Source organism: Vulpes lagopus, chromosome X (assembly GCF_018345385.1).
Source record: "Vulpes lagopus strain Blue_001 chromosome X, ASM1834538v1, whole genome shotgun sequence".
NCBI lineage: Eukaryota > Metazoa > Chordata > Mammalia > Carnivora > Canidae > Vulpes > Vulpes lagopus.
In genome coordinates this window covers 8,315,129-8,387,217 of record NC_054848.1, presented here as the reverse complement: position 1 = coordinate 8,387,217, position 72,089 = coordinate 8,315,129, and positions in this window count along the sequence as shown.

Below are 72,089 nucleotides of genomic sequence, written 5' to 3'. Positions count from 1 at the left end.
AGATAAAAAAAAAATTGACAGTCCTTTTTCTGACTTTTAAATGCCACTTTAAAGCTGCAAAGATGGGCCAGGCAAAACATTAGCCTTGGTATGTGTTTCAGGAATCCTGAGACCACCCATACATTCAGTGATCTGCTAGGAGGACTCACAGGATTCAAAAGCAGTTGTACTCAGGGTTATAGTGTGTTACAGCAATCATCAAGGGGAAAGGACCCAGCAGGATTGGTCTAGAGGAATCCATGGCTACATTTCCTGCTCTCTCCCTAGCAGCAGGAAGTAATGTATTCCTCCAGCAAGGATATGCAGCAACACACATGCAGTGTTTTGCCTGGCGAAGACTTCGCAAATACTCAGAGTTCAGGGCTTTTCTTGGGAGCTGGTAATGCCAGCCTAATGATCTGTCCCAATGGCCAAACTGCCAGATTCCCAGAAGGAAGCAGGTGTTTAGTGCCCCAGATGGGCAAAACAACCCATCACTTAGAGAATGTTTCAAAGGCAAAGTTCCCAGGTGCCAGCCAAAGACCAACCTTGCAAGATGGCCTTAAAAGACAGCAGCCTCAGGCTTCCTGTGCACATGGCAAGAGAGAAACTGGGGAAGGAGGGCACACATTGCAGGAAAGAAGAGTAGTTTGAACTGGGGAAAGCAGGGAAAGGGCAAAACAGTGGAAAGGAAAGAAGGAAAATGAGGGAAAGGGAAGACAAGGAAAGAAGCCGGGAAAAGGAAGAGGGAGGGCAGGAAGAAGAGGAAATAATCTCTGCCTGACCCAACCTGGCTTCCGACTCCAGCCACCTGAGTCCCTAGCTCTGGACTCAGTGCTGCTCCTCCCACCACCCCTCCTCATACTCCACTTCAGAAGATGCCACAATGCCACCTTGTTCGTGCCTACTTTCATCCCCTCTGGTTCTATAAATATATATATGTATATATCTGGTTCCCTTTGTCCTGCTGGCTAGGTGTCATCTGGCTGCTTTGATAACAAGAAAGATAAGAGGGAAGGAAAACCCAATAGTGATAGATTCAATAGGAAAAGGCATTTCAGCTAAGTGGAACAAGAGAAAAGTAACAGACTCCCAAAGCCCCTCTGAACTTTGAAAGAAATACATAGTCTTGGGGCACCTGGGTGGCTCAGTCAGTGAAGCATCTCCCTTCAGCTCATGTCATGATCCCGGGGTCCCAGGATAGAGCCCCACATTTGACTTCCTGCTCAGTGTGGAGCCAGCTCCTCCCTCTCCTTCTGCCACTCCCCCTGCTTGTGTGCTGTCAAATAAATAAATGAAAATCTTAAGAGAAAAAAAAAAGGGGGAAATACATAGCCTTCTTAGCTTTATTAGAAAGGAAATACTGGGAAAATATCACAGCAGAATGAACTCTTTTGAACATACAGTTGACCCTTGAACAATGTGTTCAAGGGGCACCGACTCCCCATGCAGTGGAAACTCTAACGATAAGTTTTTTTTTTTAATAAAAAAAGATGTTATTTATTTACTTGAGAGACAGAGTGCACTAGAGAGAGCACGAATGGTGGGGAGGTGCAGAGGGAGAGGGAGAAGCAGGCTCCCTGATGAGCAGGGAGCCCGATGAAGGGCTCAATCCCAGGACACTGGAATCATGACCTGAGCTGAAGGCAGACTCAACCAACTGAGCCACCCAGGCGCCCCTGTAATAACTTTTGACTCCCCCTCAAAACTTCACTACTAACAGCCTATTTGTTGACTGAAAGCCTTACCGATAATATAAACTGTCAATTATTACATAGTTTATATATTATATGCATTATACACTGTGTTCTTACAATAAAATGAGCTAAAGAAAATGTTATTAAGAAAATTGGGATGCCTGGGTGGCTCAGTGGTTGAACGTCTGCCTTCAACTCAGGGCATGAGTTTGGAGTCCCGGGATCAAGTCCCACATCGGGCTCCCTGCATGGAGCCTGCTTCTCTCTCTGCCTGTGTCTCTGCTTCTCTCTGTGCATGTCTCTCATGAATAAATAAATAAAATATTTTTAAAAAGAGAAAATGTTATTAAGAAAATCATAAGGAAAATACATTTATATTTACTGTACTGTGAAATATCCATATACAAGTGGACTCATGCAGCTCAAACTAGTGTTGTTGAAGGGTCAACTACGCTTTCAAATTACAGTGGCTCCTTGACTTTTGAGAGGTCATTGGTTACTTCTCCCATTTAAATATCTAGAGCAAGAAGGCTTTTTAGAAGTTAAAAGATACTAGGGTTTTATTCTTCCAACCCTACCGTCTTTTGGACTTTCTGCGTTCATAAAAAGGAAAAGAAGATAAGCAAGCTATTTCTTGCCCTAGTGCTTTTGTAATTGAAAAATATAACAGATCCTTTTCTCCTTTTCTCACATTTTGTATTTTAAAAATTGCTGTCAGACTAAGGCTTTGCCAAGTTTCAACCCCAAGTGAAATCTTATCAAGAAAACTGAAAGATATATAAAAAGCAGATGGATTATAGGTATAATCATACAGCCTACACACGTTATGATTTTTAAACAAGTTCATCTCTCTTGTTAAATGTATAATATTAATTATATTTATGCACTGAAATATATATCCTTTTATTCCATTTTCATATCACCAGAAAGGTTTCACTTTTGTAAAAAAATATATATATATGTATTTATCTGGATAAAGACATATTTTAGGTAAGAGAAGAAATCAGAAAGAACATGATACATTTCCATCTCCAGTTACCCGGAAATCTACCACATGGACAAAAGAAAACATATTTTGATAACTCCAGAGGATGGAGGTTGAACATATAGAAGACAATTTTTATTAAGCACATTAAATTCACTTAAGGAAAAATTTGATATCTGATACCACTTAGTCCCTTCTAGAAACAGAATGGCTACTTCATTTGTAATTGTCAAGTGAGGGGCATTTTCACTGAGAAAGCTCAAGACCAGAATGCTGGTACCAATGAGACTCTGAGAAGTCAGTGGAGAGCCAATGGAAGAGAGAACACAGAGCTTCCCACAGAGGCCAAAGACAAAGATAGGCTACAAAGAATGAATTGGAAGACTGGGAACCTTACTAACATGGGGCAGATTCCAAAAGCCTTGTGAGATGGGTCAGGCAGCCAAACAGAACTAAACAGGTCTGAAGTTGAAGTTTAGCACATAAAAGAGAATTCCAACTGGATAGAGAGAAAGGGATTGAGCCTCAAGAGAAAACTCGAGGGTCAGCAAAGAGATAAACTAGACCACGTGGAGGTAACAAATTAACCCTGAAATCTCAGTGATTTAACAACGAAGTTTATTTCTTGCTCAAAAGGCAAACTAACTGCCAAAAGCAGTTAGGTAGGGAGCTCTGTTTCACCCAGTTATTCTGAGGTCCAAGCTCACTGAGGTCTGATGCTTTATAGTTGCTTCATCTGTATCACAGAGGCTCCAGGTTCTTTTACTATAAGAAACAGGAAAGGGGGAGCACTCGGACTCTTACATGACTCAGAACTACAGGGAGGCTTCACTTCTCATATTCCCATTGGGCAGAGCTCAGTCACATGCCCCAACCCAACTATGAGGGAGGCTAGGAAATGTAGGGGAGGAAACGGACATTCAGTGAACTCAGTTGCTGGAGGGTGCACTGGTCAGATAAAGCCCTTTCCAAGCAGAGATGCTATAAACATTCTTTACCTTAGTCTACAACCCTATAAGGTCTTCCTTGCCCAGCTATTATATAACTTCTGAATTTCTGACATGGTGGATTACCATTGTTCAAGAATTCAAACAGAAACTGGGGAATGGCCAAAATCCAAAACACTGACAACACCATATGTGGGCAAGGATGTAGAGCAACAGGAACTCTCTCATTCATTGCTGGTGGGAATACAAAATGGTACGGCCACTTTGGAAAGCAGTTTGGCAGTCTCTTACAAAATTATAAATACTCTTACTATATGATCCAGCAATTGCACTCCTTGGGGTTTAGCCAAATGAATTGAAAGCTTATGTCCATACAAAAACCTGCCCAGAGATGTTTATAGCAGCTTTATTTAAAATTGCCAAAATTGGAAGCAACCAAGATATCCTTCAGTAGGTGAATGGAAAAATAAACAGTGTACATCCAGACAATGGAATATTATTCAGCACTAAAAAGAAATGAGCTGTCAAGCCAGAAAAAACCATGGAGGAAACTTCAATGTATATTACTAAGTGAAAGAAGCCAATCTGAAAAGGCCACATACCATATGGTTCCAACTATATGGCATTCTGGAAACGGCAAAACTACAAAGACAGTAAAAAGTTTATGGTTGACAGGGGTTGAGGGGAGAAAGGGATGAATTGGCAGAGTACAAAGGATTTTTAGGGTAGTGTAACTATTCTGTATGATACTACAGCGATGGACACATGTCATTTTATATTTGTCAAAATCCATGGAGTATGTGCAACATCACAAGTGAACCCTAATGTAAACTACAGAGTTTGGGTGATAACAATGTGTCAACATAGGTTCATAAATTGTAACAAAAACACCACTCTAGTGCTTCATGTTCATAGTGGGTGAGGCTGTGAGTGTTGGGGCAGGGGGGTATAGAGGAATTCTCTGTGCTTTTCCCTCAATTTTGCTGTGAAACCAAAAGGCTCTAAAAATAAGGTTTATTAATTTTTTAAAAAGTGGGGATGTTCCTCTTCAATAAGACAGTAGAAGGGATGTATTTATTTGGTACAAAGTGAATCAGAAGACCTCTTAAAGTCCCTTACTACCCTGAGGTTCCCTGATTTCTATGTTCTGTTTGGTGGTGAGAGACCACTGACTTCTCGGGACAAGAAGGGATTTTAAAGGTCACCCAATGGATGAATTATTTTATCTGTGGCAGGACTGCTGAAAGGTCATCTAGACTATGCTGTAAGATCTTCAAAGAATGGAAATTTGTGCCTCTTTAATTAACTATTTCAACACATCCTTGAATCACCTTGTCTGAGAGTCATCCTTACATTGAGCTGGGCTGTGTCTCCATAATTCTTATCCTTTAGATAGATCAATGGGAACCAGAAAGATAGCAGTAAGTGTCTGGAGGCAAATCTAATATCTATTCAACAGAAACCCTACCAAGAAATATGAAGCCCTTGCCTTATATGTAGGCTTTGCAAGAAAATGAGGCAGGGATCTGGGACAAGTGGACAGCAAGCCAGACTCAGAGTGATCTTGAGGTCCTGAAGGATAGAGACAGGGGCTCAGTTTAGGTGCTTGTGAAGTTATTGTTGTGTGGGGCCGCAGACAAATTTGGGTAAAGAGCACATTCATTTGTTTTGGGGAAGGTCATCATTCCATTGATGAGTATTGAGTTAATTTCAACTAAACATTCCTATATCATACCTTCCCCCCCAAAGTTCTTTTAACTTGATTATAGACAGAAGACTCTATCTAGGAAGTTCACAGCCTTATTTAACAAATATAAAAGAGGGCAGCCCCGGTGGCTTAGCAGTTTAGCGCCACCTTCAGCCTAGGGCGTGATCCTGGACACCCAGGATCGAGTCCCACGTTGGGCTCCCTGCATGGAGCCTGCTTCTCCCTCTGCCCGTGTCTCTGCCTCTCTCTCTCTCTGTGTCTCTCATGAATAAATAAATAAAATCTTCAAAAAAAAGAAATATAAAAGAATTGTGCCAAATCAAGTAGATACTGCTCATTCCTTATTTTGCTTGGTATCCCTTAGAAATCTAATAGTACTAAATATTCTTTCTTTGACACTTTCCTCTTCCTTGGCTTGACCTTCTTAGTCTTGGACCTATTTTCTCTCAACTTCCTTAATTGGATTCTCTTTCCTTCCTCTAATAGTGGTGGTTTTCCCAAAGCCCAATCCCCAGCCTTGTCAATAAAACATCTCTCCAGGACAATCTATCTACTCCCATGGCTGTATCTCCACTTCTATGTTGATGAATCACAAATGTGTATCTCCCCAAGAGTCTCTCTCTTGCACTCTCAATTCACCTCTACCTAAATAGGGCACAGATACCAAGGGTATGGGTGCTCACAATTGGATCCCACTATCATTTACTCTCCTGTTCATACATTTCCAACTTGGCACCATATTTATCCAGTCTCCAAAGCTGGGAAACCAGACGTCGTCCTGTACTCTTCCCTCTCCATGAACTTTCATAATACAGACATGAAGTCCCATCAATTCTGTCTCTAGGCAGCTCTAAAATCTGCCTCTTCCTTCCATCCTCATCAACAACAACATGGTTCATCATCTCTCATTTGGACTACTGTTAACATCCAGCTTTAACTTTTACATGTTTCATTATACTCTATTATAGTTTAAGTGCTTTTATAATGAAAAACAAATTTCTTTTAAAGATTTTTTTAGGTTTATTTAAGCAATCTCTACACCCAACATGGGGCTTGAACTCACAACCCCGAGATCAAGAGCTGCATGCTCTACTGACTGAGCCAGCCAGGCAACCCAGAACAATAAATTTCTTGACTCAAACTTACCCTGTTCCAGTCTAGCTCCCCACATGCCACTAACTGAAACTGCTCCAGGTATTTGATCATCTAGTAGTTGCCACAGTATCTCTAGATAGTATGCTTTATGTCATAATTTCTTGGTTTAGCAAAAATCAAATTTCTATTAATTTCCTGCTACTATAGATGAGATTAAACCTATCTCTCACCCTCAAATGTCCAGTAGCCCTTCTTCCCAAAATTCTGTGTATACTCAATTACAAGGCAAAGTTTTTCTTCAAAATTATTCTATCACAAATAAAGTCCCCCAAGGGGGGATTCCTGGGTGGCTCAGCGGTTTGGCGCCTGTCTTTGGCCCAGGGCACGATCCTGGAGTCCCAGGATCAAACCCGGGTCGGGCTCCCAGCATGGAGCCTCCTTCTCCCTCTGCCTGTGTCTTTGCCTCTCTCTCTCTCTCTCTCTCTCTCTCTCTCTCATAAATAAATAAAATTAATCTTAAAAAATTATAAATAAAGTCCCCCAAAATAACATAAGGTCCTTATTAAGATTATCAGGGCACCTAGGTGGCTCAGTGGTTGAGCATCTGACTTTGGCTCAGGTCGTGATCCTAGGGTCCTGGAATTGAGTTCCGCATCGGGCTCCCCAGAGGGAGCCTGCTTTTCCCTCTGCCTATGTCTCTTGCCTCTCTCTGGGTCTCTCATAAATAAATAAATAAAATATTTTTTTAAAAAAAGATTTTCATATTACAGGCAGAAGGCAGTCTCTCAATTACTTAGTTTTGAACAACAAAGTGCTATTTGGGGAAGACACATTAACCTGAAATGACCTCAATCAAACTCAGCTTGAATGCTTATAGAGGTCTCTTGACATGATGGGGGAAGGTAAATAAATTTAAGACAGATTGAGTCACCATTTCTGGAGAAATGACTTCAAACTGCAGCTCTGGGCACCACTGCATACAAGCCTTTTTAAAAAAAATCAGTTGATTACCATACATTAAATACATATGTCGTAGAGCTTACAACAAAGTCATGGGCATATGTGAATCATGGTAAAACTTCTATTTTTTTAAGACTTTTTATTTATTTATCCATGAGACACACACACACACACACACACACACACACACACACACACACACAGGCAGAGACACAGGCAGAGGGAGAAGCAGGCTCCATGCAGGGCACACGATGTGGGACTTGATCCTGGGTCTCCAGGATCACACCCTGAGCCGAAGGCAGCACTAAACCACTGAGCCACCTGGGCTGCCCAATCATGGTAAAACTTCTAATGGTAGCATCATGCTCAGATTCAAAAAGTGCTGCAATCAAACAACTTTGTGGAAGTGAATATGGCACTATCTTCAAGTGGCTCTTGATGGAGGAGAAATGAATGTCAATGAGCATGTGCAGAGTTTGAAAAAAAAACTGTATCCTGAAATATGAGAGTGAAAAAGAGCAGTTTTATATTTTATATAACATGAGATTTAAAATATGCAGGTATAGTTAAAGTTCAAGTTAAATATTATAGGTAAACATTTGGCTATTTCAACTCATTCCCTAAACATTGTATATTCAAGTTTGAAAAAAAAAAAGAGAAGTTGTTTTCAACTCTCTCATTTGGGAAAAGGATGTTTTCACTTATATTTAGGGTCCATGTATACTTGGGCATATATTCCAGTTATATCTCCAGATTAAGACCTCCATTGGTCAATGTAGCTAGTAAGTGAGTACACTTCTGTTTCTCTATTTCACGCTCCCTCCACCATAGGCACTATCTTTTGGCTTTTCATTCTATAAAGGGAAGCAGTAATGTTCTCTTCTTTCTCTCTACTGCTCCTTCCCTGTCCCTACCAGTCTGATTCTGCAATAAAACTCATCTGTGATTTGCCCAGCAAGGGTGGCAAAGTGCTGGCCCCTAAGTAAACAATGATGTAAATGTTTTTTAATTTAAATACACATTTCTAAGTTAAATTAGCTTCCCAGTACTTTAAGCTGAGAAATTTCACCTGTAACTGAAGTAGTCTTTTCTTATTTCTTTTGTGCTTCATTCTTTTGCCTTCTCAATTTCATGACCTTCACCCTAACATGTTCAGTCATCCAGCTGCCTGGAGAGAGACTAGAATTCATTAAAGAAAAAATCTGAAGAGAAAATCCAAGGAAATATTAATCTTCAGGTCTTTAAAATCAAGCTTATAAAGCAGGACACTAATCTTCCAAAACTCGCTTTTTGCTTGAGAGAGGATTTTCTAAATTACTTTATGTCCCTCTTAAGTTTGTCAAAGAACAAGCTTTGAGGACCTAGCCTCATAGATTTCTACAGTAGCCTGACAGGAGGTAATCCATCTCTACCAGCTAGACACACGCTATGGCAGTCAGAGGATGTCACATGTAGGGTCACTATACAGCCTGGTGTGACCTTGTACAGTCCCAGTTTACACATGTCCATTCAGCCCCTCCAGGTACTGACTCCTTTTAGCTTTCAAATGTGTTCCAGATCACATGATACATTTTATGGATCATTCTAGTTATGGTGGAAGCTAAGGGGCAGCTCTCTGTGATGGTTAATTTTATGTATCAACTTGACCGGGCTATATGGTACTCAGATATTTGGTAAAACGCTATTCTCAGTATTTCTGTGAGGCTGTTTTTGAGTGAGATTAACATTTGAACTGGTAGACTGGGATGCCTGGGTGGCTCAGCGGTTGAGCCTCTGCCTTTAGCTCAGGGCATGATCCTGGAGTCCTGGGATTGAGTCCCGCATCGGGCTTCCTCCATGGAGCCTGTTTCTCCCTCTGCCTGTCTCTGCCTCTCTCTCTCTCTCTGTTGCTCATGAATAAATAAATACAATATTTTAAAAAAATAGAAATAAATAAATTAGTAGACTAAGTAAAGCAGATTGCCCTCTCTAATTTGGTTGGGGCTTGTCCAATCATCTGAAGGCTTAAATAGAACAAAAAGGCTGCCCCTTTCCCAAGTAAGAGAGAACTCCTCCTCCCTGATAGCTTTCAAACTAGTACACTAGCTTTTTCCTGCCTTGGGATTCTAACTGAAACATTGGCTCTTCCTAGGCCTTCAGACTGGAACTACACTACTGGTTCTCCTGATTCTCAGTCCTTTGGATTCAGACTTGAACTATACCATTGTCTTTCCTGGGTATCCAGCCTGCCAAGTCACCCAACAGATCTTGGGACTCATTGGCCTCCATGCATGAGACAATTCCTTCTAGTAAATAACTTTATACACACACACACACACACACACACACACACATACCCCCTATTAGTTGTTTTTCTGAAGTACCCTAACTCTTACACCCTCCTGTCTTCTGATATGAAGAACTCTGAGAAAGACAGAGAGAGAGAAAAGCAGGAGAGCAAAGTAGAGAGTTGGATCTTCTGATTCCTTTTCTTTTGTTTGTACCTGCCAGTTTGTACCTGGCAAAGGAGAGACATCATGGACAAATGCAGGAGAATACAGAGAATCTGGAACTCTGAGATGATGCTCTCTCACAGCACTCTGCAGTGCAATCGTACACCTTGTCTGACAACCAAGTCAGGCAGGAGGAGACCCTGAAATTCAGCTTCCTCAGGCTGCCCTGGTTTCTACTATGGAAAATAGCTGAGTTTCTAGATGTAGAATTTGCTAAAAAGAATGGCCACAGTAGGGGTAAGGTGGCATCTTCTGAAGATTCTAAAGAAGACCACTTAAGTCAAGATTTCTATTGTTTCAATGTTTGTGACACATCCCCCAAACCATATGTTGAAATCCCAACCCCCAAAGGTAATGGTATTAGTAGGCAGGGCCCTTGGAGTGATTAGGTCATGAGAGTGAAGCCTTTATGAATGAGATTAATGCTCTTATAAAAGAGATCTTACAAGGCTCCCTAGCCTCTTCCACCATGTGAGGATACAGTGAGAAGTCTGTGACCCGGAAGAGGGCTCTCACCTTGATATTGGGCTTCCAGCTCCCAGAACTATGACAAATAAATTTTTGTTGTTATACCCAGTCTTTGCTATTTTTTTAGAGCAGCCCAAATGGACTAAGACAGGGCCAAATGAAAGTCAGGGTCAAACCTCAGAAGAATCTACAGTGACAACAGAGGAAGATCTAAAGCCAAAGCAGCAACACAAGACCCTCATAAAGCCAAGAGTGGCCATATCATCAGCTGCCCCATCAAAACGTGAGCCACAAATGCCAGCCAAGCTAGCAGCACCCAAGGGAACAAGTAACAATGGTTAAAGAGCCCAGAAGGTGATCCAAAGAGCCTGACTCTTCCCTCCTGCCAGGAGGTTACAAAAGCATGTCAATGTTCTTCTAGGGGGAAAAGCAGTAGGAGACTGGGTATTTTTATATTATTTTGAACCATATTAGTCACCAATTTTCAACCATTTGCTGAAATGGTTGAAATGACCTGCAAAATATGACCAAAACATATATTTCAAACTATATAAAAAGCTTACAACTCAATAATAAAAAGATATAACCCATTTTTTATTGTACGTAAAGGATTTAGACATTTCTTCAAATAGATATACAAATGGCCAATAAGCACATAAGAAGATGTTCAACATTATTAGTCATTAAGGAAAAAAAATCAAAACCACAATAAGACACCGCTTCATACTCACTAGGATGGCCATAATCAAAAAGACAGACAATAACAAGAGTTGGAGAAGAGATGGAAAAACTGGAACCCTCATACACTGCTGATGGGAATGTAAATTGATACAGCCACTTTGGAAAACAGTTGGGCAGCTCCTCAGAAAGTTAAACACAAAGTTCCTATTTGACCCAACAATTTCGCTCCTAGGCATATACCTAAGAGAAGTGAAAACATATGTCTACATAAAGACTTGTACACAAATGTTTGTAGCAGCATCATCTGTAATAGCAAAAACAGCTCAGATGTCCATCAACTCATACATAAACAGGATGTGGTCTACCCATACAATGGAATACTATTCATACATAAAAAGGAATTAAGTATTGATACATGTAACACAGGGATAAACCCTAAAAACATTATACTAAGTGAAAAAAGCCAGTCACAAAGAGCCACATATTGCATAATTCCATTTTAAAAAAAGATTTATCTATTTATTTGAGAGAGAGAGAGAGCATAAGCAGGAGGGGCAGAGGCAGAAGGAGAGAGACTCTCAAGAAGACTCTGTGCTGAGCATGGAGCCTGATGCAGGGCTCAATCCCATGACCCTGAGATCATGACCTGAGCCAAAATCAAGAATCAGATGCTTAAATGACTGAGCCACTCAGGTGCCCCATGCATGATCCCATTTATATGAAATATCTAGAGTAGACAAATCCACAGAGACAGAAAGTAGATTAGTGGTGGCCAGGGGTTGGTGGGGAGGGAGGTGACTACTAACGGGTATGGGTTTTTTGAGGTGATGAATGTTCTGGAATTAGTAGCAATTATACAACTTTGTGAATATACTAAAAGCTACTGAATTATAAACTTTTGAAGGTGAATTTTATGGTATTTGAATTATACCTTAATAATTTATTTTTTTCTTTTTATACCTTAATAATTTAGAAAAGAGGAAAACATTTCCTAAAATTCCAGAGTGGAGTAACATTTAAACAAGCTTGACTTATAGGTGTTGTTGGTGTCTTAATATGTTTTTCCTCTAGCCAGAGGAAGGGAGATTGAGAAAGGCTAAAATTACAGACTAAATAATGAAATGAGCTCCTTTTCTTCATATCTAGAATATGGCATGAAAAGGATTTTCTTACTCTGTGATATGCATAAAGATTCAGCCTTCTGGGGTGCCTAGCTGGCTCAGTCAGTGGAGTGTGTAACTCTTGATCTCAGGGTTGTGAGTTCGAGCCCCACATTGGGTATAGAGATTACTTAAAAATAAAATCTTTTTAATTAATTAATTAATTAATTAATTAATTAATTTATTTATGGTCCAGCTTTCTGGTTCTCTTGAAATGCTTTTATATGGTAACAGGGGTTGGTCATCCTGTATGAAAATAACCCTCTCAATCCAACAACAGCAGCAGTGGCCCACTTTAGAAGGACCACACACTCTCCAGGTTGTCATGGCTCCTTCTGCAACCAGGATCATTCACTCACATTGCCTCTCTAGTTCTGAATATATTTGAGTTTGTGATTCCTGGTAAAAGAGTTGATTTCAAATGTCAAACCTCAATAAGCAGTGTTCCTATTTGTTTTAGTTAGGAATATGTTCAGCTGCAAATAACAAACATCTAAATAACAGTACCTTTAACAAATAGAGTTCTTTTCCTTTCACATATCAAGAAGTCTGGAATCAGGTAGTTGCTCAACTAGTATCAAAAGCCCAATGATAAGAGCCTACTGTCCAGAGGTTACTGGTTACCAATCTCTTTTCCATATTACTTGAACCCTGAGATTATTTGAATGGTCAATGTGACAAACTAAAAACAAAATTTCCTGTTTCCCTTACAACTAGGAGTATTTGAGATAGTCCTGGTCAATTAAAGGCAGGTAAAAGTCACTAAAGGGGACTTCTAGGAAGGCAATTTTAAGGAGTTAACACAGTTGGCATATACCTTCTTTTCTCTTTGGTCTTCCCCTTCTCTATGGTTAAAATGAAAATATGACAGCTAGAGCTCTGATAGCCATTTTGAAAACAGGAGGATTAGGATATCAAAGCACAAAGCAAAAAGGAGTATGGGTCCACTGGTTATACAGCAGTCCTAGACTACCCACAGTGGACTAATACAGCCATAAGATAGGCCACCTTCTTTTGGGTTTTTATTACTAGCAGCTGAATGCAATTTCTTTTTTTTTTTTAAGATTTTATTTATTTATTCATGAGACACACACACACAGAGAGAGAGAGAGAGAGAGAGAGAGAGAGAGGCAAAGACACAGGCAGAGGGAGAAGCAGGCTCCATGAAGGGAGCCCGACATGGGACTCGATCCCGGGTCTCCAGGATCACGCCCTGGGCTGAAGTCGGTGCTAAACCGCTGAGCCACCTGGGCTGCCCTGAATGCAATTTCTGATTGATATACTGCCAATGTAAGTATAGCTACTTTGGACTTTTCATTAAGGTATTAAAATTGATGCTGCCCTGCTCATTACAAGGATATGGAAAGGGGAAAGGGTCTCTCATAGGCACAGTTTTCCCATTTGGTTAAAGGCATGGTAAGGACCAGGGCATTATTCAGAAACCAAATGGATATTGGGGCACCTGGGTGGCTCAGTGGTTGATTGTCTGCCTTTGGCTCAGGTCACAATCCCAGGGTCCTGGAATCAAGTCCCACATTAGGCTCCATGCAGGAGGTCTGCTTCTCCTCTGCCTATGTCTCTGCCTCTCTCTGTGTCTCTCATGAATAAATAAATAAAATCATAAAAAAAACACTAAATGGATATCTTAACCAGTTGTGGTTGAAATCATGAATATACAAATTCTTCATTGATTACATACTATTACACTTCCTATTAAGGAAGTTTTGCTAGTTGGAACAAATAAAGATGGTATCTATGCAAAACACCCCCTGGAACTCAGAATATGCCACTGATGTTCTAGTTCAGGTTCTTTGAATTCCATATTTCCAACTAACTGAGTTTTCTTCTCTACTTTCCTCTATCCAAGCTAAAGCAAAACTCTCATTTAAACAATTCATAGGGACACCAGGGTGGCTCAGTGGTTGAGTGTCTGCCTTCGGCTCAGGGCATGGTCCCGGGATCTGGGATCAAGTCCCACATTGGGCTCCTTGTGAGGAGCCTGCTTCTCCTTCCACCTCTGTGTCTGCCTCTCTCTCTGTGTGTCTCTCATGAATAAATGAATAAATCTTTAAAAAAATAAACAGTTCATAGATGCAAATGCACTAAAACCATGTGGATACGAGTATTCAGTAAGATACAGGCTCATCCAATTCACAATTACAAAGATGTGGAAAAAAACTAAATGTCCATGGGTGGATGAATGAATAAAGAAAATGTGGCATATCCATACAATGGGATATTATTCAGCTTAGAAAAAGAAAGAAATTCTGTCATTTGTTACACGACTTAAATGAACTTGGGAGGACATTGTGCTAAGTGAAATAACCCAGCCACAGAAGGGCAAATACTATATGATTCCACTTATATGAGGAACTTAGTCAACCTCATAGAAGCAGAGAATAGAATAGTGGTTTCCAGAGGCTGGAGGGGAGGGGGAAATGAGGAGATGCTGCTCAACAGGCTAAAGTTTCAATTACGCAAGATGAATATCTGATTATAACACTGTGCCTATAGTTAACAATACCGTATTGTGCACTTTAGAATTTGTTACGAGGGTAGATCTGTTAATGCTCTCCCTACAACAAAAGAAAATTTTTTTGATATGTACTCATCCAGATAACTAGAAAAAAATACATTTCTGTGTATGTATGTGTACTTATAATTTCCACCTAATGAAAATACAAAATTTTTACATTCTTGTAGCAAACAACACACTCCAAGAATACATACTTTTGTAGGCCCAGTTTGAGCCATGCTGTCCTAAATGGGTGATGATCTCCCTCTTACTCCTTTCTCTGAAGCTTGTATGTGCTGCTCTGACTGTGCTTGTCATTTTGTAATACATTTCTTTGTTTTTTCATCTCTTTCCTACTTGTTTGGGAGCCTCTTAAGGTCAGCAACTGCTCTTCTCTATTTCCTTACAGATAAATCTAATGACTTAACACTGGATAAAATGTTCTATAAATACTGGTTGCTTTGAATGAAGCTCTAGAAAAACTCATCACACTTTGAAGGAGGCCCATCGGTATGACAAATTTGAAATTATCTTTCTTTGCAATTTGTACAAATACAGAAAAGGAAAATCCATTAAAGTACTCAAGGCCTCAAGAACTTGACTTTGATGGCCTGCAAAGAAGACCAAGGAAAACATGCTGTTCTCCTTGATAGGTATTTCTTATTTATCTTTCCTATCAGAACTCATAGATTTTGTTTATCCTTCCTGTTCAATCAGCACCAAGAGGTGTAATGGTTGTGAAAGGTCCCTAATGTCTTTGGCACCCTCCTTCCAGTCTCCTATTTTAGGGAAGAACCGATGAGCTCATTTACAGAAAGGCTTGCCAGGCTCTGCATATGGTTTGTAATATAAATAGATCACATCTTAAGCATATCAGCAAGATAGAGGAGGCTTGCCCTCCCCGAAGTCTGCTGAAGTAGAAATTCTCACCTAAAAAAGTATGCAAGCCACCTCTACTTTCTACTTCTCAGGGAATTTAAGGATGTGTTGTGTGAAAATTTCAATCTTTGGCAAACTTAGATGAATCTTGGACTATCCAAAAATAAAATGTTCCAAAACTAAAGACTAAATGGTAATCCTGTTTAATTTCAGACTTTCACCTATCATTGGGCTTCATGACTATGTATTTATTAAGATCAATTTAGGTTCACAATCTGGGTTATAACCTATTGCATTAGCCTAAACATATAGTGATTTGACTTCACTTTGTCATTTATAACCAAAACCTGATCATTTGATTTACTCGTGATATGAGTCTCCATTAAAATAAAAATGAATCTACAAGGTAAAGTTGGCAACAAAACCAAATGATACAGAGCTACACAATAGTCACAAACAAGGGGGCTTTTTGATCTATGTTAACATTGAATTATTTCTTCATAATGCTTTTACATTTGAAATAGTTTAAGACTTACAAGAAGTTACAAAAATAACGGAGTTCTGTATACCTGCGCCCAGCTTCCCCAAATGAGAACATCTTACAAAACTATAGTACACTGTCAGAACCAGAAATTGATATCGATAGAATACTACCAACTCAGCTAATAATCTCATTTGGACTTAACTCTTTTGCTATACTTTTTTTGGGGGTGGGATTCAGTGTCTAGTTCTATGGAATTTTTTAAAAGATTTTATTTATTTATTCATCAAAGACCCAGAGAGAGAGACAGAGACATAGGCAGAAGGAAAAGCAGGCTCCCCGCGGGGAGCCCAATGCGGGACTTGATCCCAGGACTCTGGGATCACAACTTGAGCAGAAGGCAGATGCTCAACCACTGAGCCACTCAGCTGTCCCATAGTTCTATGGAATATTATTACATGTTTAGACATGTGTAACCACCACCACAATCAGGATACGCATTGTTATTCTTTTAAAACATTTATGGAAGCAACTAGGCACTAGGCACTGTCAGGCAGTTTTATGTAATAACCTCATGAGGTAAACTTATTATCTTCATTTTAGAGTGAGAAGATAAATATAAAAAGGAGAAAACATACATCGCCCCTTCTTTGGTACTTTGCTATCAGGCATATGACTAAGAGGAACTCTAGTCTAATGACATCAATTTCAATATGAGGGATTGATTTTCTTTTTTTTTAATTTGTTCATTTCTTTTTTTTTAAAGATTTTATTTATTTATTTATTTATTCATGAGAGACATAGAGAGAGAGGCAGAGGGAGAAGCAGGCTCCATGCAAGGAGCCCGATGTGGGACTCGATCCCAGCACTCCAGGACCATGCCCTGGGCCAAAGGCAGGCGCTAAACTGCTGAGCCACCCAGGGATACCGTGATTGATTTTCTTAATCTTTATATTGGGCCATCATTAAGCCATAGCTCTTCAGTTTTCAAATGTATAAAGAGAAAGTTCACACAAGTTCAAGCTCACATCTCTTGACTTTTTTTTTTCTTACTACGGTCGGACATGAAGCGAGTGAAGAGATCACAAAACAAAGAGGATCCAACCTGCAGCTCAGGATGGCAAAAGCCCCAGGTCTTAAGTCCTTTTGCTTCCCCTCAAAACCATAGCAACTCTATTTCTGTTCTTGCTTTTCTCCTGCACCCAGACAATAACATTTTTATCCTCTGAGGATTATTTCTAAAAATAAAATGAAAAAGAAGAAGAAACATGGAATGGTCTCTATCTTTGGTTTGTAAATGTTACTTTTAATGTGCTATCTAGTTTAGTTCCCTACTAGAAAACACTCTGTCCAATGCACTGTCTTTAGGCGCCATGTGGTTAGAAAATATATGACCTCAATGCTTCATGTGCCCTTGTTTCCCTGCTAGCACTGGGAGGTCCCATAAAGGAAACACAGTGGAGCTCACTAGGGCTCAGTCATGAGCTATGGGTCATTACTTTTTAATTGACATTTGTTCCTGCCTTTCCTCAACTATTACACCAAGTCCAGCCTAAGCAGTTGGGGCCTAACCATTGAGTTTCTCCCCAACTTCACTGGCCACTCCTCTCAATCCGTTTCCCCATTTCCTCCTCCTCTTTCTGACTTTCAAACTTGTGGTCCTTGGGGACCATCCTCAGCCCTTTCCCTATGACAGTGATTCTCTCTCAACCAAGGGTGATTTTCACCCCAGGGGATATGCGGCAGCTTCCTGAGCTGGTTTTGGTTGTCACAACGGGGGGGTGGGGGGTGGCGGGGGCAGGGTGTGTAGAGGCTAGGGATGCTGCTAAGCACCCTATGGTGTACACTGTAGGATGAGACAGCCCCCACAACAAAGAATTATCCTCCCACCCCGATGTTAATAGTGCCCAGGTAATGGAAGTTTGCCCTAAAAGATCTTATTCAATGCTATGAAACACCCAGACTCAGTCTACATGCTGACCACTTCTAAAGTTTAATCTCTAGTCCTGCTTCCCCTGCCAACTACAGGCACTTCTATGCAACTGTCTTCATTTATGTCTCTTAGGTGCCTGGAGCTTAACTTGTCCACAAACTCATGCCATCACCAACAAACCCGCACCTCCCCCACCCTTTCCCATGTTAATGATGGCACCATCCAAGTAATCATCTTAGATTTAAATTCCAATTTCATGGAAATCATTTGGTGCAGGCATACTATCAGTAGAATTCAAAGAACAGTGGGGCTATTCGGGAGATGAGGTGAGCAAGACCCAGAAGTTCTTGAGATGTACTTAAATCTACACATTAAATTTGATGGTACAGCCAGAATGAGGACCATTGTTCCCTACAGCTTCTGTGTCCTAAAGGTTTTGATAATTTATCCTGTAGATGACTTGACTCCCTTGGGTAAAATATGCAGCTCAGTTGCTTTCACTTAGTTTCCTAAGTCACTGTGAGATAGCTGGTTTCGTGGAGGGTGGGGGTCAGCAAACTACAGCCCATGGACCAGACATGGTCTGCCACCTGATTTTTACCACTTTTTAAATAGATTGGGGAAAAAATTCCAAAGAACAATGATATTTCACAATATGTGGAAATTATGTTAAAAACAAATTTTAGTTTGTGTAAATAAAGTTTTGTTGGAGCATAGCCACATTCATTCATTGGTGTATTGTGTATAGCTACCTATGTGCTACAACAGCAGAAATGAGTAGTTGCAACACATGCCATCTGGCCAACAAAAGTGAAAATAGTTACTATCTGGCCCTTTACAGAAAAAGTTTGCTGACCCCAGTATATTGGTAAAAGCTCAAAGTTTAAAGTTTAGAAAAAATAACAGATTTCAACTTTGTCTGAGCTTGCAGTATGATCTTTGAATATGATTCAACATCTGTGAGCCTCAAGTTAAATGAGGATAATGATACTTTACTTGAAGGATGGTTAGGAATATTAGAAGTGATGTCTGTAAAGGTTTGGAATATAGTAGGAACTCCACAAATACAATGATAATAATAATATTTGTTAATATTATTATCAACACAAACTACCCCTTGAAATTTCCCCTTTGATATGCTTTGAGAGTTCCTATGTCAAATGTCTTTTTCTGAAATCCAAGCAAATACACAACTTCAAATGACTGTCCTAGTCCCTTTCATCCATTAGTGGTGATGACAGAACAAGTTCTCATCACATCATGTTTTGACAGCAAACTGGAGGAAGGTTAATATCTTAATAATTCAAATGTCATTGTACCCAGTCATGAATTCCCTGAGTAATTAGTTTCCTGGAAAACTGTCTCCTGAGTGATAAAGGTGACACTAACTGAAATAGGAAATTATCATGACCTGCCCGATCCTCTTTCCAACTTTGTCATCCCAAGAATGTCACAAAATAAGTTAACAGAAAACAGGGAACTGACACTAAGTGAGTAAACAGCCTGTAGGAACAGAAACAGCATGAGCTACCAGAACCCCATCTTCCAGACTTCCTGCAGGGCCCTTAGAGGGGCCACAGAAGCAGAGAATGGCCTTGATTTGTGATGGGCATCCCCACAGGCTTCCAGGGGTAAGAGACAGGAACACGCATGTCTGACACTCACCTTGCCCGTTGCCTCCTTCGAGGCCTTGCCCTCAGCCCTGGCCACCTCCAGTCCTTCAGAACATTCTGCCATCCCTGGTGACTTCTTGGCCTCAGGCTTGTCTCCTGGCTTGCAGCTCATTCCTGGAGTAGAAAAGAGGTCAACTCTAGCTCTTTTTCTTTGTGTGACCCCATCCTTTTGCCCTCTTGCATCCTGCCATTTTCTCCTGCTCTCTGAGGTAGTTTTGGCTAGACAGAGAATCACTTCCAGCCTCCGTAGACTTCCTCTTCCTGCTGAACTCCCCTTTCTATGGTACTTTCTGCGATGATCCACATCTCTCACGAGTGACAAGACGTCATCTTGCTAATTAACATATGGCCTAATTATGGCTGTGTTACACTTTAGAAGACAGAATTAAAGTCTGAAGTGACCTAAGTAATTAGGAGGGGTAGGCAGAGACAAATGAAAACAGCAGCATAAAGTGGGGGTGGACAATGACTCGGCCATGTCCTGCGAGGCTGAGACCAACTGGCAATGACTCAGGTGCATGGGCACCTCGGGATCCGCTCCAAGCAGGCTTCTGTTGTAAAAAGGGAGCATCCTATATAGGACAAGATGGGATTTTCTTTCTTCCTCTTGCTCTCTATCCTCTCCTCCACCATCCCTGGTGCAGAGGTGGCACTCAATAAGATAGAATATATGAACTAGAAAAAGTCATGTCCGCAAGGTTGAATTGTTAAACAGTGCTGCAGAAGAGATAGGACGGTGGGGTGGGAGGGGCGTGATAACTTAATCACTGTGCTGAGGTTGACCCTGCTCTTAAGTGGTCTCTGCTCTGCTAGTAAGTTTGTCCTAGAGTTAGGACAAACAAGGACATGATGTGTGCATTGGTTGGGTTCCCCCAGAACTCCACTTTGGGTCAAGAATGTGAGTGCAAGTCATTAATTTAGGATATCCAGGAAATAGTGGCAGGGAATAAAAAAACGAGACAAGGAAGAAAAAGATGTCAATAGAAGGTATGTTAGCAAGCAAATTAGCGCCGTGGAGCTCATATTAGCAACGTGGAGCTCAACTCAGCTGGGGAACTGGGGGAGACAAGTACAACAGGGCTTGACCCAACTTTCCCTATAAGGGCAAAGAGTGAATATTTCAGACTTGGGGAGGCACACAGTGTCTGTCGCAATAGCTCAATTCTGCCACTGTAGAGAAAAAGCAGCCATGGATAATACATAAATGAGTGGGTATGGCTGTGTTCCAATAAAACATTACTTACAAAACCAGGCAGCCAGCCCAAGGGCTGTAGTTTGTCAACCCCTTGCTATAGAATAGTGTTTCTCAAATTCCCATGATGAACTAATTCTTAAAAACTGCCCAATCCATTGTAAAACAGGACTTTTGTAAACATAACAAAAATGCATCACTGGGAAAATGAAATTTAAAAAAGACAGACATACAAAATACAAGAGTTTAAAAAATTACTAGAATCAAAAGATACAATGTTTCTGTCCAATTACTATAAGAGCTTCTAAATGCTCACTCTAAAGTTTTGAACCTAATATCACAGACAGCTCGGACCCTTGACTTCAGCCATGGCCATCACCAGTATCCACAGCTTCATTGTCTTTCTTATCAGGTGAGGAGGCTGGAACAGTTATCCACTGACACCCATCCAGCATTATCAAGGGCTGCTCCCCAGGATACTGACTCCCCGTCTTTCTAGCCTACCCAGCAAGCAGGCCAAGCACACCTCTACAGTCTGAGAAGGTGGAGAAGCACAGGGGCTCCTGATAAGAAGCTGTAAGCACGTATGCCATGTATGGAAGAGTGAGAACCAAAAGGTTGTAGACTGGGCATTGTCGGTGTTGCTCCACTGTGATGGAGTAGGAAAATGTGGGCTTTGGAGGCAAAGAAATTGAAAGTCCTGGTTCTGCCACTTAACCTCTATTTCCTTACTCTAAGATTCAGTATAATATGGTAAGGGTTGGGTTGAGTTTTGGGGATTTTCTTTAAAGAAGTTTTTAGAGCAATTTTAGGTTCACAGCAAAACTGAGAGGAAGGTACAAAGAATTCCCTTATATCCTCCCTCATTATTAATACCCCCATCTGAGTGGTGCATTTGTTAAAACTGATGAACCTACATTGACACAATATCATCACCCAAAGTCCATAGTTTACCTGAGGGTTCACTCTTGGTAGTATACATTCTATAGGTCTTGACAAATCTATAATGATATGTATCCATCATTATGACACCATAGAGAGTACTTCCACTACTCTAAAAATCCTCTGTGCTCTGCCTATTAGTTCCCTACCCCAATCACCCCACTCCCTGGGAAACACTGATCTTTGTACTGTCTCCAGAATTTTGCCTTTTCCAGAATGTCATATAGTTGGAGTCATACAATAGGTGTCCCGTTCAGATTGGCTTCTTTCACTTAGTAGTATGCATTGAAGTTTCCTCCATGGCTTATGACTTGATAGCTCATTTCTTTTTAGTGCTGAATAATACTCTATTGTCTGGATGTACCACTGTTTATCCATTCACCCATTGAAAGACATCTTGATTGTTTCCAAGTTTTGGCAATTAAGAAAAAGGCTACTATAAACATGTATGTGCAGGTTTTTGTGTGGACGTGTTTTCAACTCCTTTGGGTAAATGTCAAGGAATGTAATTGCTGGATCATATGGTAAAAGTATATTTAGTTTTATAAGAAACTGACAAACTGTCTTCCAAAGTAGCTATACCATTTTACATTCCCACCAGCAACGAATGAGAGAGTTCCTGTTGCTCCACATCCTTGTCAGCATTTGGTGGTGGTGGTGTTCCAGATTTTGGCCAAATAGGTGTGTAGTGGTTTCTCACTATTCTTTTAATTTCTTTTTCCCTGATGACATATGATGTAGAGTATCTTTTTATATCTTTAGTTCACCATCTGTAAACATTCTTCAGTGGTGTGTCTGTTAAGGTCTCCGGCCCATTTTTTTAATTGGGTTGTTTCCTTATTGTTGAGTGTTAAGAGTTCTTTGTATATTTTGGATAGCAGTCCTTTATCAGATATGTCTTTTGCAAATGTTTTCTCATTCTGGGTGGAGTCTTAAATGGCACGATGAGCTCTAGCATATGTGGAACACTTAGGCATATTAACAAGAGCTCAGTGATAATTCCTTCCCCAGAAAACTCCAAAATTATATAAAAAATTAGAGCTAAAAGGGATCCAATGGATCATCTCCATGAACCTCTATTTTCCTCCCTTAGCGTCTATTTTACATCATTCAATTGCACTGGCTCACCCAGGTTAAGTGTCGTCATGGATAAGTCATAAAGGAGATGGGGCTACAACAGGAGCCTGAGAGAATGAATGGGATCTTTTTTTAAAAATATTTTATTTATTTGAGAGAAAGATAGAGAGAGAGAACATGAGCAGGGGGAGCAGCAGAAAGAGAAGCAGACTCTTCACTGAGTAGGGAGCCAGACTCGGGGCTCGATCCTAGGACCCCGGGAATGGGATTTTAATAAGACAGGGACAGGGAGGAAGAAGACAAAATAGTAAATGTTTATTAAACACCTATTATGTCCTAGGCTTCATAGGGTATACATGTAAGAATAATGAACTGTTCTTATTTTTAAAGAATTTATGGTTTAATGGGGAGGATAGAAAAGTCATAAGATGAACAGTGATACTCATGGATTGCCTACAAAGTAGCAGGGATCTTGCTAGATCCTTTGTATACATTAGCTATAATCCAGTTGACAACCGTGCAGGAGAGACACTGTTGACTTCATCCTAAAGAGGAAAACTGATGCTCAAAAAGGATGAGCGACTCATTCCAGGCCATACAACTAGTGAGAAACAGAGCTGGGATTCAAATCCAGGGCTTTCTGATTCCAACGCTCACATTCTTCATATACCAAGCTGCTGAGAAAAAGCTGTTAGGACAAATCACACATAATTTCACTGTGAAAAGTGCAACCTGGACCGGGAAAAGAATACACAAAGACTTAAAGCAGAAAACAATCAATAGGGAAGATATGAAAGAAATGGCCTAACTATAATTTTAAGTTTGTGAAAATGGAAATAGGAAAAGTAGGATCACAAAATTGAGGGCTTTGATTGCAAGTCTGTGAGTTTTGAAGGAGTTTGTGAAGGCAATGGACATCAGAAACTCTAAATGGGATTTTTCAAGGAGCTGGAAACAATGAATTAAGATGCATCTGAAAAAAATCAATTAAAAAATTAAGTGAGGGGCGCCTGGGTGGCTTAGTTGGTTAAGTGTCTGACTCTTGGTTTTGGCTCAGGTCACGATCTCAGGGTCGTGAGATCAAGCCCTGAGGTGGGCTCTGTGCTCAGAGGGGAAGTCTGCTTGAGATTCTCTCCCTCTCTCTATGTGCCCCCCTGCCCTCTGCCCCGCAAGTGCATGTGCACACGTGAGAATGTGCATGCAGGCACACTCTCTCTCTAAACAAATATTTTTAAAAATTTCAAATGGACCTCAGAGACTTTTTTCTTAAAGTTAAATATAGAAAAACTGGAAGAAATTCAAAGTCCAAATGTAATTCTGATAGAATATCCTTAGAAAATAATGAAACATGAAAAAAAGGAAATACAGGAAGCAGTTCACATATCTGATTTTCAAGTGAACATATGGCTAAGGAATGACAGTACTTCAGCTCCACAGAATAACACATGGCCATTCAAATAATTACAAAAACTACTGCAACCCCCCCAAAAATATTTAGGCATGATGTAACTATAAGAAATATGGTGAAAAAAAATATGGTGTCTTACTTTTCTATTGCTGCTGTAACACATTACCACAAACTTAGCTGCTTAAAGTAATGCATATTTATTATCTTACAATTTTGGAGGACAGAAGTTCAATACAGGTCTTATTGACCTAAAATCAAGGTTTCGGCTGGGCAGTGTTCTTTTCTGAAGGCCACACAAGAGAAGCCATTTCCTTCTCACAACCTCTATTGGGCATCCACACTCCTTGGCCAGTGGCCCTATCCTCTGTCTTCAAAGTCCCCAAAGGCCAATTGAGTCCTCACATTACGCCCCTCTGACCTACCTTCAGTCACGTTTCCCTCAGAGTTTTCTGCCTCTCTCTTCCACTTTTAAGGGACTCTTATGATTACAGTGAGCCCACCCAGATAATCCCAAATAACCTCTACATTTAAAGTCAGCAATAAGCAAACTTCATTCCTTCTGCAATGTTAATTTCCAAATTTGTCTGTAACCTAACAAATTACCAGTCTCAAGGAATTAGGACATGAACATCTCTGAGAGTCCATTATTCTTCCTATTACATATGGTTGTCAACAGATAGAAAAACATATATAACTACATAATAAGGCAGTGGGGCAGTGGGTAAATATTTGCTATTATATTTTCCAAACCCCTTGCATTGTTGTTACTTCTGTGATCTTTCACAGACAAAACAGTGGCAGTTGATAGGGGCAAAATAGGAGAAAGTTAGGCTCAATTTCCGCCTATTCGATGCTGGGCAGTACATAAGATCCACTGCCTTGCTGCTGTCCTTGCTTTCTGAACAGTTTTAGATTCCTCTCAGTCTGGGACTGATAAGCACAGCCCTGACCTGTCAGGCTGGTCAGCAATTCTTGTCAAATAACCTCCAACCATACCCCACACAGGCACTTGATCACCGTTCATTTTTCTGGACCTTTAAATATGTATTTGGAGCCTTCCTATAACAGTGCTCCGCAGAGGTGGTGCTTTGGCCTTCTGTGTATTTGCTAAAGGATGCTGATGGAACAGAGCTCACAAACGTGGGAGTTGAGAGAAAGGAGTGGAAAGCAGAAAGGGAAGCAGATGTTTAGGCATTCACCTTCTTGACATTTTTCAGAACTAATATTCTGGAGCAGAACCAAGTAATATTTCCATTCAGGGGTGTACAGAGGAGTATTCAAAGCCAGGCAAATCACATTGAGGCAGTGGACAGCATCGGCCAGGTCACTGACCAGCAAGTACCAACCAGAAAGTCAAGGCTCGGGGCAGGGGGGTGGGGGAGACGCTCTAAAGGCTGCCATCACCTCCAACAAGACTGGAACAAGAGAAACAACTTCTTGGGGCTATCCAACTCTTGCTATTCAGTTTGTGGCTATGTGCACTCCTCACCTGGCACCATGTTAAAATTCAGATTCTGATACAGAAGGTCTGCTGTGGGCCTGAGAACCTGTGAGAGTCTGCACTATTAAACTACCAGGTGATACTGATGCTGCTGGCCCTGGACCACAATCCGAAAAGAAAGAGTTACCTGGGAACCTGCAAGAACTACAAATATTCACGTCCCATCTCCAACCTACAGAATCAGGAACACCTTCAAAGGTTTTTTTGGCTTTTTGTTTGTTTTGGTGACCAGAAACTTTAATTCCCCCAAATGGGAATTCTTAATTTTTTACCTACAGGGTTTATAAGCCCTTTTGTAAGGAAAAAAAAATGGGCATACTTCTACAATAAAGTTTTGAGCACTAAATATACATTATGTTTGATACTCAGGTACAAAACATAAAAGGCCTTCCTCACCTGTGGTTGATCTTCATAAATGGCGCAGCCATTAGGCTAAATACTATGGCAGGTCTTTTATGTATATATGTGGTTTCCATGAAGGGACCCTGGTAAAAGGTACCTTGCTTAGAAAGAAGTCCGAGCTTTAGCTACCCAGAGGATGCTTTTGCCCTGCACGGGCAGCTGCGGTCCTCCAAGCCTTCTGGCACACTCGCTTAGACAGAACAGCGGTGGGCTGCAGATGCCATCATCCAGCAGAGGTGGCAGGAGCATCACTGTTCCATCCCAGAGATGCGGAGAGGTAGGAGACATAGGTTGCCAGGCTTTGGAGGAAAACAGGAGAAATAGGCAAAATTACCCTAGTGTGCACAACCTCCTCTCCCAAGAGGAGTGTGATCAATGCAAAGATCCTATCTGTAGCCACAGGAAGTTCTTCTGTGTTTATGCTCCTTCAATATTTGCTTGCATTTCAATATTTACCACAAACATGCTCACAAAGTTGGTATGCACCTATGTGCCTTGTCCATTAGACTCTGAGAACCTACATCAGAATCTTGTATGTGGGTGGAATTAAATAAGGGACACTCTCAGTATGTATGCCAAACCATAAAATAGGGATTGATCACATTAATTTACACAGGCAAACATGTTTTGGGTGAACTTCTCAAGACATCTTAACAACTGGGTATATAAGCGCCCTTTCACCGAAATGGAGTTATTTTTTTTTGTCTTTGCATACATGATTCTTTCTGCTGAAACAAACTGGGGAAAAAAGACATAAGTATTAAAAAGTTACTAAGAGAAAAATATGCCTCTCTGGATTAGCTTAGTCAAGGTGGAAAACCCTACATAACACTGCATGTTAATCTACATTAACATAAATCATAAATTATAAGTTGCATTTGAGCTAACTTGCATTATTCTGATCAGCTCAGAAATCTAGGATTCAGTCATCTGAAGCAAAATCATGCTTTTGGTGTTTAGGAGTTTGAGAAGTCTATTTTTATACTCAATACAGCCAACTGTTGAATATTAAATATGTCCTAAACAATACCTCTGTAGAAAATCATCAATTTAAGTTACAATAAAATGTGTTCAAAATTCTATGGGGCATCTGACTGGCTCAGTTGGTGGAATGTGTGCCTCTTGGTCTCGGGGGTCATGGGTTCGAGCCCCATGTTGCATGTACAGATTACTTAAATAAAATCTTTAAAAAATCTATTAAAACAGTTAACAACTTTATACTACAAAACTTGTCCTTAAGGTACATCTAATATACATAAATCAGATAAGTAACATTCCTTAATAACAGAGTTAACATCATCAAGGGTGTTTGAATTTGAGGCACTGGAGTTAAAAACAAAGGGAAAGATTCCATCATTTTGTGCGAAAATGACTGTGGAAGCCTTTCAGTCAAACTAAAAGTAATATTATTTGTATTTTGATAGGTAACCACACGTTTCAGCAGCTCCCTTAAGCTGGGAAACGCAAATGTGGTGCTGAGAAAATGCACGGGGCCTGCACTTGCTCTTCCTACTCTTCTCCCCCAGCTCAGTAAGTGGTAACTCTTCTGTGGTTTAGGACCAAACTACGCAGTGGTACCTGATGCTTCCCTCCCTCTCACATCCAAACTTTGGGGAAAATTCTGTGAGGTCTGTCCTCAGAATATATCCAGAATGTTCTCCGCAGCTTCCGTACTATCAATTGTGATTTCTAGCTTGGATCATTACAATAACATTTAATCCAAAAGTGCTCATTCATTCCAGTGTTCCTCCATCCACCCATCCAACAACTACTAATAAACAACTACTTAACCCAAACATCCGGGTGCTTAAGCACACAGAAATCGCCCTGTGGCCCCTACGAAAGGAATATCTCTTAGCCACCCTGATTCTTCCTATGGTGTGCTGTTCTAGGACACAACTGCCATGGCATTAAACAGTCAATACTGAGAAAATTAATGACTTAGGCAAGAAGTCATTTTTCAAGTTGGGATTCTAGTATTTTGCTTCTAAAGCAGATTAAACAAGCACATGACGGACATGTCATTTGACAGTATTCCGTTAGATCGGTCTTACTAAATTATTTTTGGCATATAACTCAGAAGGAATAAAAAGAATTGAACCACATTACTATATTAACATTCTTTTTATTCCTCTCAGCTTAAATGAACAAGATGAGATGCTTTGGCCTTACAACTCTAAAAATAAAATAGAGAAAGAATTGATGTTGAACTCTGTCATGTTCTAGCAATGAATAATATCCATCCATGGAAATGTAAGCTAAATGATTAAAAAAGCCCACTCTCATTAAGAAGTATATTTAATCAAATATTACTTTTATTCAAAATAGTGATATTTGTAATCAGCTATAAACGTGTAATAGCTGTACAGCTTTCCCTCACTATCTGAAAGTAGAGCGTTTCTAGAACTTTTGTAAACCAAAATAGCATAAAGTGAAGAAGCAGCTACCATTCATTTACATTGAAAATGTTTTGAGTGTTCCCAGACCCAAAAAGCCCACCCCTCTTAGGCTTTTCTGATAACCTTAGAGCATATCTCGCCAATAGATGCACAAAATAGACCCAGATAAAGCACAGATGCTGATATAGTTCAAAAGCTACGGCTACCAGAAGTCGAGATGCTGGGTATAGTTCCCGGGGAAGGAGCTTGGTGGTGCCATTCTTGCTCAGGGTGCACCGTGCTGGCTGCTAAAAGCTGAACACTATTTTTGCTTTTCACCTTTTTTGTAAAAATGAAAATCCTCTACAGATATTTTTCAGGTAGTAAAAACAAGTAGTAATGTAAGTGTTTCGAAAAGCTAAGTGGTATAATGTAAACTTTCAAAAAGCAGAGGATACCTGTAATGATTCTAAAAAAAAAAAAAAAATGTTTCTCTGGAATGATTTAACATTTAAAACCTAATGATCACAAGATATTCCACAAATTTAAATATACACACATTTTTGCTGCAGGAAGGAATGCTAACCAGTAAGACTTTAATTTTAAAACCACACTACGTGGGAGTAGAAATCTGTAGGTCAGGGTTTCTCAACAGCACAGCACTACTGACATTTTGGGCTGATTAATTCCTTGCTGTTAGGGGTTGCCTTGTGCACTGTACGATGTTCTGAAATACCCCAGGCCTCTTCCCACTAGATGCCAGTGTCCCCCACTCCCTAGTTATGACACCGAAAACTGTCTCCAGGTATTGCCAAATGCCCTCTGGGAAGCTCTAGTCTCTAAATCAGAACCACTGCTGTAAAGAACAGAATAACAATACAATGTAAAGTTTTGACTATCAAAGAGCTAGTTCACTTTTTAAAAATGGATGATAGGTATCAAAATAATTTAATTCCATTGCATACATTTACACAAGAGTGCAAAATGACATTTTATAATGCACTGGAAATTACATTATTTTCCACTATTTAAACTTATGGGAAGAACTTTAAATGTTAACTTAAAACCATTAGTCAAAAGCATTCTGCATATTATTGAATAGGTGGGTCATATAGATTAACATTCACTTACTTTTCTGAAGCCCTCATATGGTACCTTAAAACACTCTTGGGTTTTTCTCCTCTAGTCTAAGCCTTTTGTTCCCCTTGAGGAATGTATTAAGTTCTTGAAGATTGTTAAAAATGTAGAAAACCGAACTGAAAAAAAAAATATCGGGGCTTTTAAACAAATGTAAAATATTTAAATACAAGGCAAATATTTTTCAAGATTCAATTTATATAGGCTAGTAACCTTTTTTACTTCCACTCTCCAAATGAGGCCTATACAATTCCAAGGATTTGGAGATTTGAGAATAGTTTAAGCTTTTTTTTTTTTTTTTTTAGTTTAAGAATTCTAAAGCTCTCTTCCATACTTTTCCTTAATCCTGTTACTACTCACCTAAATAGTGTTTTATCAAGCCATAGTTCTCTCAGCTTAATCAGTTTACTGACAAGAATGGCAATGGAATCGTTGTAATCAAAAAATAAACATGTATGTGGCGCTTTTACTGTTCCAGAGCAATTCCACACAAGTTATTTAGTATTAATCGAACATACCTAGAGAACAGGTAGAAAAGATGTCAGGGATAAGAAATTTGCAATTTAGTGATAACTTGCCTAGTTTGCAATTCGGCAGCGTTTAGCAGAGCTGACATCTCCAGACCAATTACACCAAACTCTTCCCTTACGAAATCCTCATTTGGATGCTGCTCATAACCTCACCACGTCTGGAGTTTCGAGGTGCCTGAAGGCAAGTAAAATCAAATAATTGCCAAACGTGAGAGAAAGTCCTCAGTTGTAGCAGCCAAGGTGAAGTGGTCACTTTGTACAAGGCTTTGAAGACTAAATCTTTCCAACTGTATTCAATGTAGTATCGTTCAAAAATCACTTTAGTAAATATATTACCCAAATGTCCTAAGGGTTTTTTTTTCAAAGTTTGATATTTACATCACGAAGCACCACAGTAACCTCAACAGAGCTTCTCAAAAGGATGGCTCTGTATTTTAGAATCAAATAGCTGTGGAGAATCATACATAAATTGATTTTTGATAATCCAGTATAAATCCTCATTCAGGCCCAGTGGAGTTCGTCTATACGTGGTAGGTAGTAGGGCCTTTTAAAGAGCATTGCTCAGTCCCTAAAATTCATTAAGACCCAGATGATGAATACCGTGTCGGGAACCACTTGTTCCTCAAATTGACAACTGCTGCCCATTTTAACGATTGTAGCCTTAAAACTAACAAAATGCACCGTTAATTATATATTCGCACCTATCGCTAAAGAGTCCAGGTCCCCTAAAACTTATACCAAAACAGGGCACTGTAGTTCAACATTGCTGAGGGTTGTTTTGCTTTCTGCTGGTCTCAGTGTGGCGTGAATCTGAGGCAACACGCCCGAGTGGAGCGCCCGGCGGCCACGGGCCCCCACCGCCGCCACCGCCACCGCCACGGAAAGGCTCCCCGGCGCGCGGGGCCGACCGCAGCCCGGAACGGGGAGGAGCGCGGCCGCCGGCTGCTCCTCAGGGACCGCACCGGGACATTCACCCCGCCCGGCACTAGGCGACCGCTTCACGGCCGGGCCGGAAAGACCTGCGGGAAGCCAAGCGGAGCCGCACTCGGGGCTCTTCCGCGCCCGCTGAGGGAAACCTAAGATGTCTCCACAGATACGTCAGACGCCACAGCGCATGCCTTTCCCACGCTCTGCGCAGGCTCGCCCTCGACCCAGACTCCGCCCCGCCCCGCCCCCGGGCGCAGGCCCGGATGACGTATCGGGCGCAGGCCGGGATGACGTATCAGTGCGTGAAGGACGTGGCCCGCCCAGGCTGCGCGCGCCGGAGGGGGGGAGGAGCTGCGAGAGGCTTCTGCAGTTCGCCTTCCTTTTGGCCCCTTCCCAGGACCCGTTCCGCAGTGGCGACACCTAGGAGCCTAGAGCTTGGCAGCCGTGAAAGGTGAACTATTACTAAAAGTCACTTCGCCACCGGAGCTCGCGACCGTGTCCTCCCGAAGCTCGCGCCCCGCTTCCCCGGAGTCGCCCCGCCCACCGCGCTGACGCTCTCCCAGCCGCGCCGCCAGCCACGCCCCCCCGTCCGCGCCGCCGGCCACGCCCCCGCCGCCCTCCCTTCCCTGGGAAGCCGGCGCTGGGAACTGGGGCGCGCGGCCTCCGGGAGCGCCGGTGCCTCCTCCTGCCCTGCTTCCTGCGCTGCGGCTACTTTTCGCTGTGAGATCTTCTAGCTTCTCGTCTCCCTCCGTGTTTCCCTCCTCTCCTCCCCGTAGAGCGCCTGCTCGCTCGGCAGGCGCTCCCCGCAACCCGCGCGGGCTAATCTGTCATAACCCCCCCAGGTGGGAGCACCGTGGCTCTGGGGTTGAGCGCCTGCCTTCTGCTCAGGGCATGACCCAGGGCTCCCGGGATCGAGTCTCTCGTGGCGCTCCCCGCGGGGAGCCTGCCTGGGTCCCTGCCCCTCTCTCTGTGTCTCTCATGAATAAATAAATAACATCTTTAAAAAAAAAAACCCTCCAGGTGTTTCTGATGCACTCTCAAGTTTGAAAAACACTGGTCTAAGGATTTCAAGGCTTCTCTACAAATCCAACCCGTGTCTTCCCCACACATCATCTAGAAGGGGATCTTAGGACGGATGCCCCTGGCCACCTGACCAAAAGGTGAACACGGACCAAGAGAGGACAAATGAACCTCCCTCTCTCTCAGAGTCAGTGGCTGTTGCAGCAGTTCCCCTCTACAGCACCCCCACATACTGCAGTGTCACTAAAATATTAGAGCACTTTCAAAGTAGCCCTGCAATAGCCTCACTCTCCTTCCTCTCATTTTCACGTAAATTGGGAGTGGGAGAGAAGTGCCACCCCTGCAGAGCATAGGCTGTGCATGTGAGATTAGGTCTCGTGGGTGATGTGATCATTTTCGGGTGTTCCAGGTGAAACAGGATGGGAGCCATTGATCCATAAACAGTGTTCCTCCAGCAGGACTTAAGCCCTACAGCAGCTGCTCACACTTCAATGTGCATGAATCCCCAGGAGACCTTGTAAAAGTGCAGCTTCTGCTTCAGTTAGGTCTGGGGTGGGGCAGAAGGTTCCACACTGTAAATAAGCTCCCAGAGGATACTGATACATGGATCATATTTGAGAAACAAAGTATTATAGTACACCCAGTTCCCAGTTCTCCTGGCTTCCAGAAAGATACCTGGGTAGGTATAGGGTGACCAACAGTTCCAGTTTGCCTGGGATTGAAGGGGTTGCCAGGATGCACCCAATCCTTGCTAAAACCAGGAAAAGTTGGTATTCAGACCTAGGTGCCTGTGTCAGGACTGACATTAGAACAGTAAAATTTGGGACACCTGGGTGGCTCAGTGGTTGGGTATCTGCCTTTGGCTCGGGTCCTGATCCTGGGGTCCTAGGATCCTGTCCTGCATCAGGCCCCCTGCAGGGTGCCTGCTTCTTCCTCTGCCTATGTCTCTGCCTCTCTCTCTCTCTGCTTCTCATGGATGAATAAAATCTTTAAAAGTAAAAAAAAAAAAGAACATCAAAATTCTCGCCAAGTATACTATTCTCCCAACTAATCTCTAACTGATCACAACTCTTTTTGCCAACAGAGCCTAGACTTGGGCTCCTGACAATTCTTCTTAATACTGAGTTCCAGCAACCACTACCAATCAATTGACATTGGCAAAGGAAACAAAACCTATTTCCAACTATTTAAAAGAAACCACAGGCCCAAAAAGGAGCCACTTAGGCCCAGATGCCAAACCAGGGCTTAGTATCTAACCTAATTGCAGTTTCAACCTCCCCCAGAAATGTAGTCAGGGAGTTGGTGGTCAGTCAGGACTTTTCCCGTAAGCACCGATGACATAATCTGTCACTAGGCCCTCTTCATCCCCCAAAGGAAGAAGAGGTCATCTGCAAGGTAAGATCTCCTGGGCTTCCTCCTAAGGGAAAGTGACCTTGCCTGGAACAATCCTTCCCATAGAAACCTTCCATTTATACACCTCCTCAGAACTCCCCCTACTTGTTAGGTGGGATGCTGCTTGAGTCACACATTGCTTAATAAAGCCAACTAGATCTTCAAATGTACTCCATTGAATTTTTGTTGTTTAACACAACTGAAGTTGGAACTAGATGTAAAAGAACAGGCTACATTGCTTACTGCTCTCTCCACAAAAATGATGAACACGATGATCACGGTAATAATTCGGCAAAAATTTGTGTGTATTAAGGGTGGGGTGTCATTTTTTACATTTGTGTAGCAGTAATGTAGGTGGGAATGACCCATTCAGATCACAATGATTAGTTATAAATGCAGCTTGGAAGAGTGGAAAACTCATATTTAGGAAAACATAGGGTCTGAACAAGTGACATAATTGCCATGAACCTGTCCCAACCTGAAGGTTTGATGGGGAATCCACTGTCAAGCTCACTCAAGTGGTTGTTGACAAGATACACTTCCTTGTTGGCAAGATTCACTTCTTCAAGGACTGTTGGGCTGAGAGCCTCAGGTCACCACTGGCAGTTGGGAGTTTGCATCATCAGAGATCGAACGCTCATGAGGTGAGTCAGAGAGAGTGTAAATATTTCGTAAATAACAGTCTTGTAACATAATACCAGGAGTGACATCCAGTCACTTTTGCTGTATGCTTTTGGTTAGAAGCATATCACTAGCTCCAGCCCATGCTCAAAGGGCGGAGCTTACACAAGGGCATGACTACCAGGAGCTGGAGATCATTGAAGACGTCTTAGAGATCAACTACTACACATAGCTCTTACTGAAATTAGTTTCCATTCCTGCTTCTAGAAATGAAAGCACAACTATTCCTCTGTCACACAATTCAAGGAATAAAAAGAAAAGATGAAGTGTACTTTATTTGTTGTCATGGTGCAGTATCAAGACAATAAGGTTGTTAAGGGAACAACCATGGAAAAATCATAGTCGGGTGTGTAGTTTTGGAGAAATTTTGTAAGTTGGCCTTTTGTCCATGTTCATGCACCATCCAAATCCATGGAAACCGGTATCAGAAGAGCTCCTTCTCTTAAGTTGTTCCCTGGTCCTCCTGACTTCCCAACTTTGCTAAAAACTCCTCTGAATGTGTTCCAAGATTAATCCTCTCCAGTTCCAACCATCCCATTTATTGAATAACTTCAAATAACTCATGAATAATGCTACATATATGTCAAGAGTCACCTACATAGCTTGAGAATTCCTTCTCCCCATGAGTGTAAAATATTTTATTTAAAAAAATTTTTTTGAGTGTAAAATATTTTACTATTATGGGTTATGTCAACCAAAATCATTGGCATTGAAATGAGAAACAGATCTGGAAAGGATCTTAGCAATTTTCTCTTTTCTGGTTCTCAATCTTGACTGCGTATTTGGAATCACCAGAAGGAACTTTTTAAAGTCCTGATGTCCTGGGGTGCCTGGGTGGCTCAGTCAGTTAAGCACCTGCCTCTTGATTTCGTCTCAGGTCATGATGTCAGGGTCATGAGATTGAGCCCCACATGGGGCTCCCCACGTGGTGTGGAGCCTGCTTAAGATTCTCCCTCTCCCTCTGCCCCTCCTCCCTTCTCTCTCTCTCTCTCTCTCTCTCTCACTCCCAAAAGGAAAAGAAAATCCTGATGTATAGAGCACACCCTAAAAGGGTTGCATTAGAATCTCTGGGGGTAGGACTCAAAAAATTAGTGTTTTTAAATATCTCCAGTACTATAACCAAGATTTAGAACCATTGCTCTATTTTAGAAAATAGTTGTCCAGGAGGTAGAGTGACTTCCCTAAGATGACATAGCTAAATGGTAGCAGAAACACCAGCACTGTGCTTTCTTTAGAGCTGGTACTAAAGGACTGAATTCTATGCTGGGTACAATCCAAAGCAGTGGTCCCAATCTTGGCTGCCTAATAGAGGCACATGGAAGCCTGTTAAAATATAAATTCCTGCCCCCACCCCAACAGAGATTCTGATTTAAATTTTTATGAAGCTTGCCAGGGGATTCTAATGTGTAGCTAGGATTGAGAACTACTGCTGTAAAATTTTACCATATAGCATATGCTATCTTTCTTAACCACAGACCACAAAGTAGGAGGATGTGTCTCCTTCATGTCCAGGGTGCTTTATCAGAATGAAGTCATATCAGTAAGTTTTTAATGTCCAGAAGGAAAATAATACATTAAAATACCCCCAAATTACAGGAATCCTTCTCTGAAGAATGAGGAAGATTACCAACAACATGCTTCATTGTTTAAAGCTTTAATACCAGAAGAAAATGTAACGCTGATCATGTGAAAATTAATCCAAGGCATAACACAAGGGAATTTGTGATACAAATATTATTTTAAATATGAGATGTTTGAAGGTAATGGGAAAAGACAGATATGTTCCTAGGAACCCAGACCGAGTCAGTGTGAAGAGGACTTATTCAAGAGTGAGGAGGTGGAGATGCCCAGATTGGGGTTTAGCCAAGGAAAGTGTGTTAGGTATCCATTGTTACATAACAAATTACCCTAAAAATTGGCAGTTTAAAGCAACAAACATTTATTATCTTACAGTTTCTGTGGGTGAGGAACTTGGGAGCAACTTAAGACTGGTTCTGGGGGATCCCTGGGTGGTGCAGCGGTTTGGCGCCTGCCTTTGGCCCAGGGCACGATCCTGGAGACCCGGGATCGAATCCCACATCGGGCTCGCGGTGCATGGAGCCTGCTTCTCCCTCTGCCTATGTCTCTGCCTCTGTGTGTGTGTGTGTGTGTGTGTGTGTGTGTGTGTGTGTGACTATCATAAATTAAAAAAAATAAAAAAATTAAAAAAAAAAGACTGGTTCTGGTTCAGTCTCTCATGAGATTGAGGTTATGATATTATCTGGGCAACAGTCATCTGAATGTTTGGCTGAGGCTGAAGGATCTGTCTCCAGAAAGTCTCATGATGGACAAGTTGATGGTGGTGACTAGTAGGATGTCTCAGTTCCTTGCTAGATTAACTTATGACAGCTGCCTTTCTACAGAGTGAGTGATCCGAGAGTGGGCAAGGAGGAGGCCTCATGCCATTTATTTCTTTGTTTATTATTTTAATTCCAGTGTAGTTAATATACAGTGCTGTATTAGTTTCAAGTGTACAATATAGCAATTCAGTAATTCCATATATTTCTCAGTGCTCATCATAAGTGTAACTTTTTTTTCTTTTAAGTAAGCTCTACAACCAACATGGGCTTGAACTCACAACTTTCTCATGAATAAATAAATAAATAAAATCTTTAAAAAAAAAAACCAGTGGTATGCACTACTGCCTGAGCTAGCCAAGTGTCCTGATAAGTGTATTCTTAATCCCCTTTACCTATTTCCCCCACCTCCTCAACCACCTCCCCTCTGGTAACTATCTGTTCTCTATAGTTAAGAGTCTCCTTTTTGGTTTGTCTCTTTTTTTTTCTTTACTTTTTTTAAAAAAAGATTTTATTTATTTATTTATTTATTTATTTATTTATTTATTTATTTATGATACACACACGCACAGAGAGAGAGAGAGAGAGAGAGAGAGGCAGGCTCCATGCAGGGAGCCCAATGTGGGACTTGATCCGGGGACTTCAGGATCACACCCTGGGCCAAAGGGAGGCACTCAACTGCTGAGCCACCCAGGAGTCCCTCTTTTTTTTTCCTTTGTTCATTTGTTTGGTTTCTTAAACTCCACATATGTATGAAATCATATGGTTTTTGTCTTTCTCTGGTTTATTTCACTTAGCATTATACTTTCTAGATCCATCTATGTCATTGCAAATGACAAGATTTCATTCTCTTTGCTGAATGGCTGAATAATATTCCATTGTGTATATATACCACCTCTTCTTTTTTTTTTTTAAAGATTTTATTTATTTATTTGAGAGACAGAGAGAGACAGCACAAGTGGGGGAGGGCAGAGGGAGAAGGAGAAGCAGACTCCTTGCTGAGCAGGGAGCCTGATGAGGAGCTCAATCCCAGGACCCCGAGATCATGACCTAAGCAGAAGGCAGACAACGTAACAGACTGAGCCACCCAGGCACCCCATATATACCACCTTTTCTTTATCCATTCCTCTACTGATGGATACTTGGGCTGCTTCCATAATTTGACTATTGTAAATAATGCTGCCATAAACACAGGGCTGCATATATTCCTTCAAATCGGTGTTTTTGTATTCTTTGGGTAAATACCCAGTAGTAGTGTGATTAGTGGATCACAGGGTAGCTCTATTTTTAACTTTTGAGGAACCTCCATACTGTCTCCCATAGTGGCTGCACCAGACTGCATCCCCACCAACAGTGCACAAAAGGTTCCTTCTCCACATCCTCACCAATACTTGTTTCTTGAGCTTTTAATTTTAGCCATTCTGACAGGTGTGACGTGATATCTCATTGTGGTTTTGATTTGCATTTTTCTGATGGTGAGTGATGTTGAGCATCTTTTAGCCACATGCCTTTGATAATGTGTCTCAGAAGTCATGTATTATCACTTCCATCTCCACTTAATAGAAGCAAGACACTTACTCAAGGCCTCACTCAAGGGGAGAGTAATTAGACTCCACTTATTGAAGAAGGTGTCAAAGAGTTTGTGGACATATTTTAAATCATCACATAAGGCAATAGAGAATAGACAAAGACCTGGGAGTAGGCCTTAGGTAGACCTAAGGCAAACTCCATTTCCTTTAAGAAGGTGGTGACAAACAACACAAACCCTTTATCTTTGACAAATGCCAAGAGGTCCAGGAATAGGCCTTTAGAACTGGCTAGAACAGCCTCTGGTAGGAAACAAGGGATTACCTGAGATTTTAGGAACACTTCTGCTCCACAAATATCTATCCACCTGCTTCCTGAAGGCTAGAATTATTTGTTTGCTTATTTGTTTTTCAGTAGGCTCCACACCGAGCATGGAGCCCAAGGTGGGGCTCGAACTCATGATCTTGAGATCAAGACCTGAGCTGAGATCAAGAGTCAGCTGCTCAACCGACAGAGCCACCCAGGCGCCCCATGGAATTATTTTTATACTGAGGTGAAAGCCACAAATGGAGATAAGAGATAACAAATGAAAACAATGATTGAAATAAACACTGAGACACCTGACAATAGAGAAGTTTCCCAGCCAATAGGTGAGAAGACTCGGATGATAGACTTACCCTTTGCTTGTAGGAAAAGGATGACAGATTTGAAAGAATTAGGAGAAAGGGCACAGAACTATTAAGATGAGAGAGGTAACAAGACTGGGCTCCAGTAACCCCACAACTTTGCCCAAGTGGGGTTTCCACCTGTTCAGTAATTAATCAGCTACTTCTGCATTTTTGCTTTGCTCTCTATATGAGAAATCTTAAGCCAGACAGTTAAGATCTCATTCTCTGGAGCTCCGTGGGTGACTCTCAGTTCCACTCTTTGGTTGCTGTGTATTTTAGGGAGTCACAAAAATAACCAGCTCCCGTCCTTCCTCGTCTGGACAATGAAAATAAAAGTGTTTACTTCATAGGTTACTAAGTGGGTTAAACAAGTGATTATCTTGTTATCATTAAAAAAAACTCAATCTCAATATTTCTGAACATTTGCAGATTAACAGCAGTAACCAAACTTCTAGTATTGTACTTCCTCAATCACTACAGTTATTTGTCCTTACAACTGACTCTGTTGTGTGAGGGGCGTTTTCTGTGAGGCTTCTTGTTCGCATACATATATTAAGAGCCACATCATAATCCTTGGGTCGCTCCTGAAAGTAGTGAGGTTAATTATTAAAGGTTAATAAATGTTTTTTGCTTTTCCTGATATCAGCTTTTACATGCACAAAAATAATATGCGAACATGCCTTTGATATTAAAAAATATGGGATACCTAGGTAGCTCAGCGGTTAAGCATCTGCCTTCAGCTCAGGGTGTGATCCTGGAGACCTGGGATCGAGTCCCACATCAGGCTCCCTGCATGGAGCCTGCTTCTCCCTTCTCCCTTCTGCCTCTCTTTCTCTCTCTGTTTCTCTCTTGAATAAATAAATAAAATCTAAATAAATAAATAAATAAATACATACATACATAAAAATAATCAGTTTAGGGACACCTGGGGGGCTCAGTGGTTGAGCATCTATCTGTCTTTGGCTCAGGTCATGATCCCGGGGTCCTGGGATCGAGTCCCATGTCAGGCTCCCTGCATGGAGCCTGCTTTTCCCTCTGCCTGTGTCCCTGCCTCTCTCTCTCTCTGTGTGTCTCATGAATAAATAAATAAAATATTTTAAAAAAATAATCAGTTTATTAAAGTTTCCAACTAAAAACCTAGTTTTCAGCTTTTTTACATTCAATTTCCTAATCATATTACTGTATTTATCAATTTACCAAATTTTAATAATCACTCTTGAGGGATCGTTAATTAATGTTTCTTCCCATTGCCAATATACTTGATTAGACTCTCTTTAGTATGTGAAATAGCACTTAAAATTTTAATATATTCTATTTCTTTTTTACATGTTTCAATTGCATAACAAACCTTCCCGAGTACTTAAGAAATATTTACAAATCTAATAGATTAAATTTGTAAATATGTTGATAAACTTAAGTTTTCCTGAATTTTCTAATATTATTTATAAGTTTCTTAGGATTTCAAGCTACAATCATAAATTTAATAACTAAAAAATACCCTTTGAATTTGTATCACAGAATTGATAGGTTATTTTAATAGGCCAAGTTCTCTTAAGTGTAATAAACACTTAAAATACTGAACTTGTATAGGTTATTCCTTTTTTTTTTTTTTTTTTTTTTTATGATAGTCACAGAGAGAGAGAGAGAGAGAGAGGCAGAGACACAGGCGGAGGAAGAAGCAGGCTCCATGCACCGGGAGCCCGATGTGGGATTCGATCCCGGGTCTCCAGGATCGCGCCCTGGGCCAAAGGCAGGCGCCAAACTGCTGCGCCACCCAGGGATCCCTGTATAGGTTATTCTTAAACACAAACATGGAGGTGCCTGGGTGGCTCGGTCAGTTATGTGCCTGCCTTGGCTCAGGTCATGGTCCCAGGGTCTTGGGATTAAGCCCCATTTCAGGCTCCCTGCTCAGTGGGGAGCCTGCCCCTCCCTCCCACTTGTGCGCTCTCTGGTTCTCTCTCAATCTTTCTCTCTCAAATCAATAAAATCTTTTTTAAAAAAACACAAAAATGTTAATGTTACAGTTTCGATTCTCTTAATTTTTTTTCTGAACTCTAACTTTTCCTTGGATTAAAAGATATTTTCCCACCAAGGAAATGTAACTGTTTCCTTAAGCATTCAGCACCTTGATGTTTTCATTCAAGCACTTATGGCACCCCCCAAGAATGTTGGGTTACCTCCCCGGGTGATGTTTGGGCTTGCCTCCTAGTTCCCAGTGAAAAGGCCCATGCCTTGGGCCCTATGAGATGCTTGTACACAATCCTCAAGGGGCACCGAGCAATCTTTATTTATTTATTTATTTATTTATTTTTAAAGACTGTATTTCTTTCTTCATGATGCCAGACTCGATCCCGGATCCCAGGATCACGCCCTGAGCTGAAGGCAGATAGATGCTCAACCTCTGAGCCACCAGGTGTCCCGCTGAGCTCTTTATAGCTGATACACTAATGCTTACTGTACAGGGTGGTCTCACAGTTCAACTCCTTGTAATCTGATCTTGAGTGAAAGCCAGTGAAAGCCTGGAACCCCTCTCTCAAATCTAAATGACTAAGTTTTGAATCTATTTGGCTCACAAAGATGCTGGACACTTTCTCTTCTAGCTCTAGACATGAGGGAATGCTGTAGTTTTTTCATACTCTTACTATCATTAAAAAACAACATTCAGGGGATCCCTGGGTGGCCCAGCAGCTTAGTGCCGCCTTCAGCCCAGGGCGTGATCCTGGAGACCTGGGATCAAGTCCCCCATCGGGCTCCCTGCATGGAGCCTGCTTTGCCTTCTGCCTTAGTCTCTGTGTCTGTGTGTGTCTCTCATGAATAAATAAATAAAATCTAAAAAAAAAAAAACCCACAACATTCAACTGACTACATTTGAAGATCTATTTGACTTTGTTAAGTGATTCATGACTCAGGCAGCATCCCATCTAGCAAGTAGAGGGGAGCTCTGAGGAGAACAAAATGGAAAGTTTTTATAGGAGGAAGTGGGGCAAGGAAGCTATCAGCCAAAAAAGGGAGGCGATCCTTCCGGGCAAGGTCACTTTCCCTTAGGAAGAAGGGCAGGGAGTCTTATCATACAGATTACTTCCTCTTCCTTTGGGAATGAAGAGGGCCTAGTGACAGATTATCTCACTGAGCAGCTCCATTTCTGGAGGAGGTTGAAGCTGCAATTAGGTTAGATATTAAGCCCTGATTTGGTGTCTGGGCCTAAGGGCTCCATTAGGGGGCTGTGGTTTTCTTTTTAACACTATCTAGTAAAGTCATAGTACTGTAGTTACTAAAATAACATGCAACTGGAGAAGGAATTGTGGTGGCAAAAATGGAAGCGGGAGGGAGAATTAGGAAAGTTTGTCAGTGGCCCAGCCAAGACATGACAGTGGCTGGGACCAGAGTGATTGATACTGGTAGGAAATGGACAAATGTGGACAGATGAGGATTATGTTCTAGAGGTAACACTGGCAGGACTTGGTGATGAATTGTAACTGTCAGGAAGGAAGAAGGGAATCAGGGATAACATGTAGACATTTGCCTGAGCAACCAGGGGGTTGGTGCTACATACTCCAAGCTAAGGAAGACTTGAGTGGGAAGTTTCAAGAGAAACTTCAGTAATTTTCTCTTAGGCATGTTAAGGTTGAGATGCTATTGATGTGGCAAACAAAGGCAAAAGAAAAATCAAATTTCCTTACTACTTACAGCCCATTGACAAGTCCTTGAAGCAAGAAGAGTGACCTTCCTCTAGGGACTCAGCTGCCTCCACGTTAATACTTGACTAAGGGCAAAAGGCAGTCTTAGCCCGACCTCCAGGATCTTGTGAGTCTTCTTTAACATACAAAAATTCTTGGGGTGCCTGGGTGGCTTAGTGGTTGAGCATCTGCCTTCTGCTCAGGTCATGATCCTGGGGCCCTGGGATCCAGTCCCATATCCGGCTCCCCTGGGGAGCCTGCTTCTGTCTCTGCCTCTCTGTGTGTGTTTCTCATGAATAAATAAATAAAATCTTAAAAAACATGTAAAATTCTTTTGGAAACTTCCTTTATCTCTACCCCCAAGATACATGTTAGCAATCGTCCTCCAAGCATATGACCCACGGATACACGTCTGAAGGGTCTCATGTCTTGCATTTTTACTAAAGAAATGACCTTTTCCTAACAATAGCTAGCCCCTCCCTGACCAAGGTCCTGGAAACCTTATTTCCAAAATACCCTGGAGGCTTGTGCTGTCCCAAATGCCCTCCCAAACTTGAAAGTATCTAATCAGTCACCTGTCGCAACTCCAGAGCAGCTCCTTCTGCCTGCAGGTCCTGTCCCTGTGCTTTAATAAAAACACCTTTTCAAGAATTCTCTCTTGACTGTCTTCTCAGATCACACTTCTTCACACCGCATCACTATAATATTGTGATTTATAATAAGATATTTATCTTTGGTCGTGTCCTCATTTCAGGAAGAGCTCCTAAATCCCTGAGCATTTCCTTTTTTTTAAAATTTTTTTATTTATTTATGATAGTCACAGAGAGAGAGAGAGGCAGAGACACAGGCAGAGGGAGAAGCAGGCTCCATGCACCGGGAGCCCGACATGGGATTCGATCCCGGGTCTCCAGGATCGCGCCCTGGGCCAAAGGCAGGCGCCAAACCTCTGTGCCACCCAGGGATCCCCCCTGAGCATTTCCTAAGTGAGGTGCATGATTGGTAAATTAGTGAAGTGACTGTGCCTAAGGATGGGGGCTGGTTGCTAGTGGAGCCGACCATGTGATTAAAGGATCTGAGCTTTATGTCCCACCCAGTGTCAGAAGTACACATGAATAACAGCATGGACTTGTGACTGTCTGGTGTCTGGAGCAGAGTGGGGGACAGTTTTGTAGGACTGAGTCCTTAACCTGTAGAACTTGACACTATCTGCAAGTAGATGGTGTCAGAATTCAGTTGAGTTGAATGACACCGAGGTGGTGTTGGGAAATTGCTTAGTGATGTGGGGAAAACCCCTACATACACACACACACACACAGAGGAGTTGGGTCCTAGAGTCATCAGGTGCCCTTTAGACAATCAAATGGCAATATCATATCACAAATTTGAGCCTGAGGGGTTGGAAAAAAGTCTGGGTTGGAATTACAAATTTGTAAGTCATCAACATAGAGACATTAGCAGAAACCAGTTGGATAAAGTCCCCCAGGAAGTGAGGGTGAAGAGCCCAGGAGAGAGCCATGCTGGCCTCCCTCTATCCCATGGGGGCAGTATTACCTCAAGAAAGAAGTTTTGAGAGCCAAAGCATTGGTGGTTTCACAGACAAGAGGAGTTCCCAGAGCTCTTGGCAGGTGGAGGTCGGGGGAGAAGTGGGTGGGCAGTGAGCTCGAGCACCGAGACAGAATGTAGGGGTGTTTTGTCATCAGACAGTCGACACTTCAGCTTTATTTCCAGAAGAAAAGACAAGACTTGGGTTATCCACTAAGTATATTTGCTGCCTGGATCTAAGAGAAAGACCCCCACCTCCCCCTTTATCGTCTATAGAAATTAAGGCACCACTTTATGCCTCTGGTAGATATTGTTTATCTTCAAGTAAGCAGCTTGAAGCTTTGAATACATGCAGTTCTTTATGACAAGATCTGTGATAAATGGTATTGCTTTTGAAAAATCGGACTTTATAAAAATAAAATATCTTGGTTCCAAATAACCTAATAGTCAAATATCTGCTCAATATTATTGTGATAGTTAAATTTTGGGTCAACTTGTCTAGGTTAGCTGAGCAAACACTAGTCTGGTGAAGGTATTTTGTACATGTGATTAATATCTACAATCAGTTGTCTTTAAGCAGAGGAGATTACTTTCCAGGTGGGTGGGCCTTATACAATCAGTTGAGGGCATTACCAAAAACTGAGGTTTCCTGGGGAAGGAATCCTGTCTTAAGACTAACAGAGCAGTCTTGCCTAGTTTCTAGCCTGCTAGTCTGCCCTACACATTTAGGACTTAGGACTACAACATCAACTCCTGAGTTTCCAACCTGCCCTACAGATTTCAGATTTGCCAAACCCTACATTCACATGGGTCAACTTCTTAAAATAAAAAATTTAAATGTATGTATGTATGTACATACACATATAGATACACACATACATATGCATACACATATGCCCCATTGGTTCTGTTTTTCTAGAGAACCCTGACCAATATAGTTACTTATTCACATATTTCATGTAGGTAAAAATCAAGAAGAAAATGACATTTAACAAACAAGAGGTATCCTTGGTGCTCTTCTAAGTATGTGTACTGCCCTTAGTACATCAGAGGTACTTCATAAATCTGTGATGAATGGAAGAAGGAAAAATAAAGGAAGGAATTTCCATCGCAAACCGAACTTTTCTGGAGTTTGTGCTTGGAAATAGAGGGAAGTCCTCTATAGCAGCTGGCTTTGCTGCTGATAAAGACCATTCTCAGTACCTCTTGGAGGGTTCACCATGTGCCACTCAGAGAAGAAAAGGGCTGATGAATTCTGCATAGAAGCTGAGGGAAGAGATTTCCAAAACCGGAACTATTTCCAGAGACAATATGCCATTGATAAGAAATTATTTCAATTGCGAAATGCATCTGTGTAAAAGAAATGCATGTAAAAACCTGCACATTCTTTTGTTAGCAAAACTGAATTCAGCTAGATAGATAATCTTTCCCATATTATTACAAAGCGAGTTTTACATTAATTAGCAAGCTCTCCCAACAGAATGAAAGGCAGCTGATTTTCTAAATCACTTGCTTACTAATACATGATTGCAATTTAATAGGCCACTATGAATAGCTTATTTTTAGGACATATGTTTTGCATGCCATTATTTTCAAAAAGAACTGTTTTGTCATATAAATTGTTTTTTAAGTTGCTGACATATTTATATATAAGTAGTAAATAAGAAATACCTTCATAGAATCATAGGTCTAAATGTAAAAGCAAAAACCATAAAAGTTTTTAAGAAATCATAGGAAAAATATCTTTTTGACCTTGTAGTAAGCAAAGATTTCTTTAAACAGGGCCCAGGGGTGCCTGAGTGACTCAGCGGTTGAATGTCTGCCTTTGGCTCAGGTCGTGATCCCGGAGTCCTGGGATCAAGTCCCACATCAGGCTCCCCACGGAGAGCCTGCTTCTCTCTCTGCCTATCTCTCTGTGTCTCTCATGAATGAATGAATAAATAAAATCTTAAAAAAAAAGACCTCCAAAAAAGCATTGACCAGCAAACAAAAAATGATAAATTGCACTTCATCAAAATTAACATTTCTACTCACCAAAAGACACCTTTAAGAAAATGGAAAGGTCAGGGGCGCCTGGGTGGCTCAATTGGTTAAGCATCCAACTCTTGATCCCAGCTCAGGTCTTGCTCTCAGGATTGTGAGTTCAAGTTCCATGTTGGGCTCCGTGTTCAGCATGGAGCCTACTTAGGATAGAAAAAAAAATTAAAAGGCAAACCACAAACTACGATTGGATTTGTAATATACCATGAATGACAAAGTATGTGAATCCATACGATAAAAAGAGCTACTACAAATCAATAACAACATGACAGAAAACTTAATGTTTTAAATGGGACTTAAAAAATACATTTTACAAAAGAAGATACAGATGGCTTTAAATAAGCACATGAAAAGATACTCAGCATCATTAGCCATCAGGAAATGCAAATTAAAAGCACAATGAGTTATATAAACTCAATAACATGGTTTAAATGAAAAGATTAGCATTAATAATAGTGATAGGATGTGGAGCAACAGGAATTCTCATACATTATTAGTGGTGGTGTGAAATTGCATGTGATATATTTGGAAAATAATTCTGACCTTTTCTTCTAAATTTTCCATACTCGGGGCACCTGGGTGGCTCAGTGGTTGAGTTGAGTGGTTCAGCTCAGGTCACGATCCCGGGGTGCTAGGATCAAGTCCCGCATCGGGTTCCCTTTAGGGAGCCTGCTTCTTCCTCTGCCTGTGTCTTTGCCTCTCTTTCTTTGTCTCTCATGAATAAATAAATAAAATCTTTTAAAAAAGAAATTTTCTGGGCAGCCCGGGTGGCTCAGCCGTTTAGCGCCAGCTTCAGCCCAGGGTCTGATCCTGGAGACCCGGGATCGAGTCCCACGTTGGGCTCCCTGCATGGAGCCTGCTTCTCCAGCTGCCTGTGTCTCTGCCTCTCTCTCTCTTTGTGTGTCTCTCATGAATAAATAAATAAAATCTTTAAAAAATATAAATTTTCTATGCTCTTACTCCTAGGTATTCCACTCATAGGTAGTCAGTAGGTAGTCATTCAGCTGAAATGAAAACATATGTTTGCACAAAGACTTGTGTGCAAATGTTCACAGGAACTTTATTCACAATATCCAAAAACTAGAAACTAACTTCCATCAACAAGGGAGTAGATAATCAAACTGGTATATTCACGCAACGTTGTTACCCGCAATAAAAAAGGAACAAACGAATTATACATGAGACAACATGAATGAATCTCAAAATCAGTATGTTGAGTGAACAAAGCAGATGTGAAAGAGTACATATTGTACAGTTCTCTTTATATCAAGTTCTAGGACAGACAAAACTTCTGTAGTGAAAAATCAAACAGTGCTCAGCTGGGGCTGGAGATGGAAGAGTTGGAGGTAGATCTGACTGGAAAAGGACATGAAAGAACTTTCTGGGGAGACAGAAATGTGCCATATCTTGATTGAAGATAAGGGTACATGGGTGCATTCTTTGGTCAAAACTCACTGAACTGTCCACTTAAGATCTTTGCTTTTTTATTTTTTTTTAAGATCTTTGCATTTTACTGCCTGTACATTATGCCTCAGTAGAAATTTCTTCTTCAGGGGAACATACATTGTTGCTTCCATGTTTTCCCCACTCATAAGAAATTTTCCAGAATCTTACAGTTAAGATGATAGAATGTAAGATTTTTTTTTCCCCAAAGGCTCCAAAGAGAGCATCATCCTAAGAAACTACAGCAAGTGTCCTAACACTGTTAGACTGATGCTTACTTTCCATGAAAGAGACAGAACGTCCTAACGAGAAGTTAGTATTTTATGCTATTTCTGTGGGCTGCAATAGCACGGATAATAGTGAGCACAGGGTCACAGGATGAAGAGCAAACAGCATTCTTGGCAGCTCACTTTTACTCAACGAGGTGTCACCGGCCCCCCAGGTCACAACATTGTGTGCCTGTGTTCCATCGTGACAATCGTGCAGCTCTCAATAATCTGCTGTGGGGCCCTGTGACCAGGTGGCCGCGGTCCCCTCTCAGAACGCTGTAGGCTCTGTGGCCCCCAAGCCTCTCCAGTGACCCCTCCCTACCCTCGGGTCATCCCAGCACATCTCCAGCAGTGCCGGGGTGCCATCTGTTCGAGAGCACCCTAGGAGCTCTTCTTACAATGGCTTCATTCTGCCCTAGTCCCAATCTCTAACCTTCTCTTTGCTGGGCTCTGAGCTGTGAAGTCTTGACCTCTTCTGGACCCCACTGTTCGAGGGAAACTTCAAGCAGTTTGAACCTCAGCTGCTTCCACCTTGGCTTGGACCTTCAATAAACCATGTGGCTCTCAGCATCCCATGTTCTACCCTGCAGATTCCAAACTCCGATCCAGGCAGGGGGGCATCACTCCATTATCCCCCACACTCTGGGTGGAGGTTGAGGAATGATGTAGAACAAGTAGGATTATGTTGATAAGAAAGCTAATATCTGGGAACAGTTTAAAGAACTAAAAGGAGAACGCCTGGGTGGCTCAGTGGTTGAGCATCTGCCTTCAGCTCAGGTCCTGATCCCAGGGTCCCCGGGATCAAGTCCCACATCAGGCTCCCCCACAGGGAGCCTGCTTCTCCTCTGCCTGTGTCTCTGCCTCTCTCTGTGTGTCTCTCATGAATAAATAAATAAATAAAATCTTTTTTAAAAAATAAAGAAAGAACAGGTCAGTAGGTTTATTTTATCCCAAATTTAGAAATCACCTTTTCATATTTTGTCAAAGCAGTTGAATAAATTCCTACCTTACCTAGCACTTTGGGCGGGCAGGTCATACTGGACTTCTGATACACACACATTTGCTGACCCTGAACCAACTTACTGTCTAAAAATAAAGAGGCCCTGTTTTGGTCTTCTCCCCATGTGAGTGCAGGAACTAACTTGAGTTGATAGCAAAACCCAAGTAGCATGTCCTCATTGACTGACATCAAAAGAACGCTTTCTGCAAAATTAAGTATGCATCACACTTGAAAACACCGATGTCAAAGAGAAATTCGCACACTCTGAGGCCGGTCTTTTGTCCTGGGCTGGAACACAACAGACTGAAGTTCAATTTCGAAGGCCGGAACTATAGCATATTATTTTTCACTCTAGCCACCGCGCTGTTGAAATGGAAGATGTGGCTAATCGGTTACAGCAGCTGAGGTGGAACACTGTGCAGCGTGTCATCTCCGAAGCTTAAAAGAAAATCCGTTTACAAAAATTCAGAGATACATCAAAATGACAGGGGGAATAAAAGTGCCTTCATTTTCAATTAACACCAGCCGGACTTTCAGAAAGCTGGAACATCCTTCTTCCCCTTTTCTTTACCTCTCCTAACATCATCCGAGTGGATCATAAGCATGTCGTGGAAACAGAATTGATGGCATGTTTACAAAACAGATGTTTTCAAGGGATGCTAATAATATATTTAAGCCCAAGAGCTACCTTTCCAAAGGGACTTAAATTGCAGGTGACAAAATACGAGGTACACAAGAAGGCATCAAACTATGTAGCACGGGGCAGATGAAATCACGGGAGACGTCATCTAGTTGGTATTTATTGAATACCCACGATATGATAGAAAGTTCCCAAATTTCTCCGGAAGAATTAGCCTTCTTTCACTCTGTCAAGTTATGCATTATCGGTTTAGAAGATGACTCCAAAAGAGAAGCATAATACATCACCATGATCAGAACCAACAGGGGAAGAAACGAGGAATATTCAGGATGCCATCTTCTTACGAATGACTAAAGGGGCACAGAATCATACATGTGTGGGTGCATGCACATGCATGACCATAATGACCAAGTGCTTTTTCCTGACTCCGTTACCAACGGGATGTGCTCGTGTCTTCCAGTGGGCACTGCTCTTGAGCAGGAGCAGGCCCCCAGGAGAAAAAAGGATCCCGTCCCAAGTGTCTGTAGTGCTGAGACTTAGCAACCCCGCTCTAGGGCTGGCATCACTGGTCAGGTATGAGGCCTACTCCGCCGTGGGCTCTCCGTGAAGCCACTGTATTTTGGGATTTCAGACGCAGAGGGTTGAATTAATCAAATTCCCCAGTTGAATGGTACATTTTCATCATTGAAGTCTACAAGACCTTCTTCTTTTTTTTTTTTTTAAGGATTTTATTTATTTATTCATGAGAGACACTGAGAGAGAGACAGAGGCAGAGACACAGGCAGAGGGAGAAGCAGGCTCCATGCAGGGAGCCCGATGTAGGGCTTGATCCCCGGACTCCAGGATCACGCCCTGGGCTGAAGGCGGGCATTAAACCACTGAGCCACCCAGGGATTCCTTTATTTTATTTTATTTTATTTTATTTTATTTTATTTTATTTTTTATTTCCTATCCCCATTCCCCGATTCCACCATGCTAACGTATTTGATGTGTATCCTTGTATTTGTATGTGACCTTATACACCATTTAGGAGTGTTGGTATACATGTATTTTATGTTACATGTGCAGCATTGGGCTCTAGACCCACAACATTGTTTCTTTCTTTTTTTTTTTCACACAGCACTATTTTTAAGATCTACCCATGTTGCTGTGTGCAAATCCAATGTGCTCCTTCTGATTGCTAACTCATACTCCAGAGTATATTTTCATCACAGTTTACTAATAAATACCTCCCCCGCCCGCCCTGACACCACCACTGGTGGCATGTACAATGCTCCATTACTGTTTAAGTGTCATGATAAACACCTTTGAGAATATCCCTTAAGCATCTATCTGAGAAGTTCCCCAAGACATATATCCAAGAGAGGGATTACTCGGTGCTATTTCAGGTATCATCACAGTCGATCTTGCAACAGATGCTGTGAGATAGGCATCGTTGTTTTCCAAGGTACAGATGGGGAAACCAAAGCTTCAATGGATTATATAATTTGCCCAAGGTTACCCAGCAGAGCTAGCGTTCAAGTGTCTATAGTTTATGAAGTTCACACCTTACTTTCTCCTCAGAAACCTCTAGATGCAAAAGAGAATGAAGCCCAGTGCAGAACTGCACTGACAGAAGGGAGATATGGAGGGATTTGTGTGAGTCTGTACTCACATTCTAGAGCCTTCTGCCTTTCCCCAGATGAACTGTCTTCCTCTCCAGCCTTTTATTATTCCCCAGCATCTTCAGCTGCACATCTCAGAAGGGCACCTGGACCCATCACAAGGAGAAGGAGGACTCTCAGTCTGAGGCTCAGGCCCAAAGTAGACTTCACAGAGAAACCCTAATTTTTTCCTGGGATGTGAAAATTGTCACAATTCATTCTTTCATTCATTTTCTTTGTTTCTTTTCTTTTTTTTTTTTAAAGAGAGCGGTGGGGGGCAAGGGGAAAAGGCAGAAGGAGAGAGAAAAATCTCTTTTTTTTTTTTAGAGCGATAGATAGAGTGAGTGTGTGTGGGGGGTATGGGCAGAAAGACGAGGAGAGAGAGAATCCCAAGCAGGTTTCTTGCCCAGTGCAGAGCCCGATGCGGGGCTTGACCTCATGGTCCTGAAATCATGACCTGAGCCAAAATCAAGAGTAGGATGCTTAGCCAACTGAGCCACCCAGGAACACCTCTTTAATTCATTTTCAATATTAATTAATCAGCTACTATGTGCCAAGCAAAACCTATCATTTGGGGGACTGTGTTCCTATCTGTGACTCCCATGTTACAACCACAGAGTGCCCTTGCTTGGACTGCTCTCTGAGCCATCACATACATGGTCCTCAGGGAAATGCCAGATGGCCATGACCTGGAGCACAGAGCGGAGGACTGGTGGCAGAGCTGGGATCAGCTTCTGTCCATGAGACCCCACTGCACAGGAGCTTGTCAGAAATCTCCCCCTCCACCTGCTCCGATGGTCAGACCTTGGTCTGGAAGGCACCCTTGTGGCACCCCACACACAGCAAGGACAGCCGGTGGCTATGGTTCCTCCACTTGAGAGCACCACTTCCTGGTCCCCAAACAAAGGAACATGGAACTAAAGCTTAAAAAGTCATCAGAAGATGGAGGGAAGGTTGCCAACCATCATTATTTTCACATATTTTCCAGGTGAATCATTTAGAGGCTTCAAAACTGGATGTGACTCTGACTCCTTGGATGCAGGTAGGCATAGGTGAAAGAGAAGGCTGGTGGAAAGAGCCCTGGCCTGGGGTCCAGATATGCAGGCCCGGGTCCAAGTGTTATTATGGATCCTCTGAGCAGCTCGGAGCAGCCCAGCTTCTCTGGGTCTCCAAAACCTCCCCTGGGAAAGAGGTGAGGTTTCAGATTATGTTCTAGTGTGCCTTCAGGGTCAGTGAGGGTTCCTCAAGGGTCCCTTGGGATGAGAGGGTGGTTGGTAAGGAGCTCCAGCACCTGCCCACTTTGGGCACTTATACATTGACTTTGCATATAAAAATGAATCTCTGCACAACAAAGAGGTCCAACACTAAAGAAAGATTCTGAAAATGATTGCTCATGATGACCTTAAATTCTGGTCAGTGCTAGACATTCTCAGCTGCTGTGACTCATTCCACTTCCCTTGACCCTAAAGCTCTGACTTCCCGTAATTCTCCCTTCTCCTATAAAACAAAATAATTGAACGAGGAATCACATTAGAGTGGACAACTTCTCTAGTAGGCACAATAAATCCGGGGCCCACAGTATGTTTAGAGGCCCAGGAAAATCATTTTAATTTTAATTTCTTTCAAAATCAGAAAAGGGGCACCTGTCTGGCACAAAAGATTTTATTTATTTATTCATGAAAGACACAGAGAGAGAGAGGGAGACATAGCAGAGGGAGAGGAGGCTCCCCACAGGGAGCCCGATGTGGGACTCGATCCCAGGACCCCAGGATCATGACCTGAGCCAAAGGCTCAACCACTGAGCCACCCAGGTGCCCCAAACATGCAACTCTTGAGCTCAAGGTTGTAGAGCTCAAGCCCCACTTTGGGCATGGAGCCTCCTTTAAAAAAAAGTCAGAGGTCACTGGGTGGCTTAGTCAGTTAAGTGTCTGAGTCTTGCTTGATTTGAGCCCACAGTCTCAGGGTTGTGAGATCAAGCCCTACATCAGGCTCTATGCTGCGTGTGGAGCCTGCTTAAGATTCTCTCTCTCTCCCTCACCCCGCCCTCCTCCCTCTCTCTCTCTCAAAAACTTTTTTAAAAAGCTAAAATTAAAAAAATAGAAAGAAAAAAATAAGTAATATAGATATAATAATTAATCTAGCCTGGATTATATTTGTCTTTATGTCAAAATAGTGGTAAAATATAATTTTTAATATTTTTTTGGTGGAGATGGGGTCATCATCATCAGCCCTGGTACTGGAAAACATATGGTTTGGGGAGACAGACAGATCTGGTTCAGATTCCTGCTTTTCTCTTATTAATTGCACGTTATTCATGTCTGTGTCTCAATCTCTTCATCATCTAAATGGGAATACAGATCCATCCAGGAGCTGTTGGAAGGCTGAAAGGGGCGTGTGTAGGAAGCTGTGGCCCAGCTCATGGTAAACCGATGGCAGTTCTCCTCCCCCATCCTCTCCAAACAAGTTCCCAGCCAGATGGTATCAGTGGACATTTCAGGGGACACTGTCATGATCTGCAACTCGACCTTGCCTCTAAGCTTCTTTTTTTTTTTTTTTAAGATTTTATTTGTTTGAAAGAAAAAGAGAGAGAGAGAGAGAGAGAGAAAGAATTAACATGAGCAGGGGGAGGGAAAGGGAGAGGCACACTCCCCACCGAGCAGGGAGCCAGATGTGAGACTTGAACCCAGGACCCTGGGATCATGACCTGAGCCAAAGGCAGACACCTAACCAACTGAGCCACCCAGACAACAGACACCCCTGCCTCTAAGCTTCTAAAAACTCCTCCCTGCTTTGTTCTCTCTTTGCAAGGGATTAAACAGAAATCATATCATGGTCTTACCTGGGGCTTCTCTGGAAAAAAATTCTAATTTGGACTGAAATAAACCGAGGTAAATGAAGAAGCTGCAGCCTGGACCTCATCCTTTCTCATTTTATCCCCAAGAGTGGAGAGGTTGCCAGACCTGACAACAGAAATAGAAATTAACAGAATGTATGGCTTGATTGACATAAAAGCTCTGTCCCTGGAAAGGTGCAAATAAATCCAGTTTTCATAGATTGAATCGTGTTTACCTTTCAAAAACACAAAAACTTTTACACTTACAGATGATTATTTGCTGTTTGAATTTAAAAAAAAGAATATAACACTAGCAAAACCATTCCAAGTTAAAAGCATACTAAAAATAAAGCAGAATTGATAGGATGCTCTAAAGCTATGGAGATAGTATGAAGAACTGTGTCAGAAAGTGAACTAGAATTCATTTTAGAAACTGTGCAGAATGTGTGTGTGTGTGTGTGTGTGTGTGTGTGTGTGTGTGGAGAGAGACAGAAAGAGAAATAGATACGTGCACATGGACACACAAGCACACAATCAGTTAAAAGGAAATTAGGGTACAAGAGTGACCCAGGAGCCCACCGCCATCTGGGTCATGTAGACTAAAACACGATTGGGATGATGGTTTATGTAAAAAGGACGCTTCTACCCTTCCTTCCAGTGAGAGAGGCCTCACTTGAACTCAGCTTCCCACAAGCCCATTGAAATTCCCATGGACTCCAAAGGCCTTGGGTCCCGGGTAGCTAGCATTTCCAGACAAGCCCTGCCAACATCTGGCAATCCAATCTAGGCTTCCCAGTGCCAACCTTTGGATCACTCCACCCTTGACATGGTTGCTCTCACACTGTCCTATAAGAGTGAAAACTCATGAGGGGCATGGTAATTCCACTAGAACATGGACTTCTGATGCATATACATACGGCAAAAAGCCCTGACTTAAATACCCCTTTCAGTGGAATATTAGGAGGATGGGGTGTCCATGCCTCTCATCTCTTGCCAACCCTAGTTTTATGTCTACCCTTTCCCTATAGGGCCTACTTCTTACTTCATACTATGTAACATATAATTTATCTCAGATCTTGATGGATGACCCATAAGCAGCCGAAGGAACCAACTGTATGGCAGATGCAAGCTGAAATACCGGGGGTGATCACGTCTGGGTGGCAGGGCTGTGGGCAACGGCTATTTTCTTTCTACCATCCTGGCTGCTAATTTTCTCCCTTACCCTTCAAGTGGAGTCAAGGAGGATAGTTATCTCCACTGGACTTGAAACCACCCAAATGGTAGCCCCTCAAAAGACACAAATCTCCTTGGGTGATTTGGTCTGGAATTGCTTCCTTTGAGGATGTAATCTATGCAATGCTGACTTCAAGGGAAACCTAATCTCTGTTCTCAATTTATCACCCTGAATGTTGCCAAAAGAGAAACTAGTCCACATCTCTTTAGTTTAGGGGATGACAGTCTCTGTTACAAAGAGTCTTTCTTAGACAACATCTTGTTGCATCTTTACAAGGTTGCTTTCCCTCCAGGACTTTCAGGGAAAGCTATTCTTGTGAGAAATAATAAATCAAGCTAAATAAAATATGGCCTAAAAACGGATTTACACTTGCATTTATGAGAATGGATGGTGGCAGTAGATGAATCAAAGTCACCTCATTTAGTTCGTTGTCGTAACAAGGATGGTTATTTGGCTTCTTGGTGTACAAGAAATAAAAGATGCAAAATAGGGGATGGACGGAGAGAGAAGATGCAGAGATGCAGACCATAAGGCTGGTGGTGATAAGCAGACAGAAATAAATGCCCGTCAGACCCAGAGGGTGCAAAGGAAGAGGTATCGAGAGATATTTTTAAAGTACATAAAATTTTCAGAATACTGTGAGGTACTATTGGACCAGACAAATTTAAAAAGTTGAGTGTTTTCATTTTATGAACAGTGCTACACACATAGTAGGTACATTACAAACGTTTGTTGTATGAATATTGAAAATATAAATAACACGGATCCCTGACAGGGATGCAGCGAAATGGCGACCAGATTTTGTTGTTGTCATGAGAAATTCTGTTTTCTTTTTGGCAAGTAATTTAGAAAAATATATCAGGCCTTAAAAATGCCCATCATTTTGGATTTAGCAATTATAGTTTTAGGAATCTGATCTAAAAATGTAATCTTTTGGGCAGCCCGGGTGGCCCAGTGGTTTAGCACGGCCTTCAGCCCAGGGCGTGATCCTGGAGTCCCAGGATCGAGTCCCGTATCGGGCTTCCTGCGTGGAGCCTGCTTCTCCCTCTGCCTGTGTCTCTGCCTCTCTCTCTCTCTCTGGGTCTGTCATGAATAAATAAATAAAAGTCTTTAAAAAAATAAAAATGTAGTCTTTTTTTTGAAGATTTTATTTTTTAAAAGATTTTATTTATTTATTCATAAGAGAGACATAGAGAGAGGCAGAGACACAGGCAGAGGGAGAAGCAGGCTCCATGCAGGGGACCCGATATGGAACTCGATCCTGGGACTCCAGGACCAGGCCCTGGGCCGAAGGCAGGTGCTAAACCACTGAGCCACCCAGGCATCCCCTAAAAAAGCAGTCTTAAAGCCATAAAAAAAAACCTTATTGCAAAAATATTTCCAATTGATAGGCTATTAGCAGTAACGCTGTAAAAAATCAAATTTCCAACAAAGAAGAATAGTTGTATAAACTCAGTGGGATATTGCACAACCGGCAACGTGATGTCCAGGACAACTAGTTAAAATATAAGAAAATGCTCTAAATTCTTTATATTTATCTAACAATCTATCTACCTGTATACATACGTGTGCATATGCACGTATATATGTGTACAAAAGCATGTCTGTGGCATGATTATGATTCTGAGTGAAAGGAATAACTACTATTTCCTATACCAACTGTACCACAGAGTAATCAAACAGTTGCTGGCGGAAATTTTCTCCTTATGGAAGTATTCCAGGTAATAAATGAAGATTGAATGAAAGAATTAGAATAATACTGAATGAGCCATCTTCATTGAGTAGCAAATTACCCCAAAACACGAGGCTTAAAACAACAGTTTCTGTGGCTCAAGAATTCGGGAGTGGCTGAGCTAGGGGTTCTGGCTTGGGACCTGTCAGGGGGTGCAACCAAGATGCACCTACCTGCAGAGCTAGAGCTGCAGCCACCTGAAGTCTTGACTTCCAAGCTCACTTATGGGGCTATTGGCAGAAGGCCTCAGTTCCATTCCACACGGTCCTCATGACACGGCTGCTGGCTTTGCTCAAAGTAAGTGGCCCAAGAAAGGGGAAGGGTCCGGAAGCTACACTGCTTTTTATGACCTCACCTCAAAAATGGCATGCCACTACTTCTCCCATATCCTAATATGGTCATTCAGACCAGCCCTGATACAGTGCAGAAGGATGCGACATAGGGCAGGAATGCAAGGAGGCAGGGAACACCGGGGACTGTCCCCGAGGCCGGCTACCACAGGCTCCAGGCTCCCACTGCCAACAATGAATGGAGCTACACCATAATCCATGGCTGCTGACATCACAACAAGAGAGACAACCAGACCTGAAGTGCCACTTGGATACAAGTAACAACAGCAGCTGTGAAGTAGTCTTGCCAAAATATTTGAACTTGAGGGCACCTGGGTTGCTCAGCAGTTGAGCATCTGCCTTCGGCTCAGGTCGTGATCCCAGGGTCCCCCGGATCGAGTCCCGCATCAGGCTCCCTGCATGGGGCCTGCTTCTCCCTCTGCCTGTGTCTCTGTCTCTCTCTCTGTGTGTCTCTCATAAATAAATAAATAAATAAAATCTTTTTTTAAATTAAACTTGAATCTGATAAAGGCTCTGGTTCTCTCTACAAATGTAAAGGAGCTGGAGGGGACAGAGGAACACATTAAACAATATCACACAAATGCAATTAGTAAAATCCAGCCTGTGAGCAATTTTACAAGACAAAGAACTAATTTCTTAAAAAATAATAAATTGCAGGAGGATTAAAAAAAAAAAAGGGAGAAAACCTACAGATTAAAGACTAAAGGACAGGGCAGCCTGGGTGGTTCAGCGGTTTAGCGCCGCCTTCAGCCCAGGGCGTGATCCTGAGGACCCCGGGATGGAGTCCCACGTCGGGCTCCCTACATGGGGCCTGTTTGTGTCTCTGCCTCTCTCTCTCTTTGTGTGTCTCTCATGAATAAATGAATAAAATATTTTAAAAAAGACTAAAGGACAGATCAATAATTACAATACTTAACCATTATTTCTATTCTGATCTGAACAAGTAAATTGTGCAGAAGAAAAATTACATAAAAATAAAGGAAAAACTTTAAAATAGACAAATATAACATTCTGAAATAATTCATTTTCAGGGGGAAGAGATTCTTATACACTCAATATCTTTTTTAAAAAAGATTTTATTTATTTATTTGACAGAGAAAGAGAGACCACGAGCAGGGGAAGTTGCAGGCAGAAGGAGAGGGAGAAGTAGACTCCCCACCGAGCAGGGAGCTCGGTGCAGGGCTCGATCCCAGAACCCTGGGATCATGACCTGAGCCGAAGGCAGACCGCTTAACTGACCGAGCCAGCCAGGTGCCCCTACCCTCAATATTGTAATAAAACTTTATAGTAAAAACACTCATTTATCCATGCAGTTAACAAATGCTTATTGAATACCTAACATAACCAAGGCATGCAGTAAGTACCCCGGACCAAAGTAGAAAAGGTTATATTATGCTTGATATCTAGTATTCAAAAATGCAGCAAAATGAAAATTGGTATAAAAAGACTGAGCCCAATAATCCTAAATTTGACTTGGGCAGCAGACATCAAAAACATTCTATCTTCCTTTCATTGTTTAATTTTATATTAGATTTTTAAAAAGTAAAAGAAAAAAAATTTAAAGAAACTTTAAAGTAAGCTCTCCATCCAACACGGGACTTGAAGCATGACCCCAAGATCAAGAGTCATATGCTTTACTGACTGAGCCAGCCAGGCACCCCTAATTTTATACCAGATGTTTTTAAAACACTTCATCATTTTACAATAATGGTTAACATGCCTGCCTTAACCATTTGAGCTTTTAGTGGCAAAGTGATTCTATCTCCTTTCTTTTGGTCTGATTAGATATTCTTATTCCCGAAGCATCTTTTCATGGCATTTTTTAGATCAAGATATGATTCACACATCATTAAATCCACCCCTTTAAAGTGTACAACTCAGCAGTTTTCGGTTTATTCACAAAGTTGCACAACTGTCACCACTATCCAATTCTAGAACAATTTCATCGCCCCCCTAAAGAAATCCTGTTGCTGTTAGCATTCCCTCCTCAGAGCCCCCACTATCTGTGGCTTCCTTTTCACCCTAGGCCACCATTAATCTATTTTCTGCCTTTACGGATTTGCCTATTCTGACATTTCCTATCAACAGAATCATATAATCTTTATGGCCTTTCGTGACTACCTGCTTTCACATAGTATGTTTTCAAGATTCATCTATGTTGTAGCATCTATCAGCACTTCATTCCTTTTGATGGCCAAGTGATATTCCATTGTATGGATAGATCACACTTGTTCATCCATGCTTCCATGCATCCGATGGACATTTGTGTGGTTTCTGCTTTTTGGCTATTACAAATAATGAGCGCTGCTATGAACACTTGTGCACAAGTTTTTGTGTGGACATACATTTTCTTTTTCTTTTTTTTAAGAAAATATTTATTTATTCATGAGTGACACAGAGAGAGAGAGAGAGAGAGAGAGGCAGAGACACAGGCAGAGGGAGAAGCAGGCTCCATGCAGGGAGCCCGATGAGGGACTCGATCCTGGGACTCCAGGATCACGCCCTGGGCCGAAGGCAGATGCTTAACTGCTGAGCCACCCAGGCGCCCCCTTCTTTTTCTTTTTAAAGATTTTATTTATTTATTTGACAGAGACAAATAAAGCTCAGAGGGTGAGCACAAGCAGGAGGAGCTGCAGAGGGACAGGGGGAAGCAGGCTCCCCACTGAGCAGGGAGCCTGATGCGGGGCTCAATCCCAGGACCGTCAGATGGTGACCTGAGCCAAAGGCAGACGCTTAACCCTCTGAGCCCCCCAGGTGCCCCTGTGTGGATATACATTTTCAATTCTCTTAAGTATATACCTAGAAGTGGAATTGCTGGGTTCTATGATAATTCTATGTTTACTTTTTTGAGTGCCTGCCCCACACCTCTTCCTGGTGTCTAATCCACTCCAGCTCTTATTGGACTGGCTTGTCTTGAGCACACATCCCTCCGGAACCAATCACCATGGTGGCCAAGGGTCTCTGGGGAGCTGATTGGCCAGTATATGTCCTGGTCCCAGCCTTGGAGCTGGAATGGGAGCCACCCGCTTCACATATGAGCCTCAGGGACTGGACTGAGGATGGGGTGGCACCCACAGGAAATGTAGGGGAGGGAAATAGAGAAGAGAGCAAAAAGCAAAAACACCTGCCACGCTGGCTTTCCATGGGCACAGAGCTAGTCCACTCCAAACTAATCATGGATCAGGAACAAGAAATAATGTAATATCATCTTTCCACTTCTACCTGGCATTTTGTACGATAGCTTGCAATAGTCAAAATCATTTTTAATACTTTCAAAATCATGTCAGAAGCAATACATTCCATTTTGAGAAATTTGTAAAACAAGGAAACACAGAAACAAAAATCTCACCATTGTGAGCAACCATGGCTAAAATTTCAGTGATTGTTTAAATTCTTTTTATATATATATATAAATATGTATACACATAAAATAAATATTTGTTGACCAAATAAAATATTTCAATTTGACTGGCTCTCAAGTTATATCTAATTCATTATTTTCTAAAAGTCTGGTTCTCTGCCATATGGCTGACATTTAAATGCCCGACAGCACTCCATTCCTTGAATTATGTAGATATAATAGCTGTTATTACCTATTACCTGTTTATACTATATTTTGTCCAATATGTTAATTTCTATTTATTTTAAAGATTTATTTGTTTAAGTAATCTTTACATGAGTATGGGCTTGAACTCAATGACCCTGAGATCAAGAGGCGCATGTCCCACCAACTGAGTCAGCCAGGCACTCCTGTCCAACATTTTAAATGCTTTTATTTATAAAGGTACTTTTAAATGATATGATATCTGGAATTTACCTCAGAATAATCTGAGAGTTGTATAAGAAGTGAGGAAAAGTATTGATAAAACAAGATTGGCTATGAATCAATAATGGTTGAAGCTGATGATCAAACCTGAAGATTCAACATTTTACCGGGTCGATGTTTATATATGTTCAATGTTTCCCATAATAAAAAGTTTAAAAATAAACATATCGTATGCATCCCTTTCATAAACTCAAGTCAAAAATTTTTTTAAATGCTGAATTTATAGTTTTCATTTTGGCTGAAAAAATAATTACATCCTCCTTTCCTGTTATAAAACATGAAATAGATTTCACTGGATAAATTTTCTCTTTGTTTTTTGTTCAAGAGGTGCCATAAAAAAGATATATATGTAGATTTGTCTGTTTTACATTTTGTTTTTTTTAAAAAAATATTTTATTTATTTATTCATGAGAGACACAGAGAGAGAGGCAGAGACACGGGCAGAGGGAGAAGCAGGCTCCCTGCAGGGAGCCTGATGTGGTACTTGATCCCAGGACCCCAGGATCATGCCCTGGGCCGAAGGCAGACGCTCAACCGCTGGGCCACCCAGGTGTCCCTACATTTTGGTTTTGGATTCCATGTGAAAAAGATCTTCCTATTGTGTTGATGAAAAAGGAAAATTGCAGAATCATGTAGCAACACTGAAGTTAAACCACTTAATTGAATACACCTTAGAGCAGACTCCATGTTGACAAACTGGCCACAGAACAGCCAACTATGCAAAATGGTGTTGCGGTCCGCGGGCCTCGGCATCTTTTGTCTGTCAGCCTGGCCATCCTGCAGCCCGTTGGGAGCCAAGCGAAGGGTGCATGTAGATGGTTTTCAACCTGAGGGGCGGCAGGTCTCTGGCAAAAAGCACATGAATGATTGCCACTAATTGCTAGGTATTATCTGTGTTATGCTGTCTTAAATAATTCCATATTTTAAGGTAACAGAAATATGTTCAGATGCTCTCTGGTTGACTTGATTGAAATACAGAACTCAGTCATCAACAGGAAAACATAATTTGCATCACATCGCTCTCTCTGCATTGTCATGATAGCAAGCTAATTCTGTGTGCATCACAGGAAAAGATCCTAGATTTGGTTCACTTAGAAAATCTGGGAAATAGGAACATATCCTTGGGAAAAGAATATCCCCTTTTTTAAAAAAATATTTTATTTATTTATTTTTGAGAGAGAAAGAGAGAGTGAGAAATTGAGGGGGGGAGGTGTAGAGGGCGAGGGGGACAAATCTCAAGCAGACTCCCACTGAGTGTGGAACCTGATGCGGGGCTCAGTCTCACGACCCTGAGGTCATGACCTGAGCCAAAACCAAGAGTCAAGAGTTGGGCACTTAACGGACTGTGCCACCCAGGTGCCCCAAAGAATATCCTTGTTAAGACTGTCACTTGCAACGAGACGTTAAAGAAAAAATAATGAATTTTGAAGGACTGAGCAGTCTATTGGAAGAATAATTTCTCAAAAATACATACTGTGAAGTGCACAAGGAGAGCATACAGAAGTTTCTCTGAGAGCAACGAGGCTGAAAAGTTAATGGCAATGTTCTAAAGTGTTCTTTTTGCACCCGCCAAAGCCCGGATCCTTATGAGGTAGCAATTTACACCGTAATCCAGGAAATCAAAATGAAATAAGCGTCACTGCTGAGTGTTCCAGAAAACTCATTACCGGCGCTTTCAAATGAGTGCGTGCCTTTGGGAAGGGGGAACAAGAGGATTGTGTTTCCCAGTGGGTCCCCGGCCGCCCCCTCGAGCCTCCAACCTCTAACATTAGGCAGCAGCTTCGCAAACATATTCAATGTGTCAATGTCAGTATCTCTAAGAAAGATCCGTGAACAGATGGTGGGAAAGGAACTAGGCCACCAAGCCAAGGCGCGCGGGGCAGCTACGCCCAGGCGGCGCCTCCCGGGCGGCAGAGGCTTCCTGGAGGAGGTGTCAAAGCGCACGCGCTCCTCCCAGAGCCCGGGCTTCCTGGGCTTCCAGAAGCTTCTCCCTTCCAGCAGCAGGGAGCACGCCTTGGGCCAGGAGCTCGCGGCTGAAGGGGGCAAATCACAAAATGAAAAGAGAATAGAAGGGAGGTAAGGGCCGCAGGGGCCGGCGGGGCCACACCCAAGCAACAGTGTCAGCCGTGCGCCCTATAGGACTTTCCAATTCGTTTTTGAGGCAGGGAGAGAGTCGGGGTGTGCCGGGCGCCGAGAGGGGGCCCTTCCGTGGCCGGAGGGGCACACTTCAGGCAACAACCGCTATCCTGGGGCCACACACGTCTGCGTCGAAAGCGCCCCACGAAGCAGCCCCGGTGGCTCAGCGGTTCAGCACCGCCTTCCGCCCAGGGCGTGATCCTGGAGACGCGGGATCGAGTCCCGTGTCGGGCTCCCTGCATGGGGCCTGCTTCTCCCTCTGCCTGTGTCTCTGCCTCCCTCTGTGTGTGTGTGTGTGTGTGTGTATCTCATGAATAAATAAATAAAATCTAAAGAAAAGAAAAGAAAAGGAAAGAAAAGAAAAAAGAAAAGAAAGCGCTCCACGGGCCACGGAGGCCCAGCGCTGTTTCCACCCGTCGGGAGCTGCGCGGACAGGGGTCCCGGGAGCTGAGCAGACCCCCTCGCGCTCACGGAACTCACAGAAAGGTCAGGAAGCGCAACTCCGCAGGGAAGTGTGGCCTCTCCCGTCCCACTGGGCCCAGGGCCCCTTCCCCCGCAGCCTGGGGTCCTTGAGGGGTGCAGCGTGGTGGTGGTGACAGCTGGCCACGGGGACAAGCGACACAGCCACAAAAGGTAGCATTTTCACGTTAGCTCTTACAGGCTGCTAGGGCCTCTCAGTCATGACTTGTGAAAACAAAATCCAGCATCTGGGGGGGGGGGTCACCTGGTCAGCTCATTCCATAGGAGCATGGGACTCTTGATCTCGGGGTCATGAGTTCGAGCCCCACATTGGGTGCAGAGATGACTAAAAAACAAAGAAACTTAGAAGTAAAGAAAAACCATGCTAACGAACAACAAAACTGCAGCGTAATAGCTGTCAGAGTTGGAAAGGGCAATAAAATCGCTACAGTTTTGAGAAACATTTACAATATTTGCTTTTTAATAGATTGCCTATTGCTTAGCTTCCCTATTTGAATTTCCAAAAGGAATACTTCTCCTTGGATTTCATATAACCCATAGTGTAGCGATGAAAAAGAATGACATATTTGATTTGTATAATGCACATACATAAAAATGTCTGAAAAGAAGTATCTTTGGTGCTGAGGGTGGCAACCGTTTTCCCTGGGATCTCTTGCACTTTTAAAGATTTCATTTATTTATTTTTGAAGTAAGCTCTACACCCAACATGACGCTCGCACTCACCACCCCAAAACCAAGAGTCACATGCTCCTCCAGATGAGCCACCCGGTCACCTCCTCTTGTACTTCTACGTGGTGTGCAGACTGAGGCGCAACTCTCCGCAATTCCCACCCACATATGGACATGTGTGGTTATGAACTAGAACAAGAAACTCTGACCGCACAGGGCACTAAATGTGTCACGGATAAAATATGAGATGCTGAGGGTCTACAGACAAGGGCAGAAGTAAAAAAAAAAAATCAGTCACTACAAAAATGGTCAAGAGGGTTTTGAAATCCTGCCTTGCCTTTTGCTGCATTATTAAGAACCCAGGAACTCAAATATTTGCCAGCATGAGAACATAAAGCTAGTAAACGTATTTTGAAAATAGCAACTATCTGACTGTTTGCCTTTTGCTTACCAAACAGGATTTCACATTATCGGATATCCTTTCTCTGAGGACACTGAGGGATTTCACAGAATCTAAAAGGCAATGCTAATCAAGTAAGGAAAAGGATGTGCTGCCAGGCCTCGCTCTCGAGTAATAAATGGGTTCACACGCGGTGCTTAATGCTATTAGCGTGGGGTGATGTTGATACCAAAATGACAAGGACAAGCTCACTACATGTTGATCGTTATATTAACTTCAGTTGGTTTCAGATAGTTTACAAGGGTAAATCTCCTTCCTACATAATTACTTGTAAATTCTTCTAGAATGCAGGAAAAAGACCATTTGTCTAGACCAAGAGGCAGCAAAGTACAGTCCACGGGACAAATCATCCCCACCAACCCAGCCCTGCCTATTTTTAGATATATTGTCCACGGTGGCTTTCACGCCCTAATGGCAGAGGTTCGGTTGCAGCAGAGACGGTATGGCCCACAAAGCCTACATTATTTATTGTCTGGCCTTTTACCAATCAATGCAGTAGACATTTAATTATTTATCCTCATTGTCCCTGTGGCACAATAAATGCAGATAGGTAAAATTTCAATATCTAGCGTGTTGTCTTCCTGAATGTAATTAACGGGGATTACATTAGGTTTTGGTAGAGTCTCGTCAAACAGGGCTGCCAAAGGGTCTTCCCCTCACTGTGTTGCATCCTGCTCTCTCCATCAAGACGTGGAGTTTGTTTTCTTTCCCCTCAGATATGGGGGAGCCCCGTGACTTGCTTCCATAGCACAGTATGACAAAAGATGCCTGGTGGCTTGGTTTTGCTCCCCGTGCCCTGAGTCACAGTCTGTCTCCTCTGCTGAAGAGCAGGGCCCCGCTGGTCCCCAGACACAGCAGGTGCCCCAGCCGTGGTGCCACTTGTGAGTGCGGCCGTCTTGGATGGTCCCACCCCAGATGAGCTCCCAGCTGACAGCAACCACAGGAGGGCTGCGGCCTCATGGAGCCCCGTGGCCTAGCTCAGCCTAGGCCACCGACAAGGCAGCAAGAAGGAACTGTTTGAAACCAGCAAGCTTTTCCATTGTGCGGCAATAAATGAACTCAACTTAAGGTTTTGATGTCCCATTTAGTATCTCAAAACTTTCTTTAAGATATTTAAATCCAGTTCTAAAACAAGCCAATCCCATCACCTTCTTTTATAACTTAAACGTAGGAAACATCATTCTGTGCAGAAGGCAGCGTGAGCAGGTTGGATGAGAAATGACTCTACTAAACTATAGGTCAGACATGGAGAATTGTTTAAGAAAGAGCAAAGTCACCTAGCAACAGCATAAGACACAAAATACAATCATCCTGGGCAGCCCGGGTGGCTCAATGGTTTAGCGCTTGCCTTTGGCCCAGGGCCTGATCCTGGAGACCCGGGATCGAGTCCCACATCGGGCTCCCTGCATGAAGCCTGCTTCTCTCTCTGCCTGCGTCTCTGCCCCTCTCTCTGTGTCTCTCATGAATAAATAAGTAAAAAAAAGATTTTAAAAAAATACAATCATCCTCTAAGCTCTGGAAAGATCTTTTTGATAGCTACCAACTCAGTGCCAGGGGTTTCAGAATCTCGTGTCTAAAGAAAGCATCCCCCCCCCCCCATTCTACTTGTCTTATTAAACAGAAAGGTCAGGAGAAAGAAAGACTTCGCGGAATCAAGAAACATAGCTGTTGAATTTCCATCGGCTGATGAGAGGCAATTGTGATTGACCAGTGATGGAAGGATTCAAGTTGCTCACTACTCCCAGAAAAAAAGAGAAGCCACTCAAGGAGACAAGGCAGTGAGAGAAGAAATGGATCCGGGCATGAGAATAAGAGTCCCCTTTGGAGTCACAGAAACCTGGAGCAGGGGATTAGATTCTCGGTGGAGTATGGACAAGGAGCTCAGGCAAATTGAATTTAAATTTCAGAGGACAGGGAGCCTGGGTGGTTCAGTCAGCGGCTGCCTTCGGCTCAGGTCATGATCCTGGGGTCCTGGGATCAAGTCTGGAGTCGGGCTCCCTGCTCAGTGGGGAGTCTGCTTCTCCCTCTGCCCCCTGCTTGTGCTCTCTTGCTCTCTCTCTCTCAAATAAATAAATAAAATCTTAAAAAAAATCGCAGAGGACAAAGTAACTTCCACTAACCCTTGAAACACGTGTGCCTCAAAGACACTAGAAAAAAAACTCCAAAATGTTTATGGCAAGCAGCTATGGTAGCGGGATGAGGGATGATTTTTTTCCTTTTCAATTGTGCTTTGGCGAGTCGGTGCCTTTTAGTTTTTAACTGGGTGTTAGTTTGGGGGTAAACATGTTAGTATGATGGTTTTAAAAGACATGGGCTGGGTCGGTTGAATAATAACCTTCACATTTTTAGAAAATGATTGTTTAAGTCTAGGTAATGAGAAGAAAATAAAACATAAAAGTAAATAGAAAACAAAAATACAGCATTATTTATAAATCCAAGAGTAAAATTCTTTTAAAGACATAACAGACCTTGGACAAATATAATCAGTAAAAAAGAAAATGCCTCCTGAAGATATTCTGAGTGTTAAAATGGACCTCTGAACAGCCACTGAAAAGTCACTCTGAAAACGTACAAACTAGGCTGGCACAGTTGTGACCTATTTGGAAACCTAGACCAGGTCAGCAAACTTGGTCCGTAAGGGGCCTGAGAATACACACTTTAGGCTTCGTGGGCCATACGGTCTCCATGGAGACTGCTCGATTTCCACCGGCACGTGGGACCTGCTAAATTCAAGAGTCCCGTGTAAACATCAGGAAAAGACAACGATGAGTTCATTAACAATCGTGGGGGAGAGAACTTTCTAGAAGTATTTTCATACCTAAGCCGGTGCGAGCGTAAATCACAAGAACTCATCTGGAAAGCAAGTTGCAAAGGTATCAAGAACCTGAAACGCGTTTCTACGTGCGGATGCCTGCGCGAGAGGGAGCGCTTGGTGCCAGGCAGATGGGCCCCGGGCCGTGGGGGGGAAGCCCACGGAGCCCCCCCTTACCCCCCACCCGGGAGCGCGAGCCCCCCCCCCCCAGCCCGATCGCTGCCCGCCCACCTTGGGAGGGAGCGCGCAGCGGGGAGCCGAGGATTCCAGGGGCCCAGGATCCGAGGAAAGCCGGCAACCCCCGGAACCTCTCCGTAAAATGTCCCTCAAGTGTACAAAATACGCTGGATAGTCCCCAAACCAGAGCCCTGATTCCACAAATCGTAAAGAACAGAACTAAAGGAACCAGCATCAGAGGTTCCATTTATTATCATTTCAAAGTCAGCTCTATGGCTCACGTAGGCTTGAACTCACAAACCTGAGATCAAGAGTCGCACACTCTACCGACTGTTTTTTGTAGAGTGATTTCTGAGAACCTGCAGAGGTTTCCTTCATTCCTGTTCTCTTACTACTCATTTTCTTTTTTTAAAAATTTATTTATTGATGAGAGACACACAGAGGGAGAAAGAGAGAGGCAGAAACACAGGCAAAGGGAGAAGCAGGCTCCCTCCGGAGAGCCCGATGTGGGACTGGATGTGGGACTCGATCCGGGGTCTCCAGGATCACACCCTGGGCTGAAGGCGGCGCTAAACCGCTGAGCCACCCGGGCTGCTCATCTTACTACTTATTTCCATCACGATTTGGTGATTGGCCTGGCTTGGAGGTTTGAGGACAAGGATGTAGTTTTTCAGTCGTTTTATTTCTCCTCATTTTTCTATGCAAGATGCCCGAGTGAGTATTATTCTTCTGCTAACCAGCAATTCTTATCTCCAGTTATAAACATTTTCAGCTCAGAGCAGCTGCGGTACTGAGCGCCTATAATGTAACCTGACGTAAGTGGAAACAGCTAGGGCAGCTCTCAGATATGGTCACGCACCCAAAGCACTAGGCTGATGTTGCCATGATCCTATTATGGTCAGCTGGTGTGGAATGAACTCGAAGGACAAAGGGCACACACAATCCCTTGAGAAGAACATGTATTATGCCGACGGGTTTCTTGTGTACTAATTCACTTTTGACAGGGGATGTGTAAAACCGAAGAACACTCAGCTATTTACTGCTTAAACAACAAGAATGATTCTCTCTCGTTTGCAGAGACACTATTGCTTGACCTAACCTTGCCCCTGCCGTGGTAGGTTTACCATCTCATGTCTTGGCATGTTAACATGCAGGTTTTTAGACTTGACCTCTCAGTCGAGAAAACCGAGAGAGAACCGGTTTGTCTTATTGAATGATGAACCTGAGGCCCCTCAGAAATTACTCCATGTGGTGCATTTGCTCCATTCAATGCAATTATTTGAAAAATCCCTTGGATGACCAAACAACTCCGTTCCGTAGTGTCATTAATAGTTGCCCTGGAAATCAATCAGTGGGCAAAGTAGCAGACTGTCACCTCCTACTCTGCTTTTTACCACTGTGAAGCTATGTATTTCTAATTTCTATGAGACCACCAACTTATCCCCAATCCTGCATAAAACCACAGGGCCGGGGAAGAGTGGGTAATATGAGATGAGATAACATGGAGAATGTTTCAGAGATTTCAAGTTTTCATCCAGTTTTTCTTCTTTTTAGCTCCCAGTGTTATAAATCTGTCCCACAAGAGAACAGCCCTGAAACTGAACACCCAGGAACTCTTATAAAGCCAGCTCTCAGTCCAACAGGGTAACTCTAGACTCTAGAAAATGTGAAAAAAGCTTGTGTCTGACCATCCAGCAATTCTGGGTATGTGACCTACAGAAAGACTAGCATTTGAATACAAGGACCTCTGTACAAGTGCTGGTCTTTGCAGCACTATTAGTAAAAGGGGAACTTGGAAGCAATCTGAACGTCCAACAATGGTAAAGAGATGCATACAGGGTATTATATCCATGTGATAGTCTTATACTGCAGTTAACAAGGTTAAATTAAATGTGTATATGTGTAAAAACACAAATTGATGTAGCTGTATATACACACGTTCCTGTTACGTGTACATGAATACATGTAAATATGCATCCATCTATATGTCAGGAACATGGTGAAGACTACCTGAAATTCCATGTGCATAATATGAGCCCACACTACACCAGACTCAGAGCGTTGTCACCTCTGGGAGAGGGGCTGGGGATTGAGATCCAGGAGCAAGAGAGGGAATTTTAGCCAAATCCAAAATGTTTTCTTTCTTTTTAAAGCAGTGGCTTGAAACAAATCTTACCAGATAATAATAGTTGTTAATTTTACAGGGAAAACATACTTTATATTCTCTGTAGTTTCTACAAACTAAATTTCTTACAAAATAAAACTCACGTAGTCCTAGTTGCAAAATCCCAAAGACATGTTGCTGTCTCTATCCATTTTCTTTCTTGTCAAACTGAGCAAGAGCAGAGGCAGGTACACGTTCCCTTGGTTAGCTGATGGCTTCTGAACATACCAGAATTTCAGCAGTTTCAGCTAAGGCTATGAGGTCTGAGCTGTTCCATAGAAGGATGCAAAACACCAAGAGCACAAAGACATACTGTGCTGTTAGGTGTCGCTGCATAACAAAATACGGCGGCTTAAAACCGTTACGTCTTCATCATCCCTCAACAATATAAGGGTCAACTGGCTGGTTCTGCTAACCTAGGCTGTTTGGCAGATTTGGGGTGGCTTGTCTATGCATCCGTAGTGGGCTCGTAGGTAGGCTGGGGGTTGGCTGGTCTGCAGTGGTTTCATTCACATGTGGGGCAGTTGGCTGGTAGGTGGCTGGGTGATGAGAATAACAAGACGACATGTCTCTTATCATCCAGCAGGTTAGCCCAGGGTTGGCTCACATCTCAGCAAGGTTCCAAGGGAGAGAAGGAAAGTGAAGCACTTCTGCCCTATTTTCTTGGCTAAATCAAGTCCCAAAGCCAGACTAATGCGGGTTTCATACTAAGCAGAACAGTTCCCTTGCTGCGATCTATTGAAAGTCAGCCCTGAGCACAAGAAAAATAAAAGCCAGACCAAAATCAAGGGGAAGGAAAATGGATCCTGACTCTTGATAAGAGAAACTAAAAATTCACATTTGAACTTGATGTAATGAGCACTGGGCATTATATGCAACTGATGAATCACTAAATTCTACCCCTGAAACTAATAATACACTATTTGTTAACTAAATTGAATTAAAAAATTTTTAAATCACCTTTGAAAGGTTAGGAATAGGGACATGGGTGTGTGTGTGTGTGTGTGTGTGTGTGTGTGTGTAAGATTTAGAAGCATTTTGTGTGCGAAGATTTAGAAGCATTTTTCAATCCATCTCCTACATCATGGCTTCCAAATTAACAAAGGGTTTGTGTGATTGGTTAAACTTTATGTGCTACAGAATATAAATGATAAGATGAACAGTCATATATCAAAAGAAAATTCACTAGGTTTCCCTCCAACAGAGCGTTTTAGGTTTTCAGACTTCATTTTATGTACTGCCCAGACACACTTAAACAGCCTTCCTCGTCTAACACTGATAGGTGTGTTTCTATACAGCTCACGAATCATCTCACCCAAAATCACTCTGTGGATAATAATTGACAACTAATAGATGCTGATGATCAGAAATTGTCTTAGAAGCCACCTTTACAATAGTGAACATTGAGCAGTAAATAGGATCAGCAGGCTGGTGTAATTCACCTTGTGCCAAAGCAGATCTGTAAAATGACTTATTAAATCATTCCACTGAAAGTTGTAAATCTGAGTGAGAAAAGTCCAAATCAATAGAAAAACACAGTCGAAGACTTTACTACCTATGATTTTTCATGACCTTCTGGAAGGATAAAGATTGATGTAAAGAAATCCCAGAACATGAAGACTTGTAAATACAAACTGGCTATGGTTTGTATTATCCTTAATTCATGCTATTTCTGCTGTCACTGACCTCTTCTGTTTATTAACCTTTTTTTTCTTTTTTGCTTATATTCTTATTCCCTATGCCCTGCCCTGCAGAATTTGGAAGTCAAGGAGATTTGAAGATCTGTCAACTCCGTATCTGGTCACAAAGGAACTTGTATGAAGGTGCAGCACTGGGTTTTCTGAACTCAGTGGAAGTGGAGTGAGAAAAGGACTACGTATTGCATGAAACAGCTTTTCAGTTCTCCAAAATGCATTTTCATGGTATATTTCTCTTAAGTTGTAGGCATATCCAATCCCTGGATCTCTCTGTATCAACTGAGATATAATTCACATACTGTGAAATTCACCTTTTAAAAGCATACAATTCAGTGGTTTTTAGTAAAGTCACAGAGTGGTACATGACCACTACTAATTCCACAATATTCTAGAAGACTTGAGACCTATTAGCAGCCAGTTCCAATTCCCTCCTGTCCCCATTCCCTAATGACCATTCATCTTATTTTCTATTTCCTGTCCTAATGGTTTGTATG